At 33.9% G+C, this 52341-nt stretch overlaps 3 protein-coding genes, 1 long non-coding RNA gene and 1 other non-coding gene across 11 annotated transcripts; 2 read left to right on the forward strand and 3 right to left on the reverse strand.

Moving 5' to 3' along the window:
- Positions 1-2361: 2361 nt before the first annotated feature.
- LOC133676438 (FT-interacting protein 1-like) lies at positions 2362-5462 on the forward strand. The gene has a single exon (XM_062098082.1). It carries the CDS (start codon positions 2977-2979, stop codon positions 5365-5367), a length of 2391 nt encoding a protein of 796 aa, XP_061954066.1. The 5' UTR covers positions 2362-2976; the 3' UTR covers positions 5368-5462.
- Positions 5463-5611: 149 nt separating this feature from the next.
- On the reverse strand, positions 5612-6660 carry LOC133676439 (uncharacterized). Its single transcript, XR_009835611.1, has 2 exons — positions 6246-6660; positions 5612-6054 (listed from the first exon to the last, which is right to left on the reverse strand). It is a non-coding gene; the product is annotated as an uncharacterized LOC133676439 (long non-coding RNA).
- A 2135-nt stretch (positions 6661-8795) lies between these two features.
- TRNAC-GCA (transfer RNA cysteine (anticodon GCA)) lies at positions 8796-8867 on the forward strand. Its single transcript has one exon. It is a non-coding gene; the product is annotated as a tRNA-Cys (tRNA).
- A 3114-nt stretch (positions 8868-11981) lies between these two features.
- Positions 11982-18148, reverse strand: LOC133677038 (bZIP transcription factor TGA10-like). 2 transcript variants are annotated; one of them, XM_062098873.1, is made up of 11 exons: positions 17498-18148; positions 17227-17324; positions 16511-16590; positions 16232-16369; positions 16021-16092; positions 15854-15913; positions 15655-15732; positions 15490-15565; positions 15034-15305; positions 14113-14352; positions 11982-12723 (listed from the first exon to the last, which is right to left on the reverse strand). In XM_062098873.1, the coding sequence occupies exons 1-11, from the start codon at positions 17716-17718 to the stop codon at positions 12574-12576; spliced, it is 1485 nt and encodes a 494-aa protein (XP_061954857.1). In that variant the 5' UTR covers positions 17719-18148; the 3' UTR covers positions 11982-12573. The 2 variants fall into 2 exon arrangements, with proteins under 2 accessions (XP_061954857.1, XP_061954856.1); XM_062098872.1 differs by having other exon boundaries at positions 17227-17327; positions 17498-18147.
- A 29337-nt stretch (positions 18149-47485) lies between these two features.
- LOC133676824 (FT-interacting protein 3) lies at positions 47486-51313 on the reverse strand. Of its 6 annotated transcripts, XM_062098581.1 has the most exons (4): positions 51074-51313; positions 50719-50804; positions 50466-50597; positions 47486-50286 (listed from the first exon to the last, which is right to left on the reverse strand). In XM_062098581.1, the coding sequence occupies exon 4, from the start codon at positions 50170-50172 to the stop codon at positions 47848-47850; it is 2325 nt and encodes a 774-aa protein (XP_061954565.1). In that variant the 5' UTR covers positions 50173-50286; positions 50466-50597; positions 50719-50804; positions 51074-51313; the 3' UTR covers positions 47486-47847. The 6 variants fall into 6 exon arrangements, with proteins under 6 accessions (XP_061954565.1, XP_061954560.1, XP_061954561.1 ...); XM_062098576.1 differs by lacking the exon at positions 50719-50804 and having other exon boundaries at positions 50566-50597; XM_062098577.1 differs by lacking the exon at positions 50719-50804.
- Between the last annotated feature and the right edge of the window lie 1028 nt (positions 51314-52341).

Raw genomic sequence — 52341 nt, forward strand, 5'->3', positions numbered from 1 at the left:
AAAGCATGGCCTCCATCTTCATTATTTCATTTTTCAAATTTTTATTTTTTTTATTTTTTCATTTTTTCCATTTATAAATAGAGTGTTTATTCAATGGACATTTCACTAAGAATTTATCAACTTGCAGCTGGGAGTTTTAATTGAAAAATAAATAGAAGTGTGTGTGTGTGTGTGTGTGTGTGTGTGTGTGAGAGAGAGAGAGAGAGAGAGAGAGAGAGAGAGAGAGAGAGAAATCAATTAAACCGAGAAAATCAGAAAAAAATAACTGAAAAAACCAAACCGTGAAAAAAAACCGATTAAAATTTTGAAAAAACTGACCGGTTCGGTTTCATAATCCTAAAACTGGAAAAAAATCGAGCCTAAAACCGGAAAAAACCGAGCCAAACCAGAAAAAACCGAGCCAAACTGAAAAAACCGAACCAAACCGGTTTTTGTCCAAAATAACCGAACCAGTTGGTTTGAACCAATTTCGGTTTTAAAAAAAATTCAGTTTGGTTATTTTTTTTTATAAAAACCAAACCGAATCGAAAATGATCACCCCTATATATAATTTCTTTTCTTAAAAAATAATGATAAAGATACTCATTAGAAAATTTTTACAAATACAGATAAGAAGTTTTAAATTATATTATATTATTATACTAGAAACCCTAATATTATACACATTGTGTCCAAAAATTCAAAAATAGAGTGCATATTAATAACTAATTCTTTCTGTCCTTGAAAGAAACAAGGGTGGATTCATAATCTTACTTTTCCCTAATTTATATCCAAAAATTCAAGAAAACGTCTACATTTCACTTTTACTGTCTTCCTTCTTCCACACCTTACCTTTACCTACCCTCTCCTCACTCAAACCAGCAGTGTTGGCTCTCTGCTTTGAATTGTAAAAAAAAGACGAGTGTTCTGCTTTAGGAAGAACTTGTCTGGAGAATGACAACAAATAATATTTTTCTCATGTTTTAATAATAAGCATCCACAGCCATACTCTCCTTTAATAGCTAGCAAATATGCTTTCTTTTCCATAGCACATCCATGCCCTCTAAACTACTTTTTACTCTGGCTTTATGAACAATGCTTACTGTATACAGTGAGTGTTGTTCAAATCATCAAATTGTTACTCTTGCTAGTGGAAAAAAACTCAGACATGCTTTATTTTAAAGAACAAAGATGTGATAATAATTTTTTAAAAATTAACTAAAATCATGAAAAAAAACAGGTTAGTAACTTCGTTGTTCTATCTTACCTCGGAGACCCAACCTCATTCAAAAGAACGGCTCCTTAAACGGTAGACTAACACGAGCATCTGGTGGACACATTACAAGACAATTTACATTTAAGGAATTTGGGGTCATTAACTGGGTTTCCCTTCATGTTTTTCCTATCTGAAATGCTTCAAAAGTTTTAGCTTATTTGAGACTTTCAAGATAAACCCTATGATCTTCGTAAGAATTCCGATGCCATGTTGAATATGATTTTTTACCTTAAATCCTCGAGTTACCAGCCAGATTATGGATCGAACCATTTCTTCTGCGTAACTTTTGAAATTTCTACGAAAATATTAATAATACTATTTAGGAGCATCATGAGAAGAATACAGCCAGCACAGGAGAAATTTGAAACATGTCTGAAATAGGGAAGTTGTTACACATAACGAGTAGATTAATCATTAATTTGTTTCTAAAGTATGGTACTTTGCATCAGCGTTGCAAAGTAATTATCATACTAATGAATTACATTATCCAAAAAGTAGTGATCAATAAGTCTTGATTTTCTGATCAGAAGAATCTAATTAAAAATAAGACTGCAGTTACTTTTTCTCCTCGGAAAGGCACCAAGTGTCCCATTCTGCTCTCAATGCACATCAATACAAAATATTCCCTCGTGTAGTCATCGTTATTTAGAGTTGTCTAAAGCAAAAGATGCTCCATCTGTAAATGGGATGTTTGTTCTTGCTCCGAAATTGTTAGCAAAATAGAATCCAACAAAGAGGGATAGCCTTGTCTGTCAATGCCTAGGAATTTTAAGCAGAACACCGGTGCTGTAGCCCTAATGATCTTTTGACTTGTATAAAGGGACTCGAAGAAAACAGCATTTCACTTTAAATGAAGAAAGTCATACTGACAGCAAGAAATTAAATTAAAGATGAATAAAAATGGAAAAGAATATTGGATAAAGCATCTTTCTGTGCAACGTGATGCACCATTAAGCTTTCTATGATGCTTTTTCTTTCTTTATTCTCACCATAGCATCTTTAACTCTGCAAAATTTCCAAAACGGTTTGTTTTTGCTTCCTTTCCTTCTCATTAGCTTTGCTGCAGAAACCAGAAGGAAGGTAGTAGCTGTCGTCACTAAGTGATGCAGCTCAAATAAAGTAACCTGGACTGCCATCCCTTGAAAGATAAAGGTCTCTGGACTGGAGACTGAAGGGTAATGTGGAATTGTGGATGGTTTAATTTTTCAGTTGGACAATTTTATAAAGCCAATAAAGCCTAAATAATCTAGGATAGTGAACATGCACTAAGTCACCTTGTTTTAAAATCTAAAAAGATTATCTTTGTCCTTTCAAGTGGGGTGGCAATCACCTTGCATTTATGCTTATAAGCGAAACACAAGCCTTCCCCATTACACTTCACCCAGTACAACTTGTAGCATTGCAGCTGTTATTAATAATTCTTTCTCTTTACCTTTCCCTCCAAAATCAAGATTCTTTTGCTGCTCAAAGCAAACCAGAAAGGTACTGGCTAAGCTGTTGGTGGAGTTGTAGATGCTCTGAAGTCAAGCCTCAGCAAGAGAAGGATCCATTTCAGGTACTGAATGTACACGAGCACCAAAGGTATTTCAACTTCTGTAAGTCTTACAGACTAAGTTAATAGGAGACAGTCCTGTGCATCAATACGCCAACAGCAAGCTTTGCTGCTGTAAGGAATTTCGTTGGAAAAAACATTGGGAAAGAGTGCCCTCGATTTTGCACCAATGAATCCAATAGCTGCTCCTGACCACAAAGATGACTTCAAATTGAAGAACACAAAGCCTCAGCTTGGGGAACGTTGGCCTCATGGAGGACCACGCGGTGGAGGCGGGTGGATTAGCAGTGAAAGAGCAACAAGCACGTATGATCTTGTTGAGCAGATGTTTTATCTGTATGTCCGAGTTGTGAAAGCCAAAGATCTTCCCACGCACCCAGTAACTGGAAGCTTCGACCCCTACATAGAAGTTAAAGTTGGGAATTATAAAGGAAAAACACAGCATTTTGAGAAGAAAACCAACCCTGAATGGAACCTGGTTTTCGCATTCTCAAAGGAGAAAATTCAGTCTTCAGTGGTTGAAGTATTCCTCAGAGATAGAGAGACGGTGTTGAGAGATGATTACGTAGGAAAGGTGGTCTTTGACATGCATGAAGTGCCTACAAGGGTTCCACCAGACAGCCCTTTGGCACCTCAGTGGTATAGATTAGAGGGTCGCAGTGGAGATAGAAAGGTGAGAGGAGAGGTGATGCTTGCAGTTTGGATGGGTACACAGGCTGATGAAGCTTTTCCAGAGTCCTGGCACTCAGATGCTACTTCGGTTCATGGGGAGGGTGTTTTCAATATCCGATCAAAGGTTTATGTTTCGCCAAAACTGTGGTATCTCAGAGTTAATGTGATTGAAGCTCAGGATGTAGAATCGCTTGACAGAAGTCAATTACCACAGGTTTTCGTGAAAGCTCAAGTTGGAAACCAGATACTCAAAACCAAGCTATGTCCAACCAGAACAACAAACCCTATGTGGAATGAAGATCTGATCTTTGTCGCAGCAGAGCCATTTGAAGAGCAGTTGATACTTACTGTCGAAAATAAAGCAAGCCCTGCGAAAGATGAAGTCATGGGGAGAGCAAATTTGCCGCTCCATATCTTCGAGAGGCGCTTGGATCACCGGCCAGTTCACTCCAAGTGGTTCAACCTTGAAAAATTTGGGTTTGGTGCTCTAGAGGGAGATAAGAGGCACGAGCTCAAATTTTCAACCAGGATTCATCTCAGGGTTTGCCTCGAGGGTGCTTACCATGTACTTGACGAATCAACAATGTACATAAGTGACCAACGACCAACAGCTAGGCAGCTCTGGAAGCAGCCCATTGGAATCCTTGAAGTCGGCATCCTGAGTGCGCAAGGGCTTCTTCCAATGAAAACGAAGGATGGCAGAGGAACTACTGATGCTTATTGTGTAGCCAAGTATGGGCTGAAGTGGGTACGGACCAGAACGATCATTGAAAACTTCAATCCTAAGTGGAATGAGCAGTATACATGGGAGGTGTATGACCCTTGCACGGTGATCACCTTGGGAGTTTTTGACAACTGCCACTTGGGAGGAACTGAAAACCCGGCAACTGGTGGTGGAGCACGAAATGACATGAGAATTGGAAAGGTAAGAATTCGACTATCTACCTTGGAAACAGATAGAATATACACACACTCCTATCCACTTCTAGTCCTACAACCATCTGGGCTGAAAAAGATGGGAGAACTCCAGTTAGCAGTTCGATTCACTTGCCTATCACTAGCAAATATGATTTACCTCTATGGGCAACCCTTGTTGCCAAAAATGCATTATTTGCATCCTTTTACTGTAAATCAGCTAGACAGTTTGAGATATCAGGCCATGAATATTGTAGCAGTAAGGCTTGGCAGAGCTGAGCCACCACTAAGGAAAGAGACTGTGGAGTATATGTTGGATGTGGATTCTCACATGTGGAGCATGAGAAGGAGCAAAGCTAACTTCTTCCGAATTGTCTCGCTGTTTTCTGGGGTGATCTCAATGAGCAAGTGGCTTGGTGAAGTGTGTAAATGGAAGAATCCGGTGACAACAGTCCTAGTTCACGTTTTATTTTTCATATTGATATGCTACCCAGAACTGATTCTACCAACTATTTTCCTATATATGTTTTTGATTGGATTATGGAATTACCGGTTCCGCGCAAGGCACCCTCCTCACATGGATACCAAACTTTCGTGGGCAGAAGCAGTTCACCCAGATGAACTGGATGAAGAGTTTGACACATTTCCCACGTCAAAGCAACAGGACGTGGCGCGAATGAGGTACGACAGACTTCGAAGTGTTGCAGGAAGGATCCAGACTGTGGTGGGAGACATGGCAACACAAGGGGAACGTTTTCAAGCTCTGCTCAGCTGGAGAGACCCAAGAGCAACCAGCCTCTACATAATTTTCTGCCTTATTGCAGCCGTCGTGCTCTACATAACACCTTTTAAAATAATTACCTTGGTTACAGGCTTATTCTGGCTGCGACATCCAAGGTTTCGAAGCAAGCAACCATCAGTTCCCAGCAATTTCTTCAGGAGATTGCCATCACGAGCTGATAGCATGCTTTGAACAAAAAGAAAGGGCTCGTCTCATTTTCTGTTTTCAAGTTTCAGTTATGTTTGTTGACAATGTTTCCTAATAGAAGTTTATGGGATTTTCTGGTATCTCTCATTTTTCTTCTTCCTGCTAGAATCCTAACCTATGTTTTGCTTTCAAGAAAATTATGTAATAAAGCAGTTTCGTTTTAAAGTTTAAACAGGTGACACAAACATAAAATTGATTAGATTTACCATTGCATAGGGCAGACATACCATAACGATGCTCTAGATGTAGAATGTTATTTCATAAAAAGCAATCACAAGTTAATTACTTGATTCAACAAATTCAATAACAAATCTGAATAAAACTCTAGAGGAACCTGAAAAAACATTAAACAAGTAGACTGGGCCATAAACGATGCTGATGGAAAACCAAACTACCAAAGACTGTTAACATGCAAAATCTTGGATTCTTTGCCATAACTATCACAGATCATACAGCCAATGGTAATCAAAATCTTGAAGAAAAAAATGAATAGTATGAGATAAGTACATCGTTTTCCCTAGAAGACAAGCTCATGAGTTTCGTGCCTGAGTTGACAGAGAATCTTGCACCCGAGTACGACTTCAAATCCGCAACGCCTTCGATGGCCTTCATCACAGGGGCATCCACAGCTTTCTGATCTTCCTTCTTCTCAGCTGGGAAGATGTTCTTGACCTACAGTTGGTTGCGAAATACACACAACCAGAAGTGGATTCATTGACCAAACAAGATCATCTTGACATAGAAACATAATAGAACATCATGAAAAATTAATATTTGGATATAATCAATAAACCAAAATCAAAAAATGTCTTACAACGAAAAACAAAAACCCATTTTCTGATAACCTAAAATTCAACACATACAAGTATACAACTCGCTTTCCCATAAGCCTCCCTTCTTATAACATCAACACTGTCCCCGGTGTAATACTCTCCCTAAGACATACATTAATAAATTAAGACAAAAAAATAAATAAAGAAGCCACAAAACAGAGAAGGGAAAAAAAAAAATTCTTGCCATTTTTTACCCCAGCTTGGTGGGTTTAGGCTTTCGCTTGTTAAGAAGCGGCTTCTTGACATCATCAGCTGGGTAAAACTTCGGTGGCTTCTTGACATCATTATTTTAGAAACACCAAATAAAAATTTAAAATCTTTAGTATTTGATTATCTTTAAGAAAATTACTAAATAGTGGAAAACTTCAACATATATAATTCAGGTATTTAAATTACTAAATTCCATGATATTTAGATTCCACTAATCTTGTGATCCGTGCTAGGGTAGAATTTCAAGTTAGTTTACAGCGTCAGAGAAGAAAGCGCTAGTGTTATAGATGTTTTTTTCGGTATGATGATTTTTTTAATTGGAAAACAGAAAGTTGCTGTTCAGGTTTAATAAAATAAATTAAAAGAAATATATGAATTGATAAATAAATAAAAAATTTGTTGATATTAATTAAATATTAAAATAAAATTTTATTTTTTCTAGTGAAAATAAAAAATATATGCCCATGCAAATATTTAATTATAGTTATTCTTTTTATTCTATATATTTTTATTTATTGTATTTTAAAGGTTAATTGTGATTGTTACTAACAAAAGGTTTTTATTTTTATAAACATATAATATAAATAAAATTTATTTAAATAAAATATAAAAAATAAAGATAATTTACAATAATTTCTTTGACACAATATAAGATTTAAAAACAATTAAAAGATTAATTATTATTTTAAAATATAGGTGAACTAAACCATTTAAAAACTAAGAGAGTATTAATTAAAATTTAAATAAAAGAATTAATTAAATTTTCTTTGTTAAAAAAAATAAAATAGTCAGACCCACCCACATGTCTAGCAATAAATCTAAAAACTTAGGCTAGTGTATCTTAGTTATTTTATTTTATTTTACTGAAAGAACTTTTCATTTCTATTTTTTTTCCCAAGCAGAGAATATATAGTTTATTATGGCGAACAACTTATCATTTTTTGGTTATCAAGGCTGAGTGTTTTTATTTAAAAACTTTTTTTTAATTTTTTTTTTAAAAAAACACCTATAAAAACATACTAAAATCTTTAATAAACTCATTTTAAACCCAAAATTGTCTCTAATCTCTTTATAAATGAAAATTAAATTAATATAAAAAAAATAAAGACACTAATTTATTTTTTCTAACATGATTAAAAGACAAAACTACTCCATTAAACTCCATTTAAAAAGACAAACTCATTACCACTAAGATTAGCCTCTTTAATGGCTGAAATATCATCATTCAATTGATTTCTTTCTCCTCAATTTTTTTCAATGACTTTCTCTCTCTCCTTATATTACTTAGATACTAAAAATATTTTAAAAAAATAAAGAAGAAGAGGAAGTTTGTGTCTAAAATGTAAAGTGTTAAAACAATAGTGACCAAATAATGGGTAAACTAAAATTTTAAGGAGATGGAGTTTTTATTCTTGTTAGACTTGATCTTTCTTTTTTAAAATTATTTTTTAATCATAAATAGATTTTATTTCGAAAAATTGAGTTTTAATTTATTATCAAAATATTTCTTAGTATTTTGTATATCGAGAAAATGTAAATTAAAAAAAATCTCAATATATAAAACTATATTAATATATAATAGAAAAATAAAACTGAAAATAAAATAAATTTGATTACTAAAATAAAAAAAATAATATAGAATAGTACAATGAACCGGCTGTGCATATAGATCAAGAGGGAAAGTGTTGAGAGCACTCTATTCCTTCTCTCGATTTTGTTTTTGTATATTTGGTAATAATTTGGTTAAAAATTCTTGAAACATCTACCTAGTATACAAGTACATAAGAATCTCCATAAAGTGTTCAAGTTTTGTAATCAAACAACCAATATTTAAAAGGATTTATTTTTTAAAATATATTAAATATTAATATAAAAAATGCAATATTGATATCATATAAAAAAATAATAATTTCGGTTAGCACAAAATCTTATACAAATATATTCTTTATCGTCCAAAAAAGAAAAGCTGCTGTGCAATTGTCCACCCTTTCCATAAGCAAAAGGGAGATTTTTCTTTAGCACACGAGAAATCCCAATCACCTTCTGCTTCATAAACTTCTAAAACCATTAATTTCAAGCGTTCTAATCTAGTAATCTGTTGTTTTTAGCAGTTTTTTCCACTACTAGCTAGCTGATCTCATGCTTTTGCAGGGAAGAAAGATGGTTCCATGGAAGTTTGTCCTAAAAGCTGGCAGAAAGATGTCCCCTTTCATTTTGAACCTCCAAAGGAAGTGGAAGAGCTTCCGGCTATCGCCACCAGTTCATTCAACCCAATTCGACTATACTTGTCATACAACATTGCAAGTCCAACAAGGGGAAAACTCTATTTCGATGTTTTTCAAAAATAGTAAGAGACATTAAATCCAACAAGGGTCCTTAGCTCAGTGGTAGAGCATTTGACTGCAGATCAAGAGGTCACCGGTTCGAACCCGGTAGGGCCCTTGCAATTGTTTTTTGAATTTTTCAAGACAGCCAAGGCCCAATTGCAATTGTTTTTTGAATTTTTCTAGACAGCCAAGGCCCAATTGCAGGTTGAAGTGGTTACGTCCAAGTCCAACACTCTAAGCACAAATTGTGATAAAAATATATGCTTTCTTTCACCTATGAAAAATACGAGGCATATTGGTTTGGAGAGACGTTTTGTCTATGTTGTGAATTTGTTCATATATCTTTAATATAAAGGACGTAATGAAATTTTATCCCAAGATTTTCTTTATAAACTTTTTATAAAACTACAAGCCGAGTCCTTTCATTAATTGTAACCACTAACTTTTTTATTATTATTATTATGATCGTATTTGATTAAAAAATATATAAAATATAAAACTAAAAATTTATACTAAATAAGAAAAATAAAAGAGAGAGGAAAAAGAGAAAGAATTTTCATCAAAGAAATCCAACATTAACACCGACAACACAACTAAAACAATCAAATGAACACTCTCATCGTGCCAAATTCAAGAGATATACCTAATCTAAAAAATTAAAACTTTGTTGCCACATTAAATGCCTATGGAACTGTTCATCGCAGATTCGGTCAAAAATATCTAAATTTTATGTAATTTTTTAATAAAATTTGTGTGAACATTGCTGAAAAAATTCCTATGTTCGTCAGCAATTCCATCAGCGTTTCACCAATTCTTTTCATTGCTTGGTTGATGTAATCCCAATTATATTTTTTGCATCCTAAAATCACAACAACAAAAATCATAATCATAACAAAAAACTATCCTCATAACAAAAATAAAATATAATACAAATTTCAGTAGTCACCTAAATATTTTATACATAAATATTTTTTAAACAAAACATAAATTTCTAAGAATGTGAAGATAGATGGGGGTGGAAAAGATCTTGAATCAAAAGATCCAGAAGGTGAAGTAGGAGGAAAAGATCTTAAACCAAAGGTCCAAGAAAGAGAGGCAAATGTAAAGCTATATATACATGTAATTTCTTCCAATACATCATATTTTCTTGTTCGAATCATGCTTTTATTTTCTTTTCCCCTTTAAATTTGGGCAACTGAGTAGATAGTTTTTCCCTAAATTTTTTTTTACCAATTCATCAGTGTCTAGTGATGTTTGGCTTGAGATGAAATGAGATGTGCCTACGATGTTTGGCTTAGGATGAATTGAGGTGTGCCTACAGTTGAAATAGGATGGCACAACCTCATTTCTCGGGCTAATACCATAGTTATACCATAAACTTAATTCCTATCGGTCTATCTGTTGCACTAACCTCCAACCATAATCAAGGATCGTAGGGAGGATGGATAGAAATGTCTTCATCGAATTTTGCGCAGCCATGTGAGTGCTATATGTATCCTATAAAAAAAAAACAAGTAAAAATCCTAAATTTATATTACAAATGCAAATAAAATTAGTAAGACAATGATAACACATATAAAAAGCCTTACAACAAACACTTTTGCTTTTCTATCAACAAACATTTTCTTCCATTTTTCCTATCCCCTTTCTTTATATGAGTTTCCTTATATAAATCTATTATAGTCGATTTGCGTCCAAGCTACTTTTTCTACAAATTAAATAGTTTGTTTTAAAAGTCTCACAAATAAACATTTAATTAAAATTTTAAGAAAACTAATAAAATATACCGCAGGTCTTAGTCTATAATTTTTTCACATAGCTACATCATTAGATCCAACTCTATTAATTGCTTGTTTGTGTGCATCATACCATAAATCACGCAACTTGGTACAGAAATTTGTTAAAAGAATAAGATAAGAAAATAAAAGAATACAAATTTACAATAATATAACATTTTTATATTGATACTTACCTAGATGCACTATAATTTTTCCACACTTTTCTAACCAACACCTTAATGCTATAGTCCCAACAAAATTTCTCCTAGTGGTAAACATATATTAATTAGTTTTCAAAATAATAATAAAATATTAATTCAAATTAAATATTATTTATCTAACCTGAAATTTTTATCACTAAGCTTCTATCATATTCATCCATTCAAGATGCTCATAAAGCTGACTCCATTAAAACAATGATTCTTCAAACGATGATTTCATCGTAGATGTGATCAAATAGGTAATTTCAATATTGGTAAACATGAAAATCAATTTATCAAAGCCATTTTAGTTTAATGTAAAACTTAAAATAACCTAATACAAATATATTACTTCAATATTTAGAGAAAAAAACATTAATTACATAGTGATGTTGCCCTTCCATTCAACAATAATTTTACCTATTACAATGTCTCTTATAGAAAGGATTCCAGCTCTGCTTTCCATATTAGTTGAGCTTTAGTTGGTAACTTCTATGGTAGGTGTCTTTTTAAGATTTTCACCTAAATTAATAACATAATCATCGATACTAGTACTTGATGAAGCAACAACACTCTTATTGAATTTGGATCTATTTCTTCTTAATTTGATATATGATATTTAAAAGGAAATTATTAACATAATTTTAAAAAAACTCCTTAAATTATTTTTGGAACAATCTACCAATTTGGTTGGCTCTACACATATTCAATCACCTTTAAGCTCAAAAATTTTAGCCAGAGCAAATATATATGTCACTCAAAATTTTACAATTAAGAACCTATTATAGTACTATAGCTTTGGATACATCGAACCTAATAGATTTGTGCAAACGCCTAATCTACTAAAAAAAGACCCTCGTGCGGGCTCTTTTTTGAAATTAACGGGGCAAATAACAAGTCATCCATTTTATTTTTTGACAAAAAAGATGACTTGTTATCTTTAACTCCTCAAATCCCTACCACTATAGTGGTCGGAGAAACAGGGTTCTTGTTTTTTCATTTAAAAACTTATTTTTGATCAAAAATATATATAAAAAAATAACATCACTGCATAGTTTACTTACCATTTTAATCTCAGCTATCTGTCGTTCAATTTAATCATTTCTCTCAAAAAAAAATATGCAACTAGATACTAATTTGGGTTTAAAATAGCTTAATTATGTAAATTGAAAATTCTAAGATCAAATTGATTTTAAAAAAAATATTCACTATTAAAATCCATAATAATATATAAAAGGATAAATAGTAATATAACTATAATAAAACCTCTATTCTCTTTTCATTAATGTCCGTTGAGCAAGTAGCGGTCTGCAAGGCCAATTAATACAAGGTGAAAATTGCCAAAACACAACGTAAAAGTTAGCTTGTCAGTTTCATGAATTCATGCGTCTGGTCAAAAGACGTGCATGCATCGACACCTAGGCCAAATGGACGTTCAACTTTCAACACTTCTTTCTTTCCCTCTAGAACCAAATACTCGTCTCTTTACTCTCCCTAATACAAACAAAAAGCATCAGCCCAAACGTTATTGATCATTTTCTAATTCAAGTCCGCAATGTTTTCTTTTCCATCTTCGTTAATTCTCGATCATGATCATCTATTTTTCTAGTCAAAGATGGCTGCCAAATCATTGCTTCTCTGAATCTCTCACGAAGAAATGATCAAGTGAGAAAGTGCGAGGGTTCTACCACTTAAGATGTTTAATCTAATATTTTGTCTATCTATACATCTTTCTGTAGAAAATAAGGAAAAGAAATATGGAAGACCTACTGTAATAATTAAGAGAGAGTGGCCCTTAAAGATATAAAAGTGGTGCTAAAAAGTCTAGGGTTTCTACAACTCTTCATTCCTGCCGAGGACGAGCCACCCAGAGAGAGCTGAGAGCTCGAAGACGATGGAAGTACTCGGCAACGGCGAGCAAACACCTTGCAGCTTGGCGGGTTGTGAGTAATTGATGCAGCCGGTGAATGGTTTGGTGCCTCAGATTATCTGCCTGTAAGTATATATCCGTAAGTATATCTCAAACACATATAAGATACCTCAAATAAAACTGTTCATAAAAAAAAAACAGATAGAAAAAAAATAAAAAAAAAATTATTAAACTGGGAAAAAGTCATGCATGTCGACAAATTAAGAATATGGAGTGATTAATCTTGACCTTAATCAATGACAACATTTCAAATAATTCTTGTTCCTAGATTTTTTTATACAGCCATTCTATCTACTCAAGACTTTGTGATGCGTGGGGTTCTTACTTTTCAAATGGGTTATATAAAGAAAATTTAGGAAAATGTGGGTTGTGTTAGTCTTGGTAAAGAAGGTCCAGAAGTTTGACAGTGGACAAAAACAAAGTCACAAAAGAGAGTTTAACCTGGAAATTACTGATGAATCAATTTCAACAAGTTAATCTTTCCATGCCACCAATTAGTGTCCTGCCGACTAAACATAATGTGTTTAGACTAGAATAGGAAATTCAAAATACTACAAGTCAACTGATAGCGATTAATAAAAAGGTGAACATCTGTGATGATCACCATGACTTTCTATACCTTGATTGGTATATAACTTGATTAAAATCCCAATTGAAAACGTTCTTGACTAAATCCATCGTTTATCGAAGTGTTCCAAGGGCTCTACTATCGAAGGGGGCCTAGCATTCAAACACTGGACCCACCTAGCCCTATATCTTCAAAGCATCGACTAGACAAAAATCTTGTTTGCTGCTTGATATTTATCGCCATGCGGGGAAATACCAAGAGACTTTGTAACTAGGAGGGAAGAAAGGGTGTAGGTCTAGGAATCGAGTTCATGCTAGCTAGCTGATGAGTGACTCAATGGAATGGCAAATCTCATTGAAAATTTACTGAGTCAACTCAAGAAACCCACCGAGGACGAAGTTATCAGATCATCAGGCTGGGTTTTGAACAGTCAAAAAAGAGAGCTACGAAGAATGGACTTGTGTTGTCTTCAAGTCAAACGGTTACGACCGTGACATCATACAAAACATGGGCTCATCGGATCTCTTAGAAGCTGATATTTATCCGTGGGGACCACTTTTTGTCTGCATGCCACGTGTACAACCTAGTTGCCGGTAATTAATATCATGTAACCCTAATCGTACTGGATGCCTCCCGATAGCTAGAAATATGCTCGTAGACCATGCATATAAATACAGAGAAAACATGCATATAACACCACCCACCTCATGTGGCGAGGCATGGAGCAGTTTCGTATGTTGGGGTAGGTTTCCCGACCCAAACAGGACCAGATTCCTGTTACTTGACCCACTACATGAGGGCCCACAAACAACTGTATCCCTACTCACTAAAATATAGACCAGCTTAAAGAGAGAGAGAGAGAGATGATCATAAATCATGCGTACCTGTCTAACAAATCCTTCAAGAGTGGAGAGCTTGTTCATTGCTACAGTCATTTGGCCCATGTAGTTAGCCATATTAGGAGGGCAGATCAGTGATTCAGAGGCTATGGTATTTGAAAGAGATTGATTGAGAGCTTCGAGCCCTTGAGAGAGTGCATCCTCATTTTCTTGTGTTGATTGCTGCAAGCCATATATTCCCAAGATTTGTTGCTCCGTTAATGGCTCAATTTGACCCACTATTATCTGCATCATAATTAGCACACAATAACTACATAAATAAACAAGAATGTGGTTAACTAATAATGACATGTTACCATTCATTTTCAAGGCTTTGATAATTAATTCACTACAGGCCAAAGCAAAGGATGAACACGAAAACAAGGCCTGTTGTATCTATCAATGGAAAACGAAGAGAGAGTAGATAGCCGTGCAATTCTTTCTCATTCTCTTTCGTGTCAATGAAACCAGAAGTTGTAGTAACAAACATGGGCTTTATTAGGTTGACACCTAACTCTACCCATTAGTAGAAACCTTCACGATCTGTTTCGTCACTCATTGATATCCATAATTTCTGTGTGTTTTGGGATTTAGGCTATCTTCTTTGCCGTTTCCACCGACAGGTTGTGCACCATGCATTAATTATAACGTCCTATATTCCTCGTGCAAAATCTAATAATAACCTCACATCATTCACTGATCTTATTATATATTTTCAAATATTTTGAGACAACGAAATTGATCTAAAAATCTTAAAATAGATATGTATCTTAGGTTATTTACCTTTTTTGGCCATGTATTTTTGTCAGTTTCATGTCACATGTGATGTTATATGATTTTCTAATGTCTAAGCACCCAGCTGGGAAAAGAAAAAAGAAAAAGAACCAAATATACACTTGGGACTGAAAAGGGTAGGTTTTTTAGTACCTTTATGAGCTCAGATGGCCGGAAATCTCCTATCCACATGAAGCATCGCTCGGCCGGAGTCTTCCACATGCCAGAAACTAGATGGAAGACATCGGTCTTGGCAACCACGCTTTTGAGATTCATCATCTCATCGTAATGTGCCAAGCAGTTGTCAACAAAGAGCCTAAGCTCATTTTCGGGTATATGCTCTTGTACTGCTGCCCGAAGCTCGCACATTAGGCGATGGTTCTCCTCAAGCCATCTTGCATACTCCATATCAAAAAATGCAGCATCTAGAAATTAAACATAGAACGGGAAAAAAAGAGGTCATTATTGTTCTATATATGAGTACCATATATAGAGACTCGTTTAATTATCCATGAAGAGAGATTAATTAGATTATATAATAAGAAAATTTTCTGGAAAATAGAATAACTAAAAGTAGCATTTTTATTTTGAATTTATAAGCTTAAATACCCGCGCTAATATTGGTGACACCAACAGGAATGCCTTGTTCTCCTCCTAAAAGACCTCCTCCGCCAAGGAATATTCCCTAGCAAGAACAGAAAAAAAATAATCTTGAAACGTGCTATGATGATACTATGAATGAATAATAGAAGCGGGCTACGATTTTTAACTCACTTGAGTTCGCGCTCTTTGTAGCTCTTGTTCCAACTGTGTAAGTTTAATCCTACTTGACTCTAGCTGCTGAACATAAGCCTGTAATAATGGAAAATGAAAAGGAGGCAAACCTCATGATTTTAGGAGCTGAACATTATTATCTGGAAGGAATAATTATTGCAATCAAATCAAAGAGAGCATTAATTTTGAACGGACTGACCTTTTTTCTTAGTCTGCTTTTCCTTGCTGCTTCTCTATTCTGAGCAAGTCTCCTTAATGTCTGCATAAAAATTGGTCGTGACAAACATTAGATGTTGTAAACTTACAAGAAATTAAACAAATCTAAACATATATATATGCCATAAAAAGTGAACCAAAAGAAGTCACCTTAGGGTCTGGCGTCTTGGGTCCTTCCAGCTCCGAACTTGATCTTGCTGGTCCTTTACGGTTCCCTTGGCGCTGCCATAAACAACAAGAAACAACTTTTTAAATACCAATTCGAATCTCAGTTATGAATAAGCTATATATAGACTAATTATTTTTTTTTATTTAATATCATAGTTGCTCTATTTTATAAGCACTAGAAGTCCGAATCTACCTTGATAGCTTTAGCTGGTTCAGGGCCAGGAGCAGAATTATTTCTTGTGTTGGCAAGTTCCATGGACGGTTCTGATGGTCCCTTTGAACCACCAGTTGCAGAAGAAACTAATCCAGTACTAGCAACAGTAATATTAGCCTACCAAATCCAAAACAAACCCATTAGAAAATATTGGGTAATATTAATATATGTAGTAAGGTACAACTGAACCATTAAGTGAAGAATTGTACATATACCACTAAACTAATTAAGTTATCAACTGTTTTGATTTTATTATACCTTTGTTGATGATGGCTCTACGTGCATAGGCTGAGATGGGAAAATATTCAAAGTTGGAGGTCTCATTCCTGCACCACTCTCTGCACACAAACCCAAATCAACATCAAATCTCTTTATAGCTATAATTTAGTGTGGGAGAGAAAAAGAATAAGGACCCGAGTGAGAGGGAAGTGAGCTAGACAAGGCAAGAGAGTTATGAGACATGAGTTTGAAGTACAGGGATCGTCATGCAATTGTAGCTCTATACGGTATCAAAACAGAAAAAGGAGGAATCAAAGTGAAGAAAAGGCAGATATAACCCATACCCTATTCATACCATTCTTAATACATGGAGAAATGAGTGAGGGATTGATCATGATATGTGTGTAGGGTTGTTATACATGTCATGGTCTAATGCTCCTAGCAACAAGAAACGAAGATGAATTCAAAAAGGAACGGGAAAATAAGTAGAGAAAACGACGATTTTCTTGAGATTTGAAAAAGTCTTTCTTGCAGCTGCAAGGAACATTATTAGCATCTCGTCAAAGAAAGCACGATTGGCAGAGAGGTAGATTTGTGATCTGCAGTTGAACATGCTTTCCTTGTGACCCTCAAATAACCCTTTCCAAAGAGAATCTCCCAACAGAAACAGAAGAGGTGGAAAGGAAAAGTAATAGTGTAAAGAAAATGAGAAAGATGAAATTTTTTTAATTTAGAGAGAGAGAGAGAGAGCTCACGTCTTTGGTCTTGATTAACAGTGGAGGGGTCTTGTCCATCAAGATAGAGAAAAAGGGCTTGATCCAATTCTCCCATGTCATAAGCTCCAGCATCTTTGCTTCTGACACAAAAAGTGCACATGTAAAAACAAAAGAAAATCACAGAGAAACAAATGATTTAATTTGCAGGGTCAAACCTCTTGTTAATTAATAATTAAACTTCTAAAAACGATTACAGAAAAGAGACTCTAGAAATATGTTCTTGGTGATTTCTATAGTTTGTAAAGATTACATGAAGTTCCCAGGGATTGAGGATGATGATGATGACTGCATGATTCCATATGGAATCTGATGATGATTATGCTGCTCTTGCATTTGATGAAGATGATATTGTTGCTGATGTTGCTGATGATGCTGGTTTTGCTGTTGTTGATGATGATTTTGTTGTTGCTGCTGTTCAAATTGATGAGCTGAGTGATTGATCACTTTATTGTTTGTAGCAGTAGTAGCCATGAGAACCCTCAAAAAGCTTGGTTTATAATCGTTCCTCTTACTATTCCTCCACCAACTCCCAACTCCAAAGAGCTGTTGAAAACCCCGTAAATGGCATGAAACTACCTTCTTTTTGTTCCTTTAATGATCATAATCATCATCATATCCTTTAGATATTTCACACGCATACAAACAAGGAAAAGGAGAGAGTTTTCATGAAGAAGAAAATGGAAAAGAGAGATTGAATGAATGAGGAGGAAAAAAGAAGAAGGGATATTGAATGCAAGGAAATAAGACAAACCTAATTTTCAGCTTTCTTTATCTACAAGATGAGACTGACTTTGTGTACAACAAATAAATATATATTATAAAATGGTCTCAAGCTACCCTGTTCAGTTTCTGTCTCTCCTCAGACACAAGAGACAGAGAGAGTTAAAAACCAGAGAAGACCTGAAGAAAAACCACTTTAGTTTACAGAGTCCGATGAAACCGCTTAAGGCATTTCATTGTCTCAGTTTCTTACCATTCTTAGGTCTGTAATGACGAGAAAGCCCGTAGGATTTACTATTGACATTTTCATGCAAACTTACACGTATGGATAGTGGGTGAGGCGGCTGTTTTCTTCCATGCCCCATGCCCCTTGCCCCTTGCCCCTTGGCCGTTTTCTTTCTTTTAGAGCAGGTTTCCTTGGGGAAAATATTAAAATATTTTTTTTGAAAAAACAAACATGAAATATAAGTCATTTTTTATTATTTAATTACACTCATAATAATTTTTTTTTCAATTATGATTTTTGTATGCGGGTAATATGATAAGTAAAATTACAATGTTTATATGATAAAAATAATCGGAACAGTGATGATTAATATGGTAGCATTAATGGTAATGATATATTATATTTTTATGATCTAAACTCTGGTATTTAAAAGTTATTGTACCTCAACTAATCTGGTCAAGTTGAGTCGGTTTATTAAAAGATGAAATTCTTTTAAAAATAATATATTTTATTTATAAGATTCAAACTCAAAATTTTATTTAAATAAAATAAACACAAAATTACTTGAAACAACCTATTATATTAATGGTTATATATGATAACAATAGTGATGAAATTATAATTATTTTAATAATTAGGCGGTGGTGACTACGGTGGCAACAGCCATGAAAGATGCTGATGCGGTGGTAACTGATATTTGTAATAAGATGGCTACCGGTGATGGCAGAGCAATAATAGTGATAGGGTGGTTGTATAGATGGCGGTAGAGCCGGAGAATTATAATGTGATAATGATATGTCAATGGTTGAAATAGCGAAAGCTCTTATAAGGTGGGTGGTAATATAAAGAAAACGTATAATTTGCATTAGTAGAAATAAATATCTATTATCTTGGATCATGTGTGCTCTTCTTATTATTATTATATTGGCGAACCCAAAGACATTATTTCACAACGAAAAAAAAATATTTCTCTCCTATCGAGTCTGATGTGGACCAAATTGCACAGATTGAAAATACTTACCTAATTAATAATATTGAGTAATTGTAGTCTTCCAATATATATATATATATATATAGCGATAAATGTCTCAAGTTCAAATCTTTATTTGTTCTTGTCCCCAGAATTAAAATCCAAAGACTGCTACACAACTTGAATGCTCAGATATTTGATTTATCGAAGATTTTCAATGATGGTGTAGCTGTAACGAAAGCACAAAATCTTTTTCTTGAGGTCTCCAGAACAGTACCATTAATTCATGATCAATGAGGAATGAGTATAGTTAAAAACAATCTTTTTCTTGCAATATTGGATACAGCAAGATTGACATGAGTGTTTGTACAGATTTTCTTTTTACAAAAACACAGGGAGAGAAGTTTACGTACGATTATTGAATCAATTAGGGTATCAGTACTGTCTATGATATAAGGCAGCTTAAAATTGCTACAAAATGCAGGAACTATATATAGATTAGGTCATTGTTAAGAGAAGTGGTTCCAGTTCAAGAGATGTTAATTAATGGCTTAATAATCTAATATTTATCTTTAATTAAGAAGCGTTTATCTGGTTTTCCATCAATAATAAAGAAGAGGTAATTAAACATATTAATTCAATCTCACAGGACTGAGATAATATGAAATTATAATGAAATTTATTTCCTTATCAAATAAATTTATTTGCTTGTGAGATTAGTCAAAGTGCGCGCAAACTGATCCAAACACCTACATTAATTAAAAAAAAGTTATTTGCCCTCCAAGAAATACAATTTAAATCATGTAAATAATGTATAAACATAATATAAAAAAATTGAGTATGAAGGGTTTTTTCCCCTTGATAAATAGATTTTTTCAGGTTAAACTTTTTATTATTATTGTTGATAAAAGTAAAAGAAAATAGGGATGTCATTTTAATTCTTTAGTGAAGGTTTTGTAGTGAGAGAAGGATGCCATCTTCCAGGGCAAGTTCATTTTCAATATCACAACAGTTGTTGCAGAGTTCAGGGGCAGAATCGAAAATATGTAAAACAACCCACTCCAAGTTATTTTTCAGGCAACTGTCAACTAGAGAATACAGGCAGGACCGTTGAATATGAAACCCATGTGAAGTTAGCGTTCCCCGTTTCTAATTTAAAGGGCAGGACGGGGGACCCGTCAGATCATCAAGTGTAAACTGGTAACATAATCTGACGGCTGCAAATTTCAGTGTAAGAAAACAGAAGTCGTTGTCAGAGATGGGACCCACAGGAACCGGGCCCCCCTTTCCCGCGATTGTTGCACTTTTGGAGCTGCGTAAAACTGTGTTTCTAACATTTATTTTTAATATTATCACATTAAAATAATATAAAAATACTAATAAATAAATAAATAAATAATAAATGTTCAAAAACAAAAATATGTATTATTTTTAATATATTTTCAATTAAAAAAACACTATATTTTTCTACCCCTCTAAACAAGAGCTTTGTTTAATTCCACCCACTCCAGACCCGTAACTACAAAAGAAGAGAATATCAAAAAACTCCCTGGAGATTTTGTTAAGTGTGGGCACCCACTTTTTTTTTTTTTTTATAGAGGCCCACCAACTATTTTTTCTTTTCTTTTTTTCTAGTTGTCAATTTGTTTTTTTTTTTTTTGAGGAAAAGAATATATCCCACAGCCACAAATTGCACCCATTGCAAAGGCTACTAATTTCTTGAGGTACACCTAATCCTAGTCTTTGATCTTGATTAATATCACTATAGTAGACCTTAACGTATCACATCTCTCTAATTTTCACATGATGCTTCAATTTAAGGGAATTATATTGAATTAAAATAAATTATAGATTATTCACAAAATATCTTAGACCTTGTTCAATAGCATGTCAAATCACGTGATTAGCCACGCTACTAAATGGAGCCTTAATATCTACTAAATAGAGTCTTAATAGACATGATCAGTGATATTGCTAAGCTAAGTCCCAAGCCTTGTATTTAAGGTCTGGATGCAGTTGGGAGATTTCTTTAATGATAGGAGAAGCATTTTCGAAACTTTTATTGTCACGCCCACGGATTCTAAAGGTGGTTTAAAAGGATTGCCGTGATTATTTTTTAAAATATTTTTTGTTTAAAGATGTATTAAAATAATATTTTTATATTTTTAAAAAATTATTTTTAATATCAGAATATTAAAATAATTTGAAAATATTAAAAAAATAATTTAAAATAAAAAAAATAATTTTTAAAAAATACAAGAAAAAATGCGTAGATATCCTTGAGTCAAAAGGGTTAAAGGTTCTAAAATCCAACATTTGAAAGTCATGGAAGTTGCCACTGGAGCAAGTCATTGTACAAGGCGTAAAAAGCTTGTCAATTGAAAAGACGTTTGGCGTTTGACTCATGATGAAAATTACGGGCGACCATAGAGAATAATCCATTCAACCTTGCACACTGATCATAAGAAATCGGAACTTAAAGCATGACGTGGCCTCTTCATTTCTCAAGCACCATAACACATTTACACCAAGACATTTTTTTATGAATTTCCTCTCAATTATTACTTTAGTAAAGAGCTCGATAGGTTGACTATGCTCCCCGGTATGCCGAACTAATTTTTTTTTAATGTAAAAAAGTGATAGGCGAACCGCCTAAATCATATTAAATCTTTAAAATTTATAACTGGTGAAATCTTCGATTTGAATTCATTTATATTCAATAAATGACAATGCCTTTGTGTACCTTTGAAATTTACAACAAAAACAAAGTAAAATGATAAAAAAATTCCTGAAAGTTTAAGTGGTTTTATATTTAAGGGTATAAAAATAATTACATTATTTTATAAAAAAAATAAAAATACAAAAATGTCTTTGAGTAAAAAACATTAAATTATTTTATTCGAAGATTAAATGAGTAATCTAATTATGCATTTAAAAACAAAAATACCAACATAATCTAATACATTCAGCAAAAAAAATATTTTATGTTATAGTGAAAAGATTATCTTGTTTTAAAAAATTTAATTGACAAAGAGAAAATAATAATTACATTGTTATAATAAATAGTAACCTATGTCTTGGGATATAATAACTTCATTAATAGATTTGATGTTTTTTAATTAGACTATTGAATAACGATATGTTGTGATTCCGATCAATTTTTTAATATTAAAAAAATATTTAGGTATTTTTAACTTTTTTTCTATAAAAGAAAATTTATATATATATATATAGAGAGAGAGAGAGAGAGAGAGAGAGAGAGGTGGCTGTTTGTTTTCTTGATGTGAGAGAGAAGCTGAAAAAATTGTTGTTGCTGATGATATAGTATTTATGCGAAAATCATTTGAATTATTTTTTTTATCGAAATCATGTAATTATCTAATTATATATTTATACTCGTAATAAAATCAATGATCAATCCTAATATAGCCATTAATTCATATAATCATGTATGAAATGAGCTTAGACTTTTTCTTAAGTTTCACTAAAGGTGCCATTAATTCAATTTTGGCATCCTTAAGTTTCACTAGAGCTTAGACCAATTCAATTTAAATTATTCAATAAAATTTACAGCCCCATAATAGCCAAAGAGTTAATTTGGACCAATTCAATTTAAATTAATTATTCAATATCTCTTTAGGATTGTGTTCTAAAATGGACCTAGTCTTTTTCTTCTTCTTTCTTTATCGAACACCCAAGGATTGTTTTATATTTCTGGATCCCAAGCGAACGATTTGGGCTCCAACTTCTTCGGCCTCTCTTTTTCTAAAAGTTCTTAATCATTCATAAGAACACCAAATTAATTAATTCTTTTGCTAAACTTGCTAATGCTCATACTAATAACAATATGAAACAATCGACAAAGAATTCAGAGTGTTTATTTTATGGTTGAACCTACTCTTCAAAATATTTATTAAATTATTTTTTTTGTTGAAAAACATTAAATTCATTGAGTTTTATATGCTTTTCAATTATTTTAATGTTAAAAAAAAATCAATATATTTTTCATTGAATAACATTTTCAAAAAGCATTATTCATCACGTTACTATATATATCACTTAAAGCGTGTAATGCATTAAAGCGTATAGTATCTATTTGAAAATGTAATAGGAGTTTTATTTTAAAATGTTTTTCGTTTAGAAATATATTAAAATAATATTTTTTATTTTTTAAATTTTATTTTTGATATATCAAAATGATTCAAAAATATTAAAAATTAAAAAAAAACAAATTTTAAACAAACATTATTTTGGCCATAATACCCAACACACCCGTAAGAAGGACCATGGCCCTCAACATTTGAAAGTTCTTTAGTTTAAACACACTAATTTTTCAAAGAAGTTCAAATGAATTGATCCCATTTTGGTGAGGTGTGCATTCTAGTTAAGGTGTGAAGAACGTACACTTTTTATTATTATGATTGGACACATTGTCCAGTAAAAATATATAAGACTTAAGATTTGAACTTTTCAATTTTATACTCCTATGTTGAAATTTAATATCTCGAGAGTGGTTTTTTTTTTCCTGCCATATTCAATCCATAGTTTGAAATTTGGACAATTAAATGAGATATGTCAAAGAATATTGTAAAGTGACATTTGATATAAGATTAAAAAATTATAAGAGTACTCATTATAAAATAATTTTTAAAAATATATAAGTTTGTTTCAAAAAAATAATTGGTGCATTAAAATATTGAATAAATTGTTGTTAGATGAAATGAGAAAATGATAAAAATACTAAAAATGGTTGGAGAGGCAGAAATTAAAATTGTTTGATTATATATTTTGATGTCAAAAATAAATAAAATAATAATAAAACTTGCGAAGTTAAATTTCAACCTCCCTCGTTAAAATTTAACCCCTAAAAATTTAACCACCATCTAAAAATAGAACAAAACTAATTTGTATAGGAAGAATTTTTAACTTCCATGCATTACCCTCGTACCAAAAATAAGTGAAAGTGTAAAGGATAGAACTCTTAAAACGTTGATTAATCATGATTTAATTTCAATTGAAAGAGTAACGTAGATGGAAGCAATACAAGAAAAATATTAAGTATAAGAACATATAATTATGTCTAATAGGGATTACACATAAACTCAAATTCAAAATTTTATTACTAGATATTTTGTCTTCAAGTAGCCTACCTTTCTAAGAGGTTTAAAATTCCTTAAATAAACCTAAAATCTTGTCTACACCAACGAAGAAACTCAAAAATAAAAGAAAATAATAAAAGTCCTAAACAAAATGAGAATAAAGCTGAAAAAAATAATAAAATAGTTTTAATCCAAAAAGAAAAAAAATATTAAAACAACTAGGAAATTATAGCAAATCTTGAATAATAACTTATGGGCATTATCGTAAGCCTTTTCAATCTCCAATTCCTATGAAATTTTAACCCTAAAAAAAAAAACTATGTAATCTTCAAAAAAAATTCCAATATGGCACAATGATTGGATTGAAATATATATATTTGTTAATATAAAACTATGCGTTAGGAAAACATTTCCTACATCAGTCTCCTCGGGTTAGAAGGAACTCATCCTTGAGTTCTAGCTATCCATCCACCTATATCGTTGTTATTGTTGTCGATCATTGAAAGTGATGCCCTTGCACTCTACTGACCTTTGGTGTGATGTCACTGTAAAATTAGCTGACTTAGATAAAGTAGGTCAAGAATCAATGTTCAAAACACTCTGAATCTTTGCATAACCTTTATTAGTCGTCAATGGTTTGTTTCACCTCATGCCAAAGGGATTTTTTGATATCTAAAAGGAACAATAAGTCTTTCCTTACGCTCTCATGGTCACAATCTCAGATTCATTAGATATAGTGATGCCGATGGATCTACTAATAAAAATGAAAGGAAATCCACCTCAAGATATGTTTTTATTATAGGAGGTGGGGTATTTCAAGATGTATTAAAAATTATTCTTGTGTCTCCCTGTCTATGATGGAGTTAGAAAAAATTGCTTACATAACTGTTGTCCAAGAGGTAATCGAGTTTAGACGATTCTTACAGAGTTTGAATGTTACGATACATGCAGATGATATTGTCATTATTTATCATGACAACACTTATGCAATAGCTTATACAAAGGACTCCAAGTATAATGGCAAATCAAAGTAAATTGATAGCAAATACCATTTTATTTGAGACATCATTGTGTAGTTCAAATTGTCATTAAACATATCTCCACTCATGAGATTGTTGTTGATCTATTTACCAAACCTCTCCTAAGAGTATTTTTCTATGTAATATTGTTAATTTGAATTAGTGCACACTATCATATTAAGTGTAAATGTCACCAAGCAATGATTGCCCTTTTTATACGGGAAAATTTCCCTGATGTTGAGAAAGCGAGCGGGATGAGACATATTCCTATCATAAAGTGTATTTTTATAACACTCATGATATACTAGCACATAGCGAGTTAGCAAGAAAATACTTTTTTATTTGATGTCTTCTTAGTTAGAGCTAAGATGAGAATTATAAGTTGAAAATGGAGAGGTTCATGTCTCTATAAATCCTGTTATATAATCAAATATGAGAATTTTAAAAAAACACTAAAAGAGTGATTGTTTTGAGATACCCGGGTTAGGAGCTTTTAAGCCAAGGTTCGTATCGTGTATAAGCGAGACGTTCTTTATAGTGGGATCTCTACCATAGCATACAATATCATGTTGTATGTGCTAAGTCAACCGTAAAATAAAGTGATATAATTGATCTCTTCTTCATCATTGTGTGAGTCATATGGTTCTTTTTTGAATCCATAAGTATAACTTTTAGGACTTAGAACTATGTTAATTATGGAATTTGATGTTGCTAACATAGCATTTTATCCAAGGGTTATGAATTATATAGTCCAATGAAGTATGTCTAAGAAAGCGGTGAAGTCAAAATTAATTGATATTAGGAGCTAAAAAATACATATTTGAATCACACTAATGATTTTTGACTTATTGCCCGGGCGATTATGTTAGATAAATGTATTTGACATGATCATAAGTACAAAGGCATATAATGAGAGATCATGCATAGCTCGTGATATTATCTAAAAGGGATCAAAGATGTTTGATCTAGTATGATTATTTAATTTGTGGTATAAATGAGATATCGAGTTGTAATATTGTTTAGTTTTCATAGTGGTTTAATATAACATTATTCTCATATGTTTTTTTTATTTTGTCACATGTTCCATTTCCCGCATGGAAAGGAGAGCAAAAGAGTTATCTTATTATAAGGATAAGGTTATGACTTAGAATGCTTGATATATAAGTAAGAAATGTAGATGCTTGTCCATATATTTATTTTGTTTGAGGGATAAAGTCTAACTTTTTTATGATTAAGTTTGGAGACCCAATGTAAGATCCCACATTGGAAGCGAGCGTCCAGAGCCAGGGCCTTATAAGTGCATGCTCACCTTGACTAGTAAGACGCGTTTTGGGGCTATGCGTGGCTATCAAGAACAAAACCGTGAGGGGGACCTGAGTGGAAGCCCTGGATTTGGGTGAACTGGGAGGCCCAAAGCGGACAATATCTTGCTAGTGAGGTGGGGTGTTACATTTGGTATCAGAGCCGAGGACGGCTCGTCTTAAGGTGGGGGGATTGTAAGATCCCACATCGAAAGTAAGCGTTCAAAGCCAGGGCCTTATAAGTGCATGCTCACCTTGACTAGTAAGACGCGTTTTGGAGCCATGCGTGGCTGCCAAGAATAAAACCGTGAGGGGGACCTGAGTGGTAGCTCTAGATTTGGGTGGACTGGGAGGCCCAAAGCGGACAATATCTTGCTAGTGAGGTGGGGTGTTACAGCCAACTTCACCTAGGATTTTTATTTGAAAGAGTCTTAATAAGCTTATGACACTCTATTTATATAAGGATACAAATGGTTAATAGAAAAAATACTCTTTGATATTTAATATGTAGTCAAGAAAAAAAAACTCTCTCTCATAATATTTATGTTTGTTCTCTCTAGAATACCATCAAAGTTTTAAGAATTTGTAATGTGTTATTTATTTAGGTGACTTTGGTAACTATCTAAAAAACAAGATTGATTTGATTCTTTTGGTTCATACAGATATTGAAGAAGTTTGTAAATCAAGTGGAGATCTTGATTCATAAATTTGTTGTGTTTCATCAATCCTTTTATTTATAATATACCAACATATACAAAGATTTGGTTGTGTGTTCTTTCAACATATCACATATCAATCTTAAAGTAGATTTATTCTTGAACTTGGAAAAACAATAATAATGATGAAATTTAACTGAAATTGGCTACCAACCTGAAATTATGATAAAACGATCAAAAAAATTCTTACATAACATTTTGGTAATGATGTTTTTTCACAATTTCAAACCTTTTTTGTGTGTTAATTGGTAAATTTCAAATGGTAAATATGGTTATAAACAAATAATTTTCAGTTATATTATGTATTATATGTATGGATGTAGTACATTATCTAGTTAAAAATAACTATTTCTAAAATGCTGTCATTATCGAAGCAGTTTTTTTGTTTAACAATATTGATAAAGAAAGAGAACGAGAGAAACAAAGAACTCTTACAATGTACAGAAGTAAGATTTGAAATTTATTTGTTTATAGTTTTTGGTTCGTCCTGAACCCCACTTCAATTCCCTCTCCTGAGAAAGACAATCCAATAAACATAAATTAATGGGAGAAAAATACAGAATATTTGGATTAGGTACACATAAAGCAAAATAAATTTGTTATAATCATATGATATGTGTCTTATTAAGACCATTCAAGTGGGTATGATCTTCACCAACTCCTATCCTTGGCAAAGTCAACATATCCAACCTGAAAATGACAATGTATGCAAAAGGAAACCCTAATTCCAGTTCGAAAAGAACACATGATCAGCTAGCTTATAGATATGCTATTTTGATTTAAGAAAGTTGCTTACCAGAACTTTAAACATTTTTGACAGGACACGTATGGCATTGACTCGCATTTGTTTTTATCAATCCTTGTTTCAATAAAAATATATTGATTATAAAAAAAAAATCATGATCCTCAAACCTACCATTGATACGATAATATATCTCACATTCACACAAGATAATTACTTTACTTGTATTGTCGGTTATAGTGAAAAACTTGTATCCCTAAGTGCAGTACTTGTATATATCCAAACCCTCTGCTATGCTGATCTTCTTCTTTGGTTGTCTGGCTAGCATAGTGTTTCCTATATCTACATTTCTAGTCGTTAGCTAGATTGGTTCTAATAATTACTGCAAATTATCCCCCTTGGTGCTAGCTCTCTCTTTCTCTACATAATCGCTCTTGGCTTGCCATGAAAAAAAATAGTTACTGCAGATTAGGCCCCCGATGAAGTCAATGTATGCTATATATTGTTAATTATAACACAAAGAAAAATGAATTTACTTTTTTTGCTCGATCCATTTCGAGTTGTAGAAGAAAACACTGGTGTGCCGCAGCTTCATGGTCGATACAGACGTAAGAAGACTGGAGGATTGTATATAGGCTTGGTACTGTTGTCTGGCCCCAGCTTACATGTATTCAATCACGTATACCCCCTTCCTTCCTTTTCGCCTTTTATCAATCTAATTTAATATCTAATACATATAGTAAATATTATCTACCTGCAATAATAATTAATATACCAATTTTCAAGTTAGATCCATATGCATTTTGTATGAAGTATAATTTGATTTTCTTATGCAAGCTCGGACCTGCCAGGTATTTATTGGAAAATCTCAGGTTGTGCATGCGAGACAACTCAAAATTTTGTTTTAATTAAAAAATAATGTTTTTTTTTGTCTTTGGTTTATGAATTATATTACATATTTTATTCAAAAAGTTTACTTGAATTTTTTTTTTTCAAACATGCTTTTACGGCATTTTAACTTATTTTACGGTAAATTATTTATGAGAATAACTTTTAAATTATCACTCAAAATTAAAAGTTGACTCATAAGGCGTACGAAATGGAGTCTATATATTCATCTTTTTGGCTTTTGCTTGACTTTTGGCAGAGAAGGTGTGGAAAATGCAGTTTTATGGAAATGTTTTGAATGAGTTATATCTTTAAATTAAGCTTAATTATCATTTAACAAATATTTTAGAGAAAGGATGGGGAGAGAGCTGATTTTGAGATATATATATATATAATGATAATGATGGGCACCAACAACATCAGATTCATTGAATCCTCCCTTCATCGAAAAGTTTTTTACTCATTATTTAGAACCACCCAATATATTTAAATGCAACACATTATCATTGTTTTTTTGGTTGACTTTTGAAATTAAGCCTTTGGTCAACTAACCTTATAAGTTTATAAGCTAGATAAGGAAGTATTTGCTAAGATAATATATACTAGCTGCAGGCTTCAAAGTTGTTGTAGTCGTGGTTAAAAGATCACAAGTTAGCAGCAGAATATTGACATGATCAAAGCTGGGATCTTCGAGAGAGTGAAGATTGCCACTTCCTCGTCCTTCTGTAAGGGAACTCACTATTGATTGTGCTTTAATTACTGCTTAATTTATGGTTTGACTCTCCTCAATGATTTAGGTTGTTTAACAACATCATACCCAATGCTATACGGTATGCCTAATCTTGCTTCCCATAAATGGGGTATTTTATATATATATATATATATATATATATATATATATATATATATATATATATGTATTATCGGGGATGTGTAGCCCTATTAATTTATGATGAATTTAATTTTAATAAAAACACAAGTCATATGGCAATAAAATTCAGATGTCTAAACCCACTTTCACAAGTTCACCTAATTTTCCCATGTGACCTCTCTGTTGTGTTCCTTCTATCGTACAATTATTGTATCCATCTTTTATTATATTCGGCAAGTCATGATAAATTTAGATTGCGTGCGTACGTAACAGTGCTTCTTACACTTTGATGTTTGTCGTAAAAATATGTCGTGTTTTTTTTTGGTAAATTTATCCAATCATTATTTTCGGCGCATCACCTATAAACGCATGGATTTATAGGACGCGGGAAACGGCCATGGCCCTCTAAAGATTGAGAGATTTCTGAAGTCACCCTCATTTTGGCAATTTTTTTAAGAAAGTTGAATAAATTGGCTGCTCATAAGCATGGTTGCTACACTTGGTTCATGGAATTACAAGGAAAAAAAAAACCTAGATATTTGAGCTATCAAGTTAACTCACATGTCACCAAGTTAATTTAGATAAATTGTCTTTATAAAAAAAAAACATTGTTGGATAAATTTAGATAAATTTAGAAACAATAATAATTTAGATAAATTTATAAATTTCTTAGATTTAACCATTCAGGTCATGGATCAATCCTGTTTAGTTAATTATATTTTATTATATTAATTTTTTTTAATTTAACTAAAAACCTGGCTCAAATCAGATTTTGAGTTATAGATTTTCACATATCTAATCAAATCTAATTTAATAAATATATGCGTAGAAGTAAGATAACCCCATTTGCTGCCTCCCTCAATCACTTCATAAAATTTGGATCCATTATTGACCGGCATCCACGTCCCTCTTCCTCTAGAGCTCTTGAATCTAAACCTAAAAAAAATGTTCAGATAGAGGATAAATATAGAAACATTCGAGAATTATATTGGAATTCTAGTCCGGGGGGGTCATTACTTACATCCGCGCTCACCAAATTATATGTGAAGAAATGCTAATTATGCTCATTATTACCTTTAAATAATGTTCAATAAAATCTTAACACTACCAGAAAACCGGAGAAAAGCAACGGAATTACCGACGGAATTTTTCCGTCGGTAATTATTACCGACGGAAATAATTCCGTCTCAAAATCTGTCGGTATATACCGACGGATTTATTCCGTCGGTAATGTCGTCGGTATCTACAGACGGAACAAATTCGTTGGTATATACCGACGGTTTCGCCGACGGGATATACAGTTCGTCTGGAAATATGCAACAGCGTGGTGACGTCAGGCGATTTTACCGACGGAAAGTACCGAGGGATTCAAACTGAGATAGCCGTACAGTGACATGGCGCTGTCACAGACGGCATCACCGACGGAATCACAGACGGCAGGAGGCCGTCGGTGATTCCGTCGGAAAAAACCATTATATGCACCGACACTCTCTTCCTCTGTTTCTCATTCTTCTTCTTTCCCATCCCACCTCTCCCCTCCCAAACTGCAGCCAAACACCCATCCCAAACTCTCCACTATTCTCAACACGAGCACTCAAGTTTCTTATATCTTGTACGTGGTCACAATATCCGTTTCTTGTAGATTTTATCATTTTTTTGTAAGTAAATCTATCCTTTTTAGTTTTAATATTTAATTGTGAATTTTATTGTTTTAGTATATGTATTTTGTTAATGTTTGTACTTGTTTAATTGTTATTTGTCAAAGAAACTTGTAGTATGAATGTATAATTTTGTAGTTGTTAAATTGTTTGTATGAACGTTGATAGTTGATAATTGATAATGAATATTTAACATAAGTGTTGTTTTAGTTTGTTGGATAATGTCAGGGAAAACCAATATTTTTGTTATGTTTTATAGAGGTTCAATAGAAGTCATGGATGATCGTTCATGGATGTATCGGGACTCACCCCAAGGATTGCGGAGGATGGATTATTGTAACGGTGTCCAGGGTTTTATTAATTTCGCAACATCTATTCCGGGGAATTTTACTGATGGCGGTATTAGGTGTCCATGCAGGAAGTGTAAAAATTTAAAGTTTCTGCATCAAGATGTTGTAACGATACATCTTCTAACCAAAAGGTTCATGGAAGATTACCTGTGTTGGTATGCTCACGGAGAACTATTTGTTCCTGATGAGAGCATGGAAGAACAGGTGGTTGGGTCAACTTCTAGTGCTAGCAACATGCATGAAGTTGGAAATGAGAACAGTAATCCTTACAGGAATATGGTTATGGATGCAATGAGAATGAGTGAAGGTAATGTCAGGGAATGTCCAATCGTAGAAGAAGAACCTAATGCAGATGCAGCAAGGTTTTTTGATCTGTTGAGAGATTCTGACGAACTATTATGGGATGGCTGCACGAACCACAGTAAATTATCAGCCGTAGCACAGGTGTTCACCATCAAGTCAGATCACGGGTTGAGTGAGGCCGGTTATGACAAGATTATTGAATGGACGAGAAGCATTTTACCTGAAGGGAACAGGCTGAAAGAGAACTTCTATGCTGCCAAGTCCATGATGAAACCCCTCGGTTTAGGATACCAGAAAATTGATATATGCCCTAACTTCTGCATGTTATACTACCTTGAAAATGCTGAGATGACCGAGTGCATGACATGCGGGCATTCCCGTTACAAACCCAGAACTGGTAAAGGGAAGACTCTCGTGGCATATAAAAAACTTAGATACTTCCCAATCACACCTAGACTGCAGAGGTTATTCATGTCACCAAGGACTGCTGAGCACATGACATGGCACCAATCACACCATGCGGTTGATGGAGTGATGGTTCATCCTTCTGACGGTGAAGCCTGGAAACACTTTAACAGTATGCATCCTCCCTTTTCAGCTGAATCAAGGAACGTGCGTCTTGGGTTGTGTACAGACGGATTCAACCCATTCGGGTCATTTGTTGCTCCTTATTCTTGTTGGCCGGTCATACTGACGGTTTATAACTTGCCACCGGGGATGTGAATGAGGCCGGAGTTCATGTTTTTATCTATGGTCATACCAGGTCCGAGCAGTCCGGGGCGGAATATAGATGTTTGTCTTCGTCCGTTGATTGATGAGTTGACGCAGTTGTGGTCCCCTAGAGCTTTGACTTATGACATCTTGAGGAAATAAAATTTTGTTATGAGAGCGGCTTTGATGTGGACTATCAATGATTTCCCAGCTTATGGAATGGTTTTTGATTGGAGCACGCATGGAAAGCTAGCATGTCCATATTGTATGGAGAACAACAAGGCATTCACGCTAACAAACGGGGGTAAAGCTTCTTTTTTTTACTGTCACCTTCGTTTCTTGCCACATAACCACAGGTACAGAAAGAACAGAAAGGATTTCTTTGTTGGCAGAGTTGAAAATGATGTTGCACCCCCGCGTCTTGCCGGTGAAGAATTGTTTGATGTTGTGTCAGAGTACGGTGAAATTGTGTTTGGTCTCCAATCAGGTAAGCAGAAGTTTCCTGGTTTTGGTTTGACCCATAATTGGGTGAAGCGAAGTATATTTTGGGAGCTTCCTTATTGGAAGACCAATCTTCTCCGTCATAACCTTGACGTCATGCACATTGAAAAGAACGTGTTTGAGAACATTTTCAACACCGTCATGGATGTGAAGGGGAAGACAAAGGACAACATCAAGGCTAGATTGGATGTAGCGCTGTTCTGTAACCGTAAAAATATGGAGTTGGTTTGTGATGGGTCACGGGTCGCAAAACCAAGAGCAAGCTTTGTGCTAGAGAAAAACGCACAACTACTAGTCTACAAATGGCTTAAGAGTCTGCGTTTCCCCGATGGACATGCCTCGAACATATCAAGGCTGGTTAATACGGAGGAATGCAGATTATATGGAATGAAGAGTCATGACTGCCATGTGTTTATGCAAACACTCATCCCATTAGCTTTTCGTGATTTGTTGTCAAAGGGGATATGGGATGCACTAACGGAGATTAGTCATTTCTTCAGAGACATATGCTCCAGCAAGTTGAATGTTGATCACATTGAAAGGCTTGAAAAGAATATCGTCGAGACAATATGCAAACTTGAGATGATATTCCCTCCATCATTTTTTGACTCAATGGAGCATCTACCCATACATTTACCGTTTGAGGTAAAAGTTGGAGGACCGGTCCAGTACAGATGGATGTATCCATTCGAGAGGTTAGATATTACAGTTGCTATGACATTTATAATTAAATGTTTTTATTTTTATTTTAATGTTTTTAATTGATAATTTTTTATTAATATATATATATATACATATATATATATATATATATGCAGTTACTTGTTCAATCTTAAAAAAAAGGTTAAGAACAAGGCGCATGTTGAGGCGTCAATATGTGAGACGTATATTGTTGAGGAGATCTCAACATTTATCTCATACTATTTCGAACCTCATTTGAGAACAAGGATAAACCGTGTTCCACGGCATGATGATGGTGGTGAAGTGCATTCAAGTGGGAACTTGTCAATATTCTCCAATCCTGGACGACCCACACCTAAAAATGCCGTGAGGGGAAGATATTTGTCTGAAATAGAGTTCAGACAAGCACACAATTATGTCCTATTTAACTGTGATGAGCTTAGACCTTTTATTAAGTAAGTGGATGTTCGACTTAAACTTTGTCAAGAGTGTACTATTTATATTTTGTGATACCATACACTCATATACTTTGGAACAACCTTGCAGGCAACATCGACGATACTTACTGTCCAATAACTCACAGCTGACCGAATCCCAGATCTTTCAATTACAAAATGAACAATTTGCCACATGGTTTAGAACACATGTAAGTCCTATCACAAACTCATTATCTCTTGCAATGTAATTAATTATAGTCAATGTTACATAATATCCGTTTATTGATTATTGTTGTATTTAATTTACAAGCTAGGTTTATCAAATGGGAGGTAGTGCTGTTGTTTCACTGTCTTTACTATGTTTGGGCCCTGAAAGAAAAGTCAAGTGCTATAATGGATATTTTTTCAATGAATATGTCTTTCATACTGAAGAATACGGGCATGGAAGAAAGACATACAACAACGGTGTTTGTATTAAGGGATCGACTTCTAGTGAGTTTGAAGTTGACTACAATGGTAGATTGGAAGAGGTCATCGAACTGCAATATCATAGCGAGCAAAATAGAGTGTTTTTATTCAAATGCTATTGGTATGACACAACTGACAGAGGAATCAGAGTAGATCCTCACTATGGTCTCGTTGAAATCAATTCAAAAGCTAGACACCGCAACGTAAACGACGTCTTTGTTTTCGCAAAGCAATGCCAACAAGTTTATTACACATACACCCCTTCCTTTAAAAAGGACCGATCAAGAGTTGATTGGTTATCCGTTTTAAAAACAAAACCCAAGGGTCGTGTCGAGGTTGTTCAGGATGAGAACGAAGACACAAGTGTGATAGATGAAGTCTTTCAAGCTAGTGAGTTGGTTGAACCATACCGAGTTGCTCCGTCGATTGACTTAGAAGAAAATTTGAATTTTCATGTTTTCAACGATAGTCTTGTTGATGTTGATGCAGAGGAGTTGAATGTTGTTCTGAGCTCTACTAGTGGAAAAAAGAATGTTGTTGAAGAAGTTGATAACGAAATTGAAGAGTGCGATGAAGCTGATGATAACAATTCAATAGAGGACGAAGATGAAAATTCCGACTAACTAAACATGTTATAAAGCCTTATTTTTATAATGTAATAATTTGAAACATGAAATATTTATTCTTCTTTAAGGGTCAGCCTTTGTTATTGTGTTGTGTGTGTTGTAAGATTGCAATTCAAGATTTTTTGAGAGGGTTACATTAAAAAAATAAGAAAAATTTACCTTTTCACTGACGGATTTACCGACGGCATATAAACCGTCGGTATTTCACAGAGAGTTGCAAAACAAATTACAGGATTTTGCCACATTCACCGACGGATTTACCGACGGCATATAAACCGTCGGTATTTCACAGTGAGTTGCAAAAAAATTACGGGATTTTGCCACATTCACCGATGGATTTACTGACGGAATATAAACCGTCGGTATTTCACAGAGAGTTGCAAAAAAATTACGGGATTTTGCCACATTCACTGATGGATTGCCGACGGCTTTCCGACGACATTTCCGACGTCCACTACCGACGGAATCACCGACGGCTTGTCCCATGTCTGACACGTGTCCGTCTGCACTATTACCGACGGACTTTCCGACGTCCATTACAGACGGCATTACCGACGGATCACGTATGTGCGACACGTGTCCGTCTGCACCCGTACCGACGGCATTTCTGACGGATTGGCCGACGGATCGAAAAGTTTGGCGGGATTTCCAAACTTTTTGGTGCGAATTTCAATTAATTTCCGACGGAATTACCGACGGAAATTAATTGCACCGACAGCAATTAATTTCCGTCGGAAATTCCCTCGGAAATATTGCTTTATATACCGCCCATCCCCCCCACTTTGTTCATTTTCTCCTCTTCTCTTCTTCTCCCTTTCTCTTCTCCTCTTCTCCCTTTCTCTTCTCCCTTGCTATTCTTCTCTCATTTATATTTAGCTTTTAGAAGGATTTTATTGTTTTGGCGGTAGTTTTAAAAGGTATGTATTTTTTTTATTTTAATTATGATTATTTTTTTTGGTGTTCTTTGTTTTGTATATTGTTTGTAGATAAAATCTTAAATTCAACACATTATTAAGGTAAGCATTTTTTATTCCCAAATTTATTTTGAATTGATATAATGTTTTTTAGTTTTGTGTATTGTTTGTTTTGTGTTTATGTTGTGTGTTGTGTAGTGTTTTTTAGTTTTTTAGTTTTTTAATTTGATTTATTAATTTTAGTTTTTTAGTTTTGATATTATTGTTTGTATTGATATAATTGTTATTGTTGAATTTTATGTTAAAAATGTTAATTTATAAATATAATTGTTATTGTTGATTTATTTTAAAAATGTTAATTTATATATATATATATAATTGCATTTAATTAGTTTATCTTAATTTAGGATATTATTGTTTGTATTGCTATAATTGTTATTGTTGAATTTTATGTTAAAAATGTTAATTTATAGATATAATTGTTATTGTTGATTTATTTTAAAAATGTTAATTTATATATATAGAATTGCATTTAATTAGTTTATCTTAATTTAGGATATTATTGTTTGTATTGCTATAATTGTTATTGTTGAATTTATGTTAAAAATGTTAATTTATAAATATAATTGTTATTGTTGATTTATTTTAAAAATGTTAATTTATATATATAGAATTGCATTTAATTAGTTTATCTTAATTTAGGATATTTGTATGACTTAAATCTAATGTTAGTACCAATTTAACAATGAATGTTCATAGTTGTAATTCTATATGATGTTATTGAATAAAATGTTGTGTTGATGATGATGAGTTGGGTTAAGATCCAGGATGATTGGATCGGGATGTGAAATAAAATTGGAAGTGTAATATGATTTTGTCGACAACTTGGGATCCCCCAGTACAGGGGAGACTCTGTCGAATTTTTTTTTAAATAATCAAAGTTAATTATGTAATTATTCGTATACATTTGTGTAGATGCGTAGAATGAAATCTACAGCACGTCGTCAGAAGACGGTTGCAGCTAGTTCTTCTAGCAGCGAGGAGGACGTATCCTTAGGTGCTGATCACAGCGAGGAATCTACGCCAACTTGTGATGCTGCCTCTTCTAGCGCGGTTTCACAGCGCAGAAGCGGTGTGCCTTCACAGCGGGGTCAATTCACCCGCAAGTACCAAGCACAATGGAAGGATGACCTCTCAATGTAAGTTTGTTTAGGTTTTAGTTTTTTTTTTATATTCTTATAACATAATTTATGAACAACTAATTAATATTAATTACTACTTTTATTTAATTTCAGGTTCGCAAACATTGAGGCTGCAAGGACTATAACATTGGCGTTTAAATCGTCGATGGAGATTCCATTGTTTCAATGGAGCCAGGTTTCCAAACATCCTGAGTGGAAACCTAATATCGATGCATGGTTTAAGCGATTTCAGGTCGGTGTTAATTTTTAATAAATAATTTTTATAATTTTATATCTTGTACTATTTTTATTTTATATGAATTATTTATAGACACAGAACAAATTTGAGTGGGATAGGGCGGACAACAATGTTGTGAGGAGGGTATGGGAGAATCACGCGGCAACTAGGTAACATCGAAAATAATATTTATTTTTGTTTTATAATTTTATGTTTTAAATTCTAATTTGTTACTATGGAAATAGGTTGCGTGATTTTTGGTATGACACCCAAAAAAATCAAAAAGACATGCGAGGGATAACGGTCTTGAAGGATGGAATGAGGTGGCGGTTTGGCAGGAATTCAAACCGCCATTCATCTCGGGGGAAATATGGACGGCATATATTGAGCACGTGACCTCAGAGCGGTTCTCACGGCGCTCACAGTCTGGCGCCAACAACCAGAACCGATAAATTTATGGTTCGGTGACCACGCACACTGGCGGATCCGTCCCATTCAGCGCACATGCAAAGCGGATGGTAAGATTAATTTTAATGAAATATATCGTTAATTAATTTGTCGTTCCTTATAATATATTTAACTTTCAACCTATTTTTTCCTTACAGGCTGCGTCTCTTGGACGTGAACCGAGTCCAATGGAGCTGTTTCTAGAGACGCATGTGCGGAGTCAAGACCGCCAAAAGGGGGTGCAATAGTTCGTGGACAACCGTGCTCAGCACTTCGTGGTATGTTCGTTCATTCATTTTATTTTGTAAGTTATTATTTTCTTGAATTGCATCTTGAATTGCATTTGATGATTTTTTTACCGATGGAATTTTCAGGACACCTATAATAGCCGGTTGAGGGAGAGATATGGGGACAATCCGTCGACCCATCCAGATTTCGATCCAGATTTGTGGATGGAGGCGGGATCGTTTGGTGGACCCGATAAAAATAGGGTCTACGGGCTCTCCAACACTACGGCTGACAACTTGCGGTCAACTCGTAGTGTCTCAACTGTTGGAAGCTCTCCATCAGTATCGAACACCTAGTCTGAGGAGTTCATTGCGTTGAAACAACAATATCAACAACGCTCGAAGAATTATGATGAGCTCCGTCAAATAGTCATGGAGATGAGATCAAAGATGGGTGACGATACTTGTGCAGCTTCTTTTTGGCCGTATGGTCCCGGGAACAACCAGCCTCCTCCTCCTCCTCCGCCTCCTCCTCCAGCTCCGCCGCTATTCTAGTTTAATTTTGCTTTTTAAACACATTAAATTTGTAATGAATATTATTTAACATTACTTTTACATTATTAATGTTTAATGCATAAATCTATTTGTTTATTAAGGTTTTTTACAATTAATAAAATTTTTTTATATATTTTAAATACCTACCGACGGATAGTATCCGTCGGTATTTAACAGAGAGTTGGCGAACAATTACCATCCATGCCATCATTACTGACGGCATCACCGACGGGATTAAATCCGTCGGTGATTAAATTCTGACGGCATTACCGACGGATACTATCCATCGGTAATGCCGTCAGAATTACCAGCCATGCCATATTTACCGACGGACTTTCCATCGGTAATGCCGTCGGTAATTACCCTTGACATTACCAACGGATTGATTCCGTCGGTAATGTTCCCGCGGGAAACTTTTTTTTGGGCGCGCGCGTATCTGTCTGTAACCCGTCGGCGTTTCCGTCGGTGGGTGGTTTTTTTTATTTACGACAGAATTAGCGACGGAAATGGGATTTACCGACGACTGTTTTACCGACGGACGTGTTCCGTCGGTGAGGCCGTCGGTATTATTTTCACCGACGAACTTCATTGTTGTCACCGACGGAATGAGTCCGTCGGTAACACTGGATAATGTTATAGTGTAATAGCTCAGTAGTGTACGTGATGTAAAATTATTATTATTGTTTCTTTTTCATGATCAACTCTTATGCTGCCTGAAGGTTTGTGAGGTACCTAGAGCACTACCTGTTCAAAGCGACGATTGCCAAGTCTACATGTTAGGAGAGCATCTATTTTAACATAAAAGGGAAATTTTATCAATTTGAAACTTCCAAGCAACAGAAAAAAAAAATTAAAGGGTCGCCCTTTTCTTGAAGGGATGGGTAACCCTTAGAGCATCTCCAATGCAAAAAGCTATTTTGAAAAGCTAAATTGATAAAATAATATTTTGAATAGTGTAAATATAGTTTTTTTTACCATATCTATTCCAATGGAAAAAAGCCATTTGAAGAGCCATTTATATTGGAGTGAAAGAAACAAGTATCTTATTATTTCTTAATAAATTTGATGTTATTTTTTTTTCCACATGGCTACATTTAATTGGTTTATTTTTTTAGTGGCCCTACTTTGTTGGTTTTGGCTCTTTAAAGAGATATGTAGGAATAGCTTTTGTGGGAGAGAAAAGCCATTTTAGCAAACCCATTTATGTCTTGTACGGAATACAGAAATTCGTCAGCCGAAAATGGGGTTAAAGGTTTTTGGTTGGGAATCTCATGAAGCATCTTTTTAGTTAAAAGATCAGAGTTCATTAAATTCTTGGGATAAAGGGGATGGTGGAGATAGAGATCTTGCGATATATAGCATGGTTTTTAGCGATCTTGCTTCGTTCTCGTAGAATGGAACCCTAGTTTGAGGGAGGGGGGCCAATATGGACTTGGAGATTTTCATGTGGGGGTCCAAGAGTCCCTTTCCCAGTTTCTAATTATTTTACAGATTCAACAGGTGGGGGAGAAATCCTTCCTAGGGTTTGCTGTTTCAGCTGTCAACCACATTCTTTATGTTTTGGCCTACCCTAAATTTACACGTTTATATTTAACCAGGATAATGCCCACTTCCTTCCTGCCTCTTGGCCATGGCAGCAGCAGCAGCTGCTATCATCCATACCCGCCGTATTAATAGATGCACGTCCTTCGCCACATTATTGATGTCACACACATTTATAGGTGGGAAGTTGTGTATTGTGAGATAGTTTTAAATGAGAGGTGGGCGTAGCTGCAAGAGAACGTGAGAAATTGAGAGTAATATTGGTCTACAATGAAATTCTGAAGTTTATTGGTTGGGGATTGAATTACAAAAGAAAATGACCTAATTGAACTAAAAGGAAAATCTTCTTACCAGATTCAAGGTAGATTGAAACAACAAATCTAAAGCATTTCTTGAATATATGGTTTTCCCAGTCCATCAAAATCAAGATAGAAAACTTGCTAGGGTTTATTTTTCCCAGTCCATCAAAATAATTTACTCCCTGTGATTTTCGTCTACCTTTTCTTCTCTTTTTTATTGTGAATTGACATCCCATTTGAAAGAGGAAAAAAAAATCCAATTAGATGAGTAATTTTATTTTAGCTACCCAACCGAATATTATCCCTTGCAAGGTCTACCTTGACTTGGCTTCACTTGACAATTAAACTAGAAAAACATGACTATATTTTTATTGGAACCAAATCCAATAATGGAACCTGTGCTTGCACCTCCTATATACTCTTTCCTTCATTCTACGACTGTCTGAATCCTTACCCACAGGAGCATTTTCTGAGGTTTAATTGATCTCCTTCTCAAATTAACCTAATGTTGTGCATGCATTTTCATATATATATATATATATATGGGCATGTAAAATATATAAATGGTGGGTCAAAGTCGATTGAGTAAGCTTACCTGTATGTACTTTAGATTGACAGTGATTTGGAGCACGACTCCACATTGTTCAGGGAAAGCGCACAGATTCATAATTGCCATGACCTTGTCCCCTGAGTTTATTGGAAACAATTTACCCACTCTCTGTGAATTGGCAAGTATATATTGGGTAGCCTAAAGCCAGAAAAGCGGCCTTCATAACATGGAACAACGTAATAAATTAGAAATCTTTACTCGGCTTAATTTAATGCAGCATTCAAAAAATCAATCATTAAGAATGGAGAGATGACATTAATTTGAGGAATAAAACATTAATTTGAGGAATAAAATAACTTTATTCCAGCAATATTAACCCCCATTATTATATACTTCATTCCTTTAAATTAAACCTAATAATTTGATTGTTGTTAATGTACGATAAAAATAGAAGAGATTAAGTTTTCTATTTTAAAAATAAAAATTCACTTCAAGATTATATTAGAGATAAATTTATTATATATATATATATTTTTAATCATATATGTTTATGTATTTTATGTACTTGTGATTTATGTAATTTGAACACTAATCACATACAATTTAACAGATAATCACATTAAATTTAACCTCATTTAGGGACATTAAAAATAGGGGTGAGCAAAAAAATCAAAAAATAAATTAAATCGAGAAAATCAGAAAAAAATAACTGAAAAAACCAAACCGTGAAAAAAAACCGATTAAACCAATTAAAATTTTAAAAAAAACCGACTAATTCGGTTTGGTTTCGGTTTTATAAACCTGAAACCGAAAAAACCAAACTAAATCCAAACTGAAAAAATTAAAAAAAAAAACAAGTCAAATTAAGTTAAACCAAACAAAAACCAAGTCAAACCAAAAAAACCGAGCCAAATTTATTAAAGAGGCTTTCCATGTCATTTTTGAATTTGGAGATTGCATTATTAGGCCCACCAATACTATTGGGTTTTATTTTGCAGTCTGTAATTTTATAAATGGGCTCACACCTTTAAGGATCCAAACCCCACTTATAGTAATATGGGCCCGACCATTAATATCTTCACTTTCTACTCTCTAGAGTCTAGATCTCGGCTCGGCTAATCTGAGTCGTTCCTGTATTTTGTATGATAGTTCATGTGTTTTAAGAGTATAATTTACAATGAAAAAATAATATTTTTAAAAATTATTAAGAAATATAAAATAAAACGATCAAAAAAATTGAGCTGATATGTTTTTTGAAAATTTATAAGAAATTAAAAAATCATAAAAAAATTGTAATTTCAAAAAAAAAAGAGAAAATTTTCAGCTATTATGTGAGATCCATCAAAAACAATTATGGGACCCATCATCATTAATTCATGTATACAAAACAAGGGGTCCCTCAATCATTTTATGACAATTCCCACATAATTATGTAAATGAGGCAATGATAAATCCACATTTGTAAAAATCAATGTTGGGCCGGCGTCGCATGGATATTAGTAGAGCTGGGCCTGAAACCCAAGTTTTCTGGAACAAAATCAAAACAAGTCCAATGTATGATCCAACTACTTTCAAGCCAGGATTGCACAACGGACACGTTATAGCGTACTTGCTGTCGGACTGAGCCTCAGTTTGATACTGTGTTCTAAACAATTTCAAATAAAAAAATTTAAAAAAATTATAATTATTTTTTTATATATTTTTAAGTCGTTTTGATTTATTAATATAAAAAATAATTTTTTAAAAATAAAAAAATATATTATTTTAATATATTACCGCACTCCAAACATTCTTTAAATCTAATTGGTAATAAATAAAATAATTAAAACAATTCATATTAAATGGTTATCTTACCCTCAAAATTAATTAATTGGGGAAACACAAGATTACTTGACCGTATACGCACTAGTTTTTAACTGCCAGGACTAGTGGGCTAGAAATCTTTTCTTGGTGTACGTGGATGATTTCGTTTTTGTTTGGATTAAATTTTTTTTTTTTTTTGTTAGGATATATATTATAATAATAATTTTTTTTCTTGGTGTACGTGGATGATTTCGTTATTGATAAGATATAAAAACACGTAATCAAGTCTTCTTCTTTGTTTTGTCTTTGTCAGCTTCTCTCGTACTCTCTCTCTCTACGTCTGTTTCAGATGAGATATTGTTTGGTAGGAGTAATTATTTTTTAAAATATTTTTATTTAGAAATATATTAAAATAATTTTTTATTTTTTTAAATTAATATATCAAAATAATAAAAGAATAATTTTAATTTTTTTTAAATACAGTAAAACCATGAAAACAAGAACAAATTAAAGTTAGAGGGCAGGATGAGGTTTGTTGTGCACGGGAAAACAACGTGATGGTATGTTCTTGTGTTTGAGTCAGTCCTCCTTTGGCTGCCACATTCTGCCCTTCCATGGCCTGCCATGTCCCATCTCACCTGAATTTTTACTATAATTTTACATCGTGGGTAGATTTGCAGTTAAAGACTGAGAGCGTCTTCGATGGAAGATACTATTTAGAACAGCTAAATTAGTAATATAATTTTTAAAATAATATAAGTATAATTTTATTTGTTTACGTTGTATTCCAGTCATCAAAAGTAATGTAAAAGGGTTAGATTGTATTTTAATATATTTAATATAAATCTATTTTAATAATATAATACGATTAGATTGATTTGATAAATCTAAAAATAATCTAAAAAATTCTTAATTGACTCAATATTAAGAGATAAAATTAAAAATAAATAAATAATGACCAGAATCAACTCAGGTAAATTCGTTAAATTCATAATACGAGTCATGAGACAAGGATGTCATAAAAAGCAAAAAAAATAAAGATTTAAAAAAATCAAATAAAAAAAAACTGGTAAAAAAATATTAGTGCAATGAATAATATTTTAGTATTTTTACCAGACTTGGAGGAATAATGTTTTTATAAAAACAAATTGTAAAATAACATTTAGCTTAGCCATCACTTGAAACATGTAAAACAATCATTCAAGAACAAAAATAATATTTTTTTTTTAAAAAAAATAGCATCATCTAATGGAGATGCTGTTGGATGGGTACATTATCATTGTCTTGGTGGCTTGACTTCTTTTTTGGCATGTTAATTGTTTTTTTCTAGCCTAGTCTATCTGTCACCTGTCTAAGTATATTTCCAAGTGGATTATTGGTTAGCAAGAGCAATATAAAATTTGGGTTTTTTTAAAGAAAATGGATGGATGAAACGGGACATTGGACATGTTTCAATTCATGAATACATAAGTTGAAATATATAACAGCTGACAACGATATTCATGGGAAAAAAAAAGTTCAGAGATTTTTTGTTTACAGATATGTAATTTTCATTGGTATGAAAATAAAAACAAAATAACTTCTTACATCATAATCAGAAAACCAATCTAAAGTCAAATTCTATGAAAAGAAAATAATAGACATTTTTTTTTTTTACCTGACTGAATATTCTCATATTCTTTTAAAATATAAGATTAGTTACATTCGAGATTTGTGATTGCTTCTTTTAATAAGTACGTTTTTTAAAAATAATTGAATTTATATTTTTATCTTTACATGAATATAATAGTATCTTAAGTGTTATACCAACATTTTATAAATTTATAAAAATTATAGAACTTTAGTGTTTTTTTTTTTTACTTGATTGAGCATCCTCATATTCTTTTAAAAAATAAAATTAGTCACATTCAAGATTGGTAACCGCTCTTTCTAATAAATATATTTTTAAAAAATCAAACTTGTATTTTTTTTTTTACATGGATATAATAATATTTTAAATGCTAAATCAATACTCGGTGAATTTGTAAAATAAATTCGTATAAAGAATATGTTATGCTGGCCTTTCAATGCCCTATTATGTAACTGAGCCTGTAAGTTAGTTGTGTTTAAAAATTCGTCAGATCTTTTGTACTAGATTTGAGATTATTAAAAAACCTCATATGGCTCATAGCAAATGTCTAAGCTATAAGGCAAAGGGTTTCAATTTCTCAACTTGTACTCTCTTCGTCTTCAACCTCTTATCATCATCTCTTTTCTTTCACTCGGAGCTCATTCTGACTTCGAAACTCTGTTATTTTTCCAACTCACAGAAGAGGATTCGTTTACAAGTTCTCAACCCTATCATGATCATCTCCCTGACAAAATATCAGTCACCTCATCTTTCTGTCCTTAAGGATTTAGGTAAAACTTCCCTTTAGCAATGGCGGTTCGATTTCGCTATCCTTCCAAGCAAATTTATTTGATAAGACAAAGTATTAAGTTATTAATTATATCATCATTTTGTCGAATACGAAAATGTTCAGAAAACGTTGCTCACCAGCTACCATTAAAGACTCCATGAGCTAGGAGCTTATTTTTCTCATTTCCAGAATCTGAATTCCGGGGTCTTGAAGTGGGTTGATAAGCTACGATCATGGGGGCCCCAAGATACTACAGATGTCTCTTTCCTTTCCATTGTTAAAACATCTCCACTAATCTGCTACCCAAGCCATTTCATAGTCCACACAGACCGACATGTCCATTGCAAACATGGTCTCTCTTGAAGCATTGCTTTCTCTCAAAAACCTAATGATAACACTGTACAGCTTTTCCTATTCAAGGCCAATGCATATGCTTTGTACATTTATTATCAAAGCAATAAATTGAAGCGTTCTTAAAACCATCTCAAAGCTTTCATTTTCGTGTATATCATCCATGTCAGCTGTCATTTATTGCGTCTTTTTTTGCTGAATTGAATCCCGCGTGTTGTTTCACTTCTTGGAAATGTTTTAGGCAGACAGAGACAGACTAGACATTGAAGTTGCCTACTAAGGAAATGCGAAGCAAGACTTGTCACCATGGCTTAACCAGCTAACCATTTTTACATTACAGGCAATGGAAGAGTAGAGAGCATGTGACGGCAACGGAAGAGTAGAGAGCATGTGACGGCAACAAATTAACAACAGGACTTCCTAAAATCCAAAGGAACAAGAGCACACCATGACATTAATTTTCCGCCCATGCACAGTCACATCATGGCCTAAAACAAACACTACTCCTCGCCCCCACAAGCAGAGAGGAGAAGCTGACAGAGACAGACCACTAGAGGAAGGGGCTTGATTACAGACTGTAAAGAAAAAAAAAGAAAAAGGCAGAGATAAGGTCCCCACCTACCTAGAATGCATACACTGCCATAGAATTACAAGAATCAATGAACATGGGCAAGAATTTTTTTTTATCTCACTGACCCTTTTGATATTTCCTAGCAGTCAAAAACTGCTGTTGAAAATCAGACAACACTCCGCTATAGAAGGCACTTCAATCGACGATCCACTTTGAACTGCAAAAGCAGCTACCCCTAGTAACTAATGCTTCTTTACCTTATCCTCTACCATCCTTTCACCTCAGATGGGTACCACCATGGCTTGATTCTTGATGCACCATTTTTATGCACAGCCAAAAGGTAAGAAAAATAAAATATAAAACATAATGCACATGTAGATCTAATCTTTTCTCAGTAATAGCATTTATTATATGCTCTCGTTCAATAAAAATACCCCAATAATTACGAAGGCAATCTTTGTCTGCCTCCGGATCTTACAATAATTTATCAAGTAAAATAAACTCGTATGAATAATTGATCAAAATAAACATAGCTTCACATAAACAAAGCATGTTGTAAGTTAGACAAGAGTGCAGAAAATATATATATAAATTTCTCTCACTGACAAGACAGGATGTCCTGGGATGATAGAGATACCAAACAAGCAAGACAGAACATTTCACATTTCAGTATAGAAAAGAACAAGTTGAGACATCAATCTAATCAGGTTTTCATTTAAAGTAATCAACCAGGTAGGGCAGGTATTCTCGAGATCCCCTTTTTACTCTCTCATTCAGTCCGTCAGACATCCAAGTGAGATCCAAAACTTCAGATGCTAAGAATGAGACCAGAACAGCTTAAAGAGGCAATGTTTTAGTGGGAAATAAGCGCAAGTGAGGGAAAAGAAGTCATTCCATTGCATGAATATAACAAGGTTGAGATCAGAAATCCCCAACGGGTAATATCTACTAGATGTAGTCAAGCATAGAGAAGGTTCTCACCAAAGGTAAAATTCCAATCACATCCTACAAAATTACAAATGAACATGGATTGATTACCATAAAGCTCAGAAGTTTGAAACAGGAATCCTATTAAAACAACTTAAAATAACCCGCAAATCCACAAAATCTACTACCTTCGGAGGAAAATGGCAAATCTACTACCTTCATTATACCAGAACCGACAATCTTCTTCACTGACTTGAAAAGGAGGGCAAGACAAATGCTAAATGCAATTGCGGATAAAACTGGCTTTGCTCACAGCATGCAATCGGTTCTTGCTGGCAACCGCCGGAAGAAATTGAGTGGAACTGATGGAAGTTTGTGGCGGAACCTAGGATGTCTCAGCACATAAAACCCAGTGAGAAGTGCCACAACTTGGAAAGGAGTAACATAGAGAACAATGGCAGCAATCAGACAAAAAAGCACAAACAGAGCTGTGGCCCTTGGGTCTCGCCAGCTCAGCAGAGATTGCAGCCTCTCCCCTTGAGTAGCTAAATCACCAACAACAGTCTGAATCCTCCCCGCAATGCTTCTCAAGCGATCATATCTCATCCTTACAATATCAGGTGGCCGCGAAGTAGGGAACGTGTCAAATTCCTCGTCCAATTCATCAGGATGAGCAGACTCTGCATGAGAGAGACGAGTGTCCATGTGGGGAGGATGCCTTGGCCTCCATCTATAATACCAAACACCGATCAGGAAGAGATACAGGAAGATTGTGGGCAAGATAAGTTCTGGAAAAAGAACTAGGATTATAAACAATATGTGGATCAGCACAGTCGTGATTGGGTTTTTCCAATTGCATATCTGATCAAACCATTTTCCTACAGCAATTAGCCCGCCAAAAACGTTCATGATTCTAAAAAAGTTGGCTTTACTTCTTCTCATGCTCCACATGTGAGACCCCACATCCAGCATATATTCAACAATCTCCTTCCTTAATGGTGGCTCTGCCCTGCTAAGCCTCATTGACACAATCTGAGTGGCCTGATGCCTTAAGCTATCTAGCTGGCTGACAGTCAGTGGATGGATATAATGCATCTTTGGCAGCAAAGGTTGTGAATACATGTGCATCATATTAAGCAAGGATGAGCATGTAAAACGGACTGCCAAATGAATTTCTCCCATCTTCTTGACACCATTAGGATGCAGGACCAACAGTGGGTAGGAGTGTGTGTAAACCCTATCAGTTTCAAGTGTGGAAAGACGGATTCGTACCTTTCCGATCCTTGAATCCCTTGCCCCTCCAGGCTTGTCCCCTCCATGCAAATGACAATTATCAAAGACCCCGATTGTTATGACAGTACAGGGATCGAAAACCTCCCAAGTATATTGCTCATTCCACTTGGGTGTGAAACTGTCGATAATGGTCCTTGTACGAACCCACTTCTGCCCATATTTTGCCACACAGTATGCATCAGTTGTTCCCCGACTATCCTTTGTCTTCATGGGCATCAATCCCTGAGCATTGAGAATACCCACTTCCAGTACCCCTATGCTGTTCTTCCACAGCTGTTTAGCTGTCGGACGAAGATCACTACTATAGTGTGTTGATTCATCCAAAACATGATAACCACCCTCCAAGCAGATCCTCGTGTGAATCCTGCTGGAAAACTTTGTTTCTTTCTTCTTTTCCCCTTCTACAATAACATGTCTCTCCAGATTAAACCACCTAGTGTTCACAGGCTTATGGTCCAACCTTCTGTCCACATAATGCAATGGAATCGCACATTTCCCCAATACTTCATCCTTGTTGGGCGCAATCCTATCTTCCACACTCAAAATCAAGGGCTCCTCAAAAGGTTCTGCTGCCACAAACATAAGGTCCTCGTTCCACATAGGATTAATACTCCTGCTAGGAGAAACTCTTGTTCTCAAGACTTGATTTCCCAGGGTAGCTTTAACATATACTTCTGGATACCTGCCTTTATCACTTGGTTGCAGGTCCTGAGCTTCAATCACATTGACCCTTAAATACCATAATTTTGGGGAGAGATATACCTTGGAACGAATATTAGCAAGACCATCCGTCCCAGTAACAGTAGCTGCATCTGAATGCCATGCTTCTGGAAAAGCTTCATCTGCCTGTGTCCCCATCCACACCGCTAACATCAATTCCCCCTTGAATTTATCTCCCTTCCTATCCTCCAATCGATACCACTGTGGTGCCAAAGGACTATCAGGAGGAACCCGTTTTGGTACCTCATTCAAATCAAACAAAACCCGACCCATGAAATCATCCTTCACAAAATCCTTATCCTTAACAGTAACCTCAAGCATCGAGGCCTGAATACGATCCTTTGAGAATGCAAACACCTGGTTCCACTCCGGATTCGACTTCTTCTCAAAATGCCGAGTTGTACCCTTATAGTTTCCAAGTTTAACTTCCACATAAGGATCACAACTACCCGTAACATCCTTTGCAGGCAATTCCTTGGCCTTAACGACCCGGACATAAAGATATTGCATCTGCTCCACAAGATCATAGGTGCTTGTAAGCTTGTCACCGGTGATCTTCCCCCCTCCCAGATGGGGATTGGTCTCTTTCAATAGAAAATCCTCATGTAGAGGCCTCTGCATCTTGTTGGCTCAAAGGAGAGACACTCAATCTTCAAGTTGAAGTTGAAGAGTTTGTCTTCTATTGCACCAAAATCAAAAAAAGCTTTGAATTCACAGTCTTTCAATTCAAAAACCCTGAAATATAGGAACAAAAGATTCAATTAGCCGTTAGTAATACCAAACTCAAGTAATTTAAATAGTAAAGGAGACTTGATAATAGGAAACTAACAAAATCCAAATATTGAAAGAACCAAAAGTAACCTTGACAAAACAAATATGAAAGGGAATATTTAAAAATAAAAAATTAAACAAACCTCCATGAACTCAAAACGACATTAACATAAAACAAAACTACACAGGATTATCTCTAATATTTCATCAGATCCTTCAAATGACTGTTACGTGCAAAAAAACCTTCAAATCTTCAGATCTGAAACGCTTCAACGCTGCAAAGAAAAAACACAGACAAACCAAAAATCGGAAGTCATAAAAAACCAAAACCATAAATTATCAAATCAAGACTTTTACACCAAAAAAGAAAAACAAAACAAAATGCTCGAAATGTACCATAGACTTTCTTTTCCCGTTTGGTTGCTCAGAAAATGTAGGAATGTCCGAGAATAAACCGTATACTATCACAGATTTTCCATTTCCTTCTCATCAACTCATAAAAAAGCACATTCATCAACTCTTTGTTTGGTTTATCAGAACGTTCGCATATAGTTGAGATTTTTCATTTTATTTTCCTTCACTTTTACTCATTTTCAAGGAAAATAAAAGCACCAAACAAACAAACAAACAAAGAAAACAAAACCAAAACAGCAACATTACAACCTTGAAAAACCAGAGCAAAAGGTAACGTCCAACATGGAACAAAAATGCTCAAAACTAAAAAGAAAGAAAAGGATTATCAGCAATATACCTTAGAGAACATGAGGAAGAAGATCCAAAGAAAGAACCCCGGCGCTCCTACAACTACATAGACAGGTAGAATCAAGACGGGGGGAGTAGCGGTGCTTTTGCTTTTTGCTTTCTTTTTTTTTAGTGTTTATTTCTAATATTTGTGTTCATTAGTGTTTGTGTTTTTCACTTTAATGAATCTCGGAGAGAGAATACACACAGAACATACTCTTTCTCCCACTTTTGCTTTATTTATTTTTTTGGGTTCTCTGCTGTTTTGTCTCTGTTTGTGTACAGACTACAGAGGGGAGGGGAGGTACGTGGGGCCCACAATCAAGCGTGTAAAGGACTGTGGTCGGGGCTCGCACGTTTAGTGACCGTTTATTTTTCAAGGAGCTTTGTGTTTGTGGGGGCGTTTGGGTGTTTTTTTTAGGGTGGGTGAATTGGATATATTAGGAAGCCTCGTAGCAAGTTAAGCAGAGAGTCTTTTCATGTTCTGTGATTGGATTGGTGATGAAAATGATATTGTACGATTTTATTATTTTTGTATTTTGGGTGTTAGTTAAGGCATTGGAGATGGATTATAGTTATATATTGCCTGGAGTTAGAATATCCTTGTCAATTGATTTTTAAAATATTTTTTTATTTATAAGATTTATTTTTAATAGCACATTAAAATAATTTAAAAATTAAAAAAATTAATTTAAAATAAAAAATTAAATTCTTTTCAAGAACATTTTTAAAATACAAAAACAAACTACTCGAATTATATATTTTTTATTTTATATGAACTTTTTAGCTTTAGTTTTAATAATAATAAAAATAATAATAACTTTATTTGTTAGGTGTGTTTGTTAATTTAGTGTTATTTTTTAAAAAAATATTATTAATTAAAAATATAATGAAATAATTTAAGATATTTTTAATTGAAAAACATTTTGAAAATTATAAACTATAGTCTGTGGCACCAAATAATTAAAATGATAATAAATTTAATTATTTTTTAATGTCCAACAAACTTTAAATTAAATGAAGTTAGAATCAAATTGAATATTTAAATATCCATAAATATATTGATGTGGATTTTTATGGTTCTATGATACCACTATAAAATACGTATTTATTATAAATATTGATTAGATATTTGTTTTTTATGCCATGATATTAATATTTTGCATCAAATCTAGTTGAAAATAAGACAATTACTTTGATTAATAGAGTAATAATGCTTCTTGAGGAAAAAAGCTGGAAAAGAGGAGCAAAGGGACCCATATTCAAGTCCCATTATTA

This window comes from Populus nigra, chromosome 17 (assembly GCF_951802175.1).
Source record: "Populus nigra chromosome 17, ddPopNigr1.1, whole genome shotgun sequence".
Taxonomy (NCBI): Eukaryota; Viridiplantae; Streptophyta; class Magnoliopsida; order Malpighiales; family Salicaceae; genus Populus; species Populus nigra.

Bases quoted from the DNA above. Each gene is read 5' to 3' on its own strand.
- LOC133676438 (XM_062098082.1), top strand. From the start codon at position 2,977: ATGAATCCAATAGCTGCTCCTGACCACAAAGATGACTTCAAATTGAAG.
- LOC133677038 (XM_062098872.1), bottom strand. From the start codon at position 17,718: ATGGCTACTACTGCTACAAACAATAAAGTGATCAATCACTCAGCTCAT. The intron at 16,591-17,226 runs GTGAGCTCTCTC...GTTTGTGTGCAG, and splicing joins TGTTAATCAAGACCAAAGAC to AGAGTGGTGCAGGAATGAGA. The intron at 14,353-15,033 runs GTACTAAAAAAC...ATTATGATGCAG, and splicing joins GGCCATCTGAGCTCATAAAG to ATAATAGTGGGTCAAATTGA.
- LOC133676824 (XM_062098582.1), bottom strand. From the start codon at position 50,172: ATGCAGAGGCCTCTACATGAGGATTTTCTATTGAAAGAGACCAATCCC.